We start from the raw sequence: 72,089 nt of genomic DNA, 5'->3' as shown, positions 1-72,089 counted from the left end.
GTTGGTCAGGTGTATTCAAAGGACAAGGAGGCTGGGGAATGGGAGAGAAAGAAGAGAGGGGAGGAGGGGGAAGGGGAGGAACAGGTCCAGGTTGGGCCAAAGCAGCACTAAAAGACACAGGGAGTTTAGCTGGAGGGAAGAGAGAATAAAAGAGGGAGGGGAAAGGAAAAAACAAAGGTGAGTTATCCAATCCCATTCAATGAAACATGCCTCAAAGAAAATACTTTTTTATTTTACCTGAGTATCAAAGTTGCTTCATAAGAAAGCTCATTTTTATTTTTGGGAGCAACACATACCACCAAATAATTTTCTCTAAACACAAAGTACCATAGGGGTTTCTCACAAGGATTTTGCCAAGTTCCTATAACTTGCTCCTACAAGTTCCTACAGCTAGGTGGTGCAGTGGGTGGAACACTGGCCCTGGAGTCAGGAGGACCTGAGTTCAAATCCAGCCTCAGACACCTAATAATTGCCTAGCTGTGTGACCTTGGGCAAGTCATTTTAACCCCATTGCCTAAATTAAAAAAAAAGAAACATCAAGTGGGGGGAAGGGAAGAGCACCTAAAAATGATTTTACAAAGAAAATGTGGCATGATAGGACCCCTTATTGTCCATCTTGAAGACTGGTATAAAAATGGTCCCCCCTTTACCAGCATTCTTCCAGAATGCCTACCTAAAGATCATAAACTAAAAAACAAAAACAAAAGACCAAATTCCTGACAATACCTGTCACTTGGTGTTGATAAACAATGAGCAAGAAACAATTTGGTTTATCTTCAAGGACCCTACCAAATCAGGAACCATCCTGTGACCCATCCCAGGGCACAGAAGTCAGCAAAATACAAAGTCTAGAATTCTCTCTACTTCCAACCCAATACAGAGCAGTTTAGCATTACTGAAAGAACAATTAGGGGCCTTTGGGGTCTAGCTGATTGCCACCATATGACCCTGGAAAAGTTTATCAGTTTTTTTTGGCCCAGTATCTTTATTTGCAGAATTGGTTTAAGTTGATCTCTTATGTCTCCTTTCTATCTCTATGTGTTTATACATATATAGGCAAATGTGCTGGGAAGGAGCAAAAAAGTTATATGCCCTCCTTTGGCAATGTTGGTGCTTTGGAGGTATCAATATTAATGAGACATTCCAGAGACTTACTCTTAGTCATAAGGGTGTAGGCTGTCACATAACTTTAGCTCGACTTGTCTGACCAGACAGACTTCAGTTTGGAAATAGGGTAGGATAGAGAAAGGGGGAGGAGAGGAGGAAGAAAAGATGAGAGGGAAAGGGAACTCTGTATCCCCTAAGTAATCAATCGATGCTTCTCAGTCTTGAAATGAAGGAATGAAGGTTAATATTAGGGAAAAAGTAAGATTCAGTTAAAGGATTCCTCTGAAGACTGCATTACCAGAAGTATAAAACTGAATTAACAAGGGATAATCACTGAAAAGAAACCCTTACCAAGAAATCAATTCATACCACATACATATTTAACTCAATCCAAAAATAGGGTGTCCCAACCAGTCCTCTGGAAAACTTGTTATTCAAAGTTTATAATTGGGGGGCAGCTAGGTGGTAGCACAGTGGATAGAACATTGGCCCTGGAGTCAGGAGTACCTGAGTTTAAATCTGGCTTAAGACACTTAATAAGTCACTTAACCTCATTTGCAAAAACAATAACAAAAAACAACCCCCCCAAGTTTATAATTGGGATGTGTGTCCATTGAGGATATAGGACAGAAACCCCAAACAAGAAAATGCCCAACTCCTGCTTTAGCTTGAAATCTGGTCAGGAAGCCTGTCTCTGGAAACCTGGCTCATTCACTTCAGGGATTCTGCCTCCATTTTTTTGGTCATACAAAGTCACAGCCCACAGATCACTGGGAATACCTCAACACTGAAAACTTATTGTTCCAACCCAAGTCTCTTCACATTAGAATTAAGGCTTGCCAAGAACAAGAACTGGGTTAGAAAATCCCAGCTGGGCAAGACAACTGGAAGCCAGTTTTCTCTCTTGACGAACGAGAGCCAAAGTAACTCAAAATTGAGAAACAGTCCAAAGTGGTCTCGGTCTCCGTCAGATGGAGCTATATGAAATGTTAAAGGACAGCAGAAAATTTTATCAGACCGAGTCTTCTGGGAAATACTGAGATCATTTTATCTCTCCAGAGTTTTCTCTGTCCCCTTCTAACCAAGGCCCCTGTTTTTCTTTCCTGGCACAGTGGCAGCTGCATTTAATCCCTTCAGCTGTTGAAAGTCAGAGTGGCGGAGGAGGAGGAGGAGGAGAACTTTCCTCTCTGTGGCATAAGACCGTGCTTTCCCCCAAAGAAAGGTTCATTTTGAATGAGGCCAAGTGAGGAGCTCGGGCTCAGACAACACACACCTGTCTGTCCGGACAGCTTCTCCGGGGTGGCATCATCCCCGGGCATGTGACGGAGGGCAGCACGCCAGAGGGCACGGGAGCGGCTCGGCGCCCGCCGGCCCACCCCCGCCTGTCACTCCAGCCCAGACCCGGCCCTGGCACCTACCTGTCTCAGCCTGGGGCTGTGGCAACTCTTGCTCTGTGGCCGGGACGGTTTCTGTCGCTTCGCCGGGCATTTCTGGGAGGGGGGGAGAGAGGACCGCCAGTTACCGGGGCACCCCTCCGCCCGCCGACCCGCCATCCACGCGTGGGGGGTGGGGAAAGCTCTCGCGGCGAGGCCGCTTCTCCGCCCCCTCCCCCGCCCAGGCCAAGGCCTGCCTGCAGACCCCATTTTGTCGGGGAGCCCCGGGCTACCCCCTCTTCCCGCGGTGCCCCGCGTCCCGAGGGGCCCCGGAGGGCTCCCCGTTTTCCTTAACTCCATTCCCGATGGCAGAGGGACAGGCCTGGCCCTTGGGGGAGGCGGATGGCGGCGGATAGAGGGCGGTGGGAGAGGCAGCACTTACTGTGAGAGGAACGCGGATCCAAGATGGCTGCAGAAAGAGATCGGGAGTGAGCGTGACCGGCCCCTGCTGCGGCGGAAACTAGGCGCGGGAGGGGGCGGGGCCAGCGGTGCACTTCCGGTTCAGCCGCCCGACCTGGGCGTGGCTTCTGCCGGAGTTGTCATTCAGCCCCCGGGGCCGCGCTAATTGGATGAAGCGCCTACCACGTGCGAGGACCGGGGCCAGGAGAGGTCAAAGGCAGGCTTGGCTCCCCACGCCCTCGCGTCGCTCCGTACAAACGAGGCACCCGGCATGCACTGGCCATGAGCGGAGAAAAGATGTAGAATTAAAAGGGTTTGGGGAAGACTTTGGGGGAAGCCGGGGAGGTCAGCAGGCCCAGCAGCAGTGGAAGAACTGCAGGCTGGGGGACAGCCAGAGGAAATGGCGGGAGTCTGGGGAGATGGACTGTACAGGGGCCGCATGTGTCTGTGTGTCTGTGTGGGGGGTGTGAGCTGGGGGGTGGCCGGGGGTGAAAGGGAGAACCAGATTGGGCAAGCCACTTGGTCCTGATTGCCTCCCCTCCCCCGGATTCCTATCTGGCCTCTAGATCCAGATGGTTCTGGAGCAGAAAGTGGGGCTGGTGACAGCACGGCACCCCCTCCCTCAAATCCAAGTCATGTGCTTGTCGTGGCATCACCTCCCCTGATTGTCATGGTCTTCTTTCAGATCAAGGACAAACATTTTCATAGTAAGAATGGAAAAGAATGACAGAGGGACTTTGCCAAACAGAGCATTTTATGTTTACTTCTTTTTTTTTAAAGATTTTATTTATTTTGATTTTACAATTTTCCCCCTAATCTTACTTCCCTCCCCTCACCCCGCCACAGAAGGCAATTTGCCGGTCTTTACATTGTTTCCATATTGTACATTGATCCAAATTGAATGTGATGAGAGAGAAATCATATCCTTCGGGAAGAAACTTTATGTTTACTTCTGAGGGCCATTGGAATGTATTGAGTAGGGAGTGTATGTCTGTGTGCACTTTAGGAAAATCACTTTAGTGTCTGAATAGAGGGTAGATTGGGTGAGGAGGGTGTCTTAGAACAAGAGCATCCAGGCTAGTATGACTCAAATGTAGACTTTATGAGGGAGAGCCTGGTGGGTTGTGGGAAAAAAGATTAGAGAGATGTTGCAAAGGTCCTGAGTAACGATGTTGACTACTGGGGCTTAGAGACTGAGGAGTTGAGGATGATGCCTAGGTTTCCAGCCTGGGGTCCTTACTTGACAGTAAGAGGGAAATCTGGAAGGGAGAAAAGTTTGGGGAAAAAAAATAGTTCAGTTTGGGACAAGTTGAGATAAAGATATTTACTGGACAGTCAATTCAAGATATCTTATAGGCAATTGGAGATGTAAGATTGGAAATCATAATACAGGCTAGGGCTAAAAAAAGTTGATCTGATGACAATTAAATCCTTAGAAGCTGATATGATCACCAAGTTAAGTAATATGGAGGGAGAAAAAAATTAGGGCCAGGACACAGAGGTGAAGGACACTCATATTTAGAGGATGTGACCCAGATGGAGACTGAGAAGGGCCAGTCCCATAGATAGAAGAACCCAGTGTATATGAAAACCTACAGAAGAATTTATCAAGTACAAGAGAGTGGTCTACAGGATTAAAGGCTGCAGAAAGATCAAGAAGGTTGAGGATTGAGAAAAGAACTATAGATGAGATAATGAAGAGATTATTAGTAACTTGGGAGAAAACAGTTTTAGTTGAAGGATGAGTTAGGAAAGTTGGGAGTAGAGAGATAAGAGAATGAGGAGAAAGAAAGTGGAGGCATTGATTGTAGACAACCTTATTGGGGGATTTAGTCCCCAAAAGGACAGTGAGAGGACAATAATATGGACAAGCATGGATAGATCAAGTGATGGGTTTTTTTGATGATGAAGATGTGGATGTTTCATGGACATATTTGTAGGCAGTAGGGAAGAAGCCAGCAGACAAGGAGAGACTGAAGTTTCATGAGAGAGTGGAGATACAATGATAGTAGGGGTAATCTGTTGGAGAAGCCAGGATGGAATAGAATTACTTGTATTATTTGCAAAAGTGTTTGCTCTGGCAAGAAGGGCTCCCTTTTCTTGTGAGATAGGATGAGGGAGTATATAGTAGCAGAAGGAATCTGAGTTATATGACATGAGGAACAGAGGAGAAGGGAGCTCTCAATAAATGGTCTCAATTCAGTGAAATATGAAGCAAGTTTCTCAGCTTGAAGGAAAGGGAAAGGAGGGGAGAGGCAGAGCTATGGAGGATCTGAAGAAGGGATCAGAAAGTTTGAGAATGTTTCTGTGGTGAATGGAATCATGAGTTAATTGGGAAGGTTTAAAAGGACTGCCTTGTGGAGTGAGGACCCAGCTGAGATTACATAAATTTGAAGTTATTCCAGTTAGCAAGGTTGTTGGCAGGGTAACTCTGATAAGGCTGCCAATCACTACTTCTCTTCAAATAAGCAGATTTTCTGCCTACTGTAGTCCCTATATCCTCTCACTTTCCCTTGGTATCTGGAAGCATTAAGAATTGTAGGGAATCTCTCAAGATTTCCCCCCCATTCTTCTTTCACAACATGATTAATATGGAAATATATTTAGCATAGTTGTACATGTATGACCTATATCAGATTACTCACTAGTGGGGAAAGGAAGGTAGAGAGAGAAAAATATGGAACTCAAAATCTCACATGTAATTGGAAAAAAAATAAAGGGAAATCACACTGGTAAAACAAAGAACAAAGAATTGTAGGCAATGCTAGTTTAGACCCTATCTCTCTTGTTGGACAAAAACAATATTCCTTCTTCCCCAATTTATAAAGATGGCAATCTTTCCCTCCTATAATGCTTCTTAATGACTGAGTCTCAGTGGTTGCATTTACAGAACTTTAATGTTTGCAAAACTTTACATAGGTTATCTTTTTTTATTCTCAGAACCACCCTGCAAAATAGATATTTTAATTATTCTTTACAGAAGAGACAGATAAAGTGACTTGCCCCAGGGTCACACAGGCAGGATTTGAACTCAGTCTTACTGACCTGTGTACCACTCTACCTAATAGCTACAAGTTTTGGTGCTTTTATATGATATAGAATGCTCAAATATTAATTCCTTTTTTATATACAAATTTGTGTTACTGGAAAAAAGGTTGAAATGTAGATATTTTCACTCTGATTGATGACAAGGACTGTTTCTATCTTTGTATCATACTCAAGACTTTCTCAGCATGAAGTTAAACCATATCCTGATTGCTAGATGTTTGTAGAATGAATAAATCCTCTATAAATGTGGGTACTCCTCTTAGTGTTGAAAGCAAGTTTATCTCCTCCCACTGCCCTTCTCCAAACATTCCCACTCACTCTGCCTGTTTGAAGCCAGGCCTGACTCCTGCCAGGATTGGAATGAAATGAGATACTCTAGATAATCAAGTTTTCATCTAGGGCCTTCCTTCAAACCTTAGTACCCTGAACCAATTAAGTCTTGAGGACACTTTCATTGCCTTTTTAGGAAAAATACTAATCTATATGACCTTCCATAGGTCTCAAACAGATTCTGCTTTTATTACTTCTGTGAGTCTGTAATCCAGTTAATGAACAGTATTTTATATTCTCTGGTTTTGCAGTGGGAAGGGTTTGATGAATTATGGTCTCATTGAGGAGACTGTGTAGTAGGGCCCATGCCATTGCCAGGTGATTTCTAATCTGCTTTCTCATGAGAATAACTATTCCCCAATGAGAAGTCTTCAAAGGAAATTACAAGTCATTTTCTATAATCACCTCTGAAGGAGTTTAAGTATTAAGTCTCATTTTTCACAGAGGCTCAGGGATGTTAAGTAATTTATAGTCACAGTCTCAATCTTCAAGTAGTTGGAAAGAAACCCCAGGACTTCTGATTCCAAATCAATGGCTCTTTCCACTACAGCAGATTTCAGTTTACTTTCTCTAAGTATAATCAGTAATGTAAATTAGAGTAATGGCAAATAATTTGGGATTATTGATTTATTTATTCATGAAGTAAACCAAACCACAGGAAGAGTTGTCTCCTTCTTGAAATGGAAGTGATCTTAGACATTATATAGCTTCCTAGAGGGGGTACCCACATCGATGCAACTACAGACACTTGAAATAGTCTCCTGACACCATATGGAATATTTTCCCCATTCTTCAGGTAAGTAAACAAAGACCTGGGAGGGGATTAAATCTGTTTTGGTTAATAGAGTGATCTGAAATTGGAGTAAAAAGAGCCAGTGATTCCTTACAGGCACAAACCACAAATCATCCAGAGCCCAGAAATGGTTTCCATAGTTTAAATTAATTTGAATTATAAAAAAATGAAGTAAAAATAATACTTGTTATATATATATATATATATATATATATATATATATGTATGTATGTATGTATGTATGTATATATTAGTTTTTGCAAGGCAATGCGGTTAAGTGGCTTGCCCAAGGCCACACAGCTAGGTAATTGTTATGTGTCTGAGGTCGGATTTGAACTCAAGTTCTCCTGACTCCAAGGCCGGTGCTCTATCCATTGCGCCACCTAGCTGCCCCTTGTTATATATTTTGTACTTGTAAATGGGGATGTAAGGGATGGGCAAAGAAATAATACACTTCTCAAGGATTCACCCAACTCTTACCCGTGGCTCCAAGAAACTACAACATGCATGGTGTAAGCATGCACTGGGGCAAACTGTCTCAGGCTACACCAGGTTGAGGGTAACTGATAAGTCTCAAAGTTGGAGATGTACCCCAAGATTCTCCTTGGCTGATCAAGAGATGAAAACAATTTGTTTCAATGATGGTGAAGGCTGCTGAAGCAGCTTAGAGCTTGGTCAGATATTGCCATGATAATCCATGACCCGTGGTCAATTGTCTTGACTTTTGTCCTGCCACTGGACTTTGATGACTTAGGAAAAGAGAGTGAGGTTAGGTGGTGAGCAGTGGATAGAGCACTGACCCTGGAGTCAGGAGTACCAGAGTTCAAATCCAGCCTCAGACACTTAATAATTATCTACCTGTGTGGCCTTGGATAAGCCACTTAACCCTATTTGCCTTGCAAAAAAAACCTTAAAAAAGTGAGGCTGGCAACTTTAAGAGACTCTACCCCACTTAAATCCAATTCACACAAGTCAAGGCATCACTTATAATGTCACTGATACTTTATGAAAATGAAGGACCAATAACAACTTGCAAACAAAAAACATTTTTATTACATTAGCATATCTTTATATTAACTAAGGCTATTTTGTATGTTATTTATTGGAAAAAATGGAAATTTTGACCTTAATTAGAGGAAGACAAAAGATCATTATATGGAAAAGAAATTAATACACTTCTCAGGGGTGTTTATTCCCAGGTAAGAAATTTTCATGTAGTTTTATATTCTTCAACATTTATTTTTGTGTGCAGTCTTAATTTTTTTTTCTTTTTTTGGTTTTAGTTCAAGGCAGTGGGGTTAAGTGGCTTGCCAAGGTCACACAGCTAGGTAATTATTAAGTGTCTGAGGTCACATTTGAACTCAGGACCTCCTGACTCCAGGACTGGTGCTCTATCCCCTATACTACCTAGGTGTCCCAAGCTCCCTTGATTTTTTATTTTTTATTTTTTGAGTTTTTCTAGTAAACCTTTTTTTTTCTGAGTTTTTATTTTAGTATTCCTTGTCACAATAATAGCTTTCTATGATTAGGTTTTTTTTTTTTTGTTACTCATTTTTTCCAGGCTATTACTTGACTTCTAATTTTATGTTAAAGTCAGACTCTGCTTCTGGTGTAGAGGAGGCACTAACCCAAGCTTTAGGTACTATTTTTGTGGTGCTATTTTCAAAGTCTGGAAATCTGTAAGTTTGCAGTTCTTTTGGCCTTTGCTATGGTCTATGACCAGCCTTTCACATTCTTTTCTACCCTGGGGTTCTGTTCCCTTGGGGCACCCCTTACTATCTGAGGGCTGAGAGCACTAGAAGTCCCTGCCACCTGTTAAGTCACCCCTCAATGCTTGCAGATGGCTTGCCAAGGGACTATGTGTGCTGGATTGTACTCTACTCTCACTCCAGTGAGACAGTCCTTTTCTATCAACCTTCTAAGTTGTCTTGTGCTGAAAAATTGTTTCACCTTGTCTTTATGTTGGTTCTGCTGCTCCAGAATGTTTTTTGAGGCATTATTTTAGTTTTTGGAGGGGGACTTGGGAGAGTTCATGTGAATCCCCACCTTTACTTTGCCATCTTGGTTTATATACATGAACAATAAAAATTCACATTATTGTTCAAGAGTCCAGTGCATTTTAATTCTTCCCCATATCACAATATAATGCACTGAACTTCCTGCTACAAGAAAGCAGGAGATGATTCACAATATCTCTGACAAAAATCATCCTTGGACTAAAAAAAAAAATTAAAGGGCATATTATGCATTTTTGTTGTTCAGTTGTGTCCAGCCTGTGGACCATAGCACACCAGGTTCTTTTATACTTCATTATGTTTCAAAGTCTTCCAAGTTCATGTTTGTTGCTTCCAAGACACTTTCTATCCATTTCATCTTCTATTGTCCCCTCTTCCTTTTGACTTCGATCTTTCCCAACATTAGGGACATTTTTTATAAGTCCTCCCTTCTTATTATGTGACCTAGGTATTTAAGCTTTAGCTTCAATATATGAACTTCTGGTAAAGAGTCTGAATTAATTTAAGTACAGACTGATTTGACTCTCAAAAGTATTCTTCAGCCCCTTGGGATATTCATAAGGGGCCAAGGCCGCCCAAATTCCTACCTTGAAGCTACTGAGTAACTGCTTTCTTTGAGAACACAGTTGTCTGAGAACACAGAAAAGAACACCAACTGATTCTTAGAGAAAGAACTCTCATGTTGAAAAGAAATCTCTGGTGAGACTCATCTATAATGATGAATTTTAAATTCTCACTCTGGAGATGGGATAGTTGCTAATTAAATAAACTTTCAATGAAGCCATAGTAGGAATAGCATAGCACGAACTAAAGTATCTACCATGTAAGTTAGGCTACTTTTTCTTTAAAATTATAGTGAAATTGTCCTTGAGACTTCACTGGTTTAGTGAACTCAGGCTCTAGAAAACTTCTTTGGTCTAAATACCAAATAGAGTCCATGAGGAATCAGAAATTTCTCCCTTAGGCTTAATCAATGTGCTTACATGATCAATAAAAGGCAAGGGAATTCTTGCTTGCCTGAATCCATGCTCTCTATTTGTTGAATCAATCTTTTCCACACTTTCCGAGAGTAAACCTCTCTTAAGTGACTATGAGTGCCTAATTTTGTTCCAGTCCTGAAGCTGTATCACAAGACTAGTCTGAAGCAGACTTGGCTTACAGTGGGGAGTCATTTTATCTAAAAAAAATTTTTCCTTTTAATCTTCAGAGGTAAAAGGCCATAGGTGCTTCATTCCCCCCATCCCCAAAATCAAAACCTATCAAAATCATATTTCATTCTCTCTTCTTTTGATTCAGTTTCTAAGGATGGAGTTTATAGGTCCCAAGTCACTTTGACTCTACTTGTTGGCCAACACTGGGTCTCAGGCTAAGCCCACTTGATCATGTTTGGGCTCTAATTATTTCAAAGTGAGTTCAGATAGCAATTGTTTCTGTTTTGGCCAGAAACCCAAAGAAGTCTTTCCCTCTCAGAGTGATTTTTTTTTTTTGTTTTGGACAATGCAAGAGTTAAACTGTGACCTGGGAAAGACCTTAAAAAGCCAAAGTCTCCTATTATATTCAGAGCCATCTTCAATCGTCCTGATCCAAATCTGCCACTGTGCCAGATAGCTCTAGAGGAGAAAGTGAGGCTGGTGACTGCACTGCTCCCCCTCCCTTGAATCCAACTCACTTGCATGTCATAGCATTACCTTCCTGAGGTCATGGACTTCAAGAACACAGGACAAACATTGACGAGGAATCTTTTCCTCTCAGCAAGGCAACCCCCTTTATTTGTCCCTTTTATTTCAGTACTTCCAAGACCTTGCCCCTTGGCAATCTCTATTAGTTCTTTCTTTACCACCTAAAGACATAAGCAGGTTTTCCCCAAACTTTAATTTTTTTCATTCATTTATTATCCTCTCAAACTCCCATGCTGCAATTTGTTCAACTATTTCCCCAAATGATGGACACCTGCTGCTGGAAGTTTGGTGTCACCAATTTAAGACTGAAAGATCTTGAAAGTGAAAGAATTCACATATAGCTTTGGAATTTTAAAACTGTTGAGGTTTTATTATACAAGCCTGCAAAGTTTAAACATTTTCTCCTCCTGAAAAAACAGCAAGCAACTTGAGGACAGGTTAAATAGCAAAGGGCCAGGCCAAGTGCCTGAGGAAAAAAAAGAAAATGAAAAGGAAAATAGCCAGAAGACCTGGCTGAGCTGAATGTGAGAGGGAAGAGGAGAGACCACGGAAAGGACTGGCTTTGTCTGGCCACATAGCATAGAGGTCCATAGTTCTCCTGGGAACCTAAGTTGGGAGCATATGGCTCTAACTGAAGAAGAGAACCAGTTTCTCTTCTGGTCTAACTTAAATGCACATCTGTAGTGGGTTGGACAAGAGTGGAACTTGGGGGGTGATCCAGTACTGGACTCCAGGTATTCTCCAACAGGCAAGCCTTGTGCTGGTCTTTCTAGTCCCAAGGTGCATGACTTCTAAGTCCAAGTCATTTCCTGTCACTCTAGTGCAAGGTTGACCTATCAATGGCCAAGGTCAGATAGACAGGAAACTGGAAACTGGAGAAAAGGGAAAGTTGAGGCAGCTCCCATCTTGACGAATTCACATGGAGTCACTCTAAACAAAAGAGAGTTCCCAGACAAGCACAGACAATAGTTTTCCTTCTAGAAAATTTATTTTTAATCACAATATGTCCTATGTCCATAGCTCCCTGCATCATATTACCCCCCTCAAATTATTGGAACCCAGATTCATCTGGGCCTTTCAGGGCTCATTTGGAGGGGAATACATTGCAGTGGGAACTCAATCAAGGCAAAGTCCACAGGATGGTGGTTGTCAGGAGTGGGTATAGTTGATTGGTTGGTGTCTAGAAAAAGCCACTATTGGAGATTACAGCTGATAACCTAGAGAAATGAATCAGAAAAAAAAATTGAACAAACAAAACTAGAGAGGGACATTTAACAGAGGTCTAGTAAGTAGAAAAAAAATTAAGAGGTCTATAATGAACAAGAATTATATTTTATGATCCTGAGCCAGCATCAGAATACTTTTCATAAGAACATGAATTCAAATATAACACCGATTTATTGATGGTTGTCACATCCAGTTGTAGCCAAAAGTTCTAGAATAGTATAAACAAATGCACTTGATAATCATTTTAGAACTACACATGTCCAATAATTAGTTTGCAATAAAAAAATTTCTATTTTAATTTTAACATGTTTAAAATGAACAAAACCCTCTAGAAGAATGGATCTCTTTTTTAAAGCAATTAAAAAACAGACCAACAGACATTATTCTGATGTAAGTACTCATGCTGATATTTCTTTTCCTTATGGGAACTTGTGATAAAGAATCATATTCTAATGTTAAAAAAGTCAAAACTAAATATTTATCAATTGTTAAGGATTTAGAACATAGAATCCCAATGACTCACTCTTTTATTTAATTATTGAGCTCCTGGCATGATTATGGTAATTTGCTATAAAGAGGACATGTTCCTTTATGTATTAGATATCTGTTATTAGGTAGAGATCATACAGACAGTCATTTTTAATGAGCCAGACTCCAGGTTTGCCAGGTGAGGAATTTCTTTAAAAGAATCCTACCTCAAGGGGCCGCTAGGTGGCATAGTGGATAGAGCACCGGCCTGGAGTCAGGAGTACCTGGGTTCAAATCTAACCTCAGACACTTAATAATTACCTAGCTGTGTGGCCTTGGGCAGTCCACTTAACCCCATTGCCTTACAAAAACCTTAAAAAAAAAAAGAATCCTACCTCAGCAGAAGTTGAGGGTCATTCTTTCAAAGGCCCCCTTCTGGTTCTCTAGGCTATATTGATCATTGTTGTCTTTCTATTTTAATGTATCTGATGTCAGACAGACCAATTATGAATATATTGCGTTTTTTTTTTAGGTTTTTGCAAGGCAAATGGGGTTAAGTGACTTGCCCAAGGTCTCACAGCTAGGTAATTATTAAGTGTCTGAGACTGGATTTGAACCCAGGTACTCCTGACTCCAGGGCTGGTGCTTTATCCACTGCGTCACCTAGCTGCCCCGAATATATTGTGATATAACAATGACCTATAATCAGAGCTTCAGTTAACTGGAGCACTAAAGGAATCAGAGTGTACCATGCTGTGATGAGGCTAAGTATCAGCAAAAAGATCCAAAGAAAAATTACTAATTCAATTGTTGCTCATGTACCCAAGGACAGTGCTATAAATGAAATATTATAAGCAAAACTTGGGATGTAAATTGCAATAATCCTAATTCACATTTAGAACTAGATTTTTTACAAAGGCGACTTTTTCTACAATGAACCCATTTAGTTATTAACCATGTTTAAAATAAATACATATCATTGCTTTCAGAATTATTCTCTTTTTTAAGGCAGTGGGATTAAGTGATTTGCCCAAGGTCATACAGCTAGGCAATGATGTGTTCAAGGCTAGATTTGAACTCAGGTCCTTGTGAGTCTAGGGCCAGAGTTCTTTAAAACCATTAGAACATCTTAGGTGACTTTTAATTTTCAAAATGTGTTATTAATTCCAGTATAATATAATTGTAAGAAAAATCAGGTACTCAAGTTGATTAAAACATGAATTATTAGATTTTACAAAATAATCTTTCTAGGGGTGGCTAGGTGGCACAGTGGATAGAACACCGGCCCTGGAGTCAGGTATATCTGGCCTCAGACACAATAATTATCTAGCTATGTGGCCTTGGGCAAGCCACTTAACCCCATTGCCTTGCAAAAAAAAAAAGAAATAATAATCTTTCTATTACTATGCTATATATTGTTTATTAATATCAGGAATCCTAGAGAGAAACACAATTTTGATATTTTCCCTCATTTCCCCTACAAAATAATCAGTTGTTAATTCCAGGCTTCAACATTTATACAGTAACTACAAATAGTTTATATTTTCACAGCAGATAACCAAACAATTATAGGTCTTATACAAAAGTAAATCATATAGCTAATAAAGACATCTCAACATCTTTTTCAACAATAAGTTAGGGGTTATATAATATTAAATTGTCCCAAGAAAATTAATAGTATTTGAAAAAGAGCAATAGCAACTAAGTGACTTTACAATCACAAAGAAATGAAACAATGAGTTGTCTAGTCAAGTTTACAAAAATTTCAAATAAATACATTTTTCCTGCTTTATCTTATTTTCAAATAATAAATGTTAAATAAGTTACTCTAGTCATACACACACACACACACACACACACACACACACACATTCCCTTTTATAAAAACCATGGTGGGGGGGCGGCTAGATTTTTTTTTTTTTTTAGGGAATTCAATGATTGCTTGTTGAATTTCTTTTTCTGAGATAGGGTTGTTTAGGTATTTAATCTTTTCTTCATTTAACCTGGGCAACTTATATTTTCGTAAATATTCATTTGTTTCACTTAGATTATTGAATTTATTGGCATAGAGTTGGGCAAAATAAATTTGACTTATTACTTTAATTTCCTCCTCAGTGGTGAGTTCACCTTTTACGTTTATGATACTAGCAATTTGGTTTTCTTCTTTCTTTTTTTTAATCAAATTGACCAGAGGTTTATCAATTTTATTGTTTTTTTCATAATACCAACTTTTGGTTTTATTTATTAATTCAGTAGTTTTTTTGCTTTCTATTTTATTGATTTCTCCTCTAATTTTTAGAATTTATAATTTGGTATTTAATTGGGGATTTTTGATTTGTTCTTTCTCTAATCTTTTTAGTTGCATATTTAGTTCATTGATTTCCTCTTTCTCCAATTTATTCATGTAAGCATTTAGAGCTATAATATATCCCCTGAGAGTCGCTTTGAATGAATCCCATAAGTTTTGGTAAGTTGTTTCATTATTATCATTATCTAGGATAAAATGGTTAATTCTTTCTATAATTTGTTTTTTGGTCCACTCATTTTTTAAAATGAGGTTATTCAGTTTCCAATTTGTTCTGGGTCTACATCTCCTTGGCCCAATACTGCATATGACTTTTATTGCATTGTGATTTGACAAAGATGTATTCACTATTTCTGCCTTTCTGCAGTTGATCATTAAGTTTTTATGTCCTAGTACACGGTCAATTTTTGTATAAGTTCCATGTACTGCAGAGAAAAAGATATATTCCTTTCTATCTCCGTTCAGTTTCCTCCATAGGTTCACCATATCTAATTTTTCTTTTTTCTTTTTTTCTTTTTTTTTATCTCTAGCACTTTTTAAGATTTCCAAAAACATTTGTGTTACAAGTCCCTTCAGGTAGATAAAGTGATATCTTTTCTTTCTAGATATTAAGATTAATTTTTGAGGGGTATTAAGTTGATTAGTCCTGATGGACAACAATTATGTTTCTGAGACATTAACAAACTTGACTATTCCAGCTCTTGAGTACACTTGGTCCTTTATGCCATACTTCTTATAAAATCATTAAACTTCTCTGATCTTCAGTTTCCACGTGTATATATCTGTTAGTTTATTTTTTCTCCACTTTTTTCCCTACCTATTTTACTTAGTTGTTTATTATCAATTATTGTTATCTTCCATTTGAAAGACAAAAAAATTAATGTCTTCTACTTTCTTTAGCAGGGACAAGTACCCAGCACTGTTCTCTCTAACACCATAAATATACTGGGTCCGCAGGGTGGTCGGTTACCTTGTCCACCAGTAACCCAGTCTCCTTTGCATCAGACTCCACCGCCAGTTTCTACAGCAGCTAGAATGCCATCTATTCAGCATCAGACACCCTCTGGAATGACTCCTCAGCTTTCAGTCCCTACACAACCTTCAACACCAGTTTCTTCTTCAGGACAGACACCTACCCCTACTCCTGGCTCAGTTCCTAATGCTACCCAAACACAAAGCACCCCTACAGTTCAGGCAGCAGCTCAGGTCCAAGTAACGCCACAGCCTCAGACACCTGTGCAGCCTCAGTCTGTGCCCACCCCACAACCATCTCAACAGCAGCCAACCTCTGTGCATGCCCAACCTCCTGGCACTCCGGTGAGTTATCATCCGTTTTGAAATCATTGAAAAACAAAATTATTAAGGAAACAAACTTTCCATTTAAAGAATAATCCTCTCAAGGAAGCAATGGATATGTCCTGACAGTGACAATAAAGGATATTGTAGGATGACATTGACATTTTCCTTATAAAATTCAAAAGTTTGTGGTTTACCACACAAGAGCTTATCTTCTTTTATCCCAAGGGGAAACAATTTTCTATGAGCTTAGTTTTCATATTTATAAAGTTTATATTTTTAGTAAATTTAATAGACTTTAATTATTGTAAAGTAGTACTTAATTTTAAATCTGCAACACCCTGAGATGCTTCTTAGAATTGATATGCTAGGATTTGATGAACAAATCTGTTTCTTTCCCCTTTACTATTTTTTTAAATTTATTTTTTATTCTCATTTTGTACAAATTTTTTTTACATTAATAAAATATTCTTGTTTACAAGTAAACAAAATACCCCTCTTCCCCCATGAATATAGACAGACTTGCTTGGGTGAAAAAAGTAAAGGGGAGAGAAAAAAATTAAAATAAAAAAAAATAATAGTAATAATTGTAGGTATGGCCAGGTGGCGCAATGGATGAAGCACCAGCCCTGGAGCCACGAGCACCCGAGTCCATATCCAGCCTCATAAACCCAACAATCACCCAGCCGTGTGACATGCAAGCTCCCTGATCCCCATTGCCCTGCAAAAACCAAAAAGAAGAAAAAAAAGGCCCAAAATAAAATAAAATAGTAATAATAGTAGGGGTGGCTAGGTGGCAGACAGAGCATTGGCCCTTGAGCCAGGAGCACCTGGGTCCAAATCCAGCCCCAGACACCCAAAGATCATCCTGCTGTGTAGCCCCAGGCAGGCCATCCAGCCCCACTTGCCCTGCACCCTCCCCCAAATAATAATAACAAAAAATGTGCTTGAGTCTTTGTTCCAATACCAACAACTCTGTCATGGGTGGATCTCATTCTTTATAAGTCCATGACAAAAGTTACTTCCATATTTTTCCACCGTTGCCATTGCTGATTGCAACTCCCTCCTTTCTTATTTCTCCACTACCATGTACTCTATTTTCTCTCTCCTTTCACTCTGACTCTGCTGTAGGGTCATTGACTGGCTCAGCAGACAGATCCCTGGTCCTGGGGCCAAGAAGCCCTGAGCCCCCATACCACCCCTTAGGCCCAGAATCCACCTGGCCCCATGGTCCCGGACAGGCCATCCAATCCCAGCCCCTTGCAAGAAGTAAAAAAGAAAGTGTGTTATATCTGACCGCTCTCCCCCCATGGTCCATCCTTTCCTCTATCACTCACATCCCCAACCCTTCCCCCTGCTCCCCCCTCCTTCTTACTCCAGATGTCTATACCCCATTGAGTATATATGCTGTCTCCTAGCCACCTCTGATGAGAGCAAAGATTCCCTCATTCCCCCTTGCCTCTCCCCTTTCATATCATTGCAATAGCTCAATGTAATAAAAAAAAATCTTATGTGAAATATCTTGGACTATTCCCCCTCTCCTTTTTCTTTCTCCCATTCCATTTCCCTTTTTTTCTATTGACTCCATTTTTACACCATATTTTATCTTCGAATTCAGCCTTCTCCTGTGCTTCAACTATAAAAGCTCTCTCTACCTGCTCTATTAACTGAGAAGGTTCATATGAATATTATCAGTGTCATTTTTCTATGCAGGAATATATGCAGTTCATCCTCATTAAGTCCCTCATATTTCCCCACTCTCCTCCAATCTCCATGCTTCACCTGAGTCCTGTATCTGAAGATCAAACCTTCTGTTCAGCTCTGGCCATTCCAAAAGGAACCTTTGAAATTCCCCTGGTTCATTGAAAGTCCATCTTTTTCCCTGGAAGAGGACATTCAGCCTTGCTGGGTAGTTCATTCTTGGCTGCATTCTAAGCTCTTTTGCCTTCCGGTATATTGTATTCCAAGCCCTACGAGCTTCCAATGTAGTTGCTGCTAAGTCCTGTGTGATCCTGACTGCAGCTCCATGATATTTGAACTGTGTCCTTCTGGTTACTTGTAATATTTTCTCTTTGACTCAGGAGTTCTGGCACTTGGCTATAATATTCCTAGGGGTTGGTTTTTTGGGATCTCTTTCTCTGGGGGATCTGTGGATTCTCTCCATTTCTATTTTGCCCTCTGCTTCTAGAATATCTAGAATTTTCCTGTAGTAATTCTTTGAAAATGATGTCAAGGCTCTTTTCCTGGTCATGACTTTCAGGTATTCCAATAATTTTTAAATTATCTTTCCTAAGTCTGTTTTCCATATCAGTTGTTTTTTCAATGAGATATTTCACATTTTCTTCTAATTTTTCATTTTTTTTTTGTTTTGAAGTATTGATTCCTGATTTCTGGTAAATTCATCAATCTCCCTGAATTCTATTCTTTGTCTGAAGGATTTGTTCTCCTCAGAGAGTTTTTTTATCTCTTTTTCCATCTGGCCAATTTTGCTTTTTAAAGCATTCTTCTCCTCAATAACTTTTTGAACTGTTTTATCCATTTGACCTAAGCTGGTTTTTATCATGCTATTTTCTTCAGCATTTTTTTGGATTTCCTTGACTAAGCTGCTGACTTCATTTTCATGTTTTGCCTGCATCTCTCTCCTTTCTTTTCCCAGTTTTTCTTCCAACTCCCTCATTTGATTTTCAAAGTCTTTTTTGAGCTCTGTCATAGCCTGAGCCCAATTTCTGTTTTTCTTGGAGTCTTTAGATGCAGGAGCTTGTGCTTCCTCATCTTCAGACTGAGTATTTTGATCCTTCTTGGGCTCATTTGCAAAATATTTCTCAGTAGTCTTCCTTTTGTTTCTCTGCTTGCTCATTTTCCCAGCCTGGGCCTGGTTTTTGGGTGCTTCCTGAGCTTTTGGGACACTCCCACAAGGGTCTCAGTGTGTGAGGCTCTATCCTCCCTCTTGGTCTGTGAATGACCATAAGTGCCCCCCTCTGCCACGGGGCCGAGGTGGGGGGGCCCTGTTGTTCTATTGGGGGGGCTAGACTGGGATCAGGATCTGAATGTGGTCAGAGGCCCAGAGTCCTGTTCCAGGGGCAGAGGACAGAGCTCAGCAGTCTATCTCTCTCTCTTCACTCCCCTCCCTCAGCTCAATGGGCTCCTGCCCTGGGGGGCTCCTGCTTACTGGCTCTACCTGCTTCTGTTTCCTGGTCTGGGCAAAGACCAAGCTGCTTGCTGTGTGCCCTGAGGGCTGGGCTCCATGTGCTCGCTCTGGCAGAGGTCCCACTGCTGGTCTCCCATTTTGTGCCCGGTTGCAGCTCAGGAGACTCCCCCCCTGCTGTGAACTGTGCCTGCCAGCACCCTGGGGCTGCCTCCAGGAGGCTGAAGTTCTTTCACTCTGGTGGGCTACCCCTCTGGTGGCCGCCTCTCCGATCCCGGGGAGCAGAACCTTTCTGCTCTTTTCCAGGTTACCTTGAGTAGGAGAATTGCCTCACTGGGTCCCTTTATGGGTTCTGTCTCTTGAAAGTTTAGTTAGAGTCCTTAGCTGATGAGTTTTATCAGAGAGCTCCTAAGACTGGATCCCTTCTTGTTGCCATCTTGGCTCCGCCCCCTCCATATCTAATTTTTCTAACAATCCATTTACCCCCCTTAACTTCTTTCTTGTTTATTTTATGATTCAATTTATCTAGATCTGAGAGTGGGATGTTGAGGTCTCCCACTAGTAGAGTTTTGCTGTCTATGTCTTCCTGTAGTTCTTTCAGCTTCTCCTCTAAGAATTTGGGTGCTGTCCCACTGGGTGCATATATATATTTAGTATTGAAATGACTTTATTGTTTATGGTAACTTTTAGGAGGATAAAGTTTCCTTCCTTACCTCTTTTAATGCTATCTATTTTTGCTGCTGCTTTGTCTGAGATAAGGATTGCTACCCCTGCTTTTTTTACTTCACCTGAAGCAAAATATATTTTGCTCCAACCTTTTACCTTTACTCTATATATATCTCTATGCTTCAAATGAGTTTCTTGTAAGCAGCATATTGTAGGATTCTGTTTTTTAATCCACTCTGCCATTTGCTTACGTTTTAAAGGAGAGTTCATCCCATTCACATTCAAAGTTATGATTACTAATTCTTTATTGCCTCTGTGCTATCATCCCTCTGTATTTTCCCCTTCCCCCCCTTTATCCATATTCCCGAGTATTTTGTTTCTGAATATCACCCCCTTCAGTGTGTTTGCCCCCCTATATCACACCTTCCCCTTTCTTTCCCCTTCCCCCCTCCCCTTTTCCCCTTTTAATACTTGAAAGGTTAGATGTTGTATAAGTTAACTGAGTATGTGTAGGTTGACTTTAAGCCAAGTCTGATGAGAAGAAGATTCAGGTCTTTCTCATCTGCTCCCTTCTTCCCCTCTAGTACCATAGGTTTTTTGTTTACCTCTTAATGTAATGAGATTTACCCCATTCAATCCCCTCCCTCCTCCCTTCTCTTTCCTGTCCTTCCTTTTTAAGGAGGTAGTGTTTTTTAGATCATTCTATCTAAGTCATAGAAAATTCTGAGTGTCTGTCCCTTCTAGTTCAGTATATTCTATTGAATAGAGTCAAAATTCCTGAGAGTTATCAGAGTCTTTCTCACAAGTGGGGTTAAAGCCAGTTACATCTCTTTAGATAGCAGTCTCATGGATAGGTCATGAATGTCCTTCATTTCTGGCTAGGTATATTCCCTCTGTTAGAGTTACATTTCTCAAGATTTGTGAGAATCTTTTTCCCCATGCTGGGATATAGCCAGTTTCAACTTACTGGATAGCATTTTTTTTCCTTTTACCGCCCCCCCCCCCTTTTTTTTATCTTTTCATGTGTCCCTTGAACCTCCTGTTTGATGTCCAGATTTTCTGTTTAGTTCTAGTCTTTTCATCAGAAATTTTTGGAATTCTTCCATTTCGTTAAATGTCCATCTTTTTCCCTGGAAGAGAAGGCTCAGCTTTGTGGGAAAGTAGATTCTTGGCTACATTCCAATCTCCCTTGCTCTTTGAAATATCTCTTTCCAGGCCCTTTGATCCCTTAATGTTGATGCAGCCAGGTCCTGTGTGATCCTTACTGTGGCTCCTTGATATTTAAATTGTTTCTTTCTGGCTGCTTGTAGGATTTTCTCTTTCATTTGATAGTTCTGGAATTTGGCCACAACATTCCTTGGTGTTTCATTTTAGGATCTTTTTCTGGTGGGGATCGATGTACTCTTTCAATAACTACTTTGCCCTCCGATTCCATGATATCAGGGCAGTTTTCCATTATTAGATCCTGTAATATTAGGTCCAGGTTTTTTTTCTCTTCAGTGTTTTCAGGAAGTCCTATTCAGTTTTCCCCTTCTCGATCTATTCTTGAGGTCAGTGGTTTTGTTGATGAGGGATTTTAAATTTTCTTCTATTTTTTCTATTTTTTGATTTTGTTTAACTGACTCTTGCTGTCTCATGGAGTCATTAGATTTTGTAGACTCCATTCTTTTTTGGGGGTGGAGTTTTCTTCATTAACCTTTTGCAACTCCTTTTCTAATTGGTCAATTCTACTTTTGAAAGAGCTTTCCATTTGACCAATTGAAGTTTTGAGAGAATTATTTTCTTTTTGCATTTGCCCAATTGAGGATCTGAGAGAATTATTTTCATTTTGTATTTGTCCAATTGATGATGTGAGAAATTTATTCTCATTTTGTAATTGTCCAATTGATGATCTGAGAGATTTATTCTCTTTTTTGTATTTTTCCAATTGTACTTTCTATGGTTTTGTTTTCTTGTTGCAAGGTATTAATTGTCTCCCCAAATTTTCCAGTTGATTTTTAAACTCCTTCCTTATTTCTTCAAGGAAGTCTCTGTACTGAAGACCATATCGTATTCTCCTCAGAGGTTCCAGGTCTTTCTGAGTTAGGGTCTTTCCCTTCCAAGAATTTTTCTGTGGATCCACCTTTCCGCTGACCCTTCTTCATTTTGCTAAGACCTTGAGTTGGGGAGGGGCTGGTTCACAGGGCCTTGGGATTGCTAAAGGCTTTACTCACTGAGTGCAATTTCTCTGGCTGGCCCGTAGGAGGTGTTGGTTGCTTTCTCTGGAGTGTCTGTGACCTTGATTGAGGCCTTCTCCCTTTGCTTGAAGGGAGGGGTAGGAGCTATTGAATTCTTTTGCCTTCATTCAGTGGTGGGCTTTACCCTGGCCTGAGGTCATTCCTCAGCTGGGTTGGTTCTTCTGCTCACACACCTGGGCCTGAGGCAGAAGTAGTTTGCATTTGTTTACTCTGGGAAGACTTCTGAGCTGTAATGGGACTCTGCAGTTCCTCAGACCAGAGGAGCCCAGGAATGGTGCCCCCAGCTCTCCTGGTCTGGAACTCTCCCCCCAGGCCTCTTTGCAAGCTCCAGGGGGACAGCACCAACACCAGTGCCTCTGCTCCCTAGTTGACTCAAGCCCCTGCTGTCTAGCCCCACTGCTGATCCAGCAGGTCCATCTCTTGGGCCCTCAGGCTCCCTGGCTGCAATTCAGCTGCTAATCTAGCTGACAGGGGGCTGATCCACCCCTCTGCCCTGGGACTCACCTGCCCAGACTCACCCATGGCTGTGGAAGACAAATCCTGAGGTAGATGTTCTTTCTTCTGGATTTTTTTTCTGGGTTTTGTGGGTCAGATTTCTGTTAAGAGGTTTGTTTCATGTGATAGATGGGGAAAGATCAGGAGACTTTAGAACTGTGCCTGTCTTCTCCCTGCCATCTTGGCCGGAAGTCCTCTTCAGTTATTTAAATCTGACATTGTATAAGGAATGTTTTATAATTATGATCATGTAGTTCCTGGGTCTGTTTTGGCAGGCATATTCCTAGGTATTTTCAACTGTCTACAATTATTTTAAATGAGATATATTTTACTATCTCTTATTGCAGGGTTTTTGTTGATGATATATAAATATACTGATGATTTATGTGGGATTTTATATCCTACTACTTTGCTAAAATTATGAAACCTTCAAGTTTTAAGAACTTGTCAAATCCTCATCTTTTTCATTCCAGGCTTTGCTGCTTGGGAGGAGAAATGAGACAAAGGAGTCTATTAAGTGAAATAAATTACTATATGGAAGTCTATCAGATTGTTTCAATAAATCTCATAGCTATCAAGAGTGAATAATTCTGTAAATCAGAATCCTGAAGGATGAACTTGTTCTAATAAATTCATTGGCTCCACACTATGGGGGGCGGGGAAGAGTGAAATGTAGAATCATGAATGAGGGGATCATGAATGAAAAGGAAGGAATCCAACCACAGAATGAAGATTCAGAGAACACATTTGAGGAATTTCCTGTTTTTTGACAATTTAGGGGCTTAGGGGTGGGGCATATATATTCCAAATCCACACTGAAAGAAAACAGTTTGTTGGATAGAGAGTCAAGAAGACCAATATTCAATCCTTCCTCATTCTCATATTGTGCAACTTTAAGCTGCATATTGTGCAACTTTAAGCTGATTGCTTAGCCTCTTACTGTTCCCAAACAACTTTATTAAAATTCACAAAGAAGATTTCCTAAATGGATGAAATCAGTGATTCAGTTGTTGTTTTTTTAAATCACACATATAGACATCTTTCAAACCTTGTATTAAGAGATATAGCAGTGGAATGTAGCCACAAGAGGAGGGGAAGGACTATAGAGAGAAAGGAACCAGGGAATAGGATATTGGGATAGTCAGAGGACTCTCAGGTGGTGAAATAATATACTACACTCTGGGGGAGAAAAGTGTTTTAATTAATTAATCATATGATCTTCTGTTGTTCATGTAACAGTAGAAAGCAGAATGATTGAGGTTTACTTCAATATAGTTCTGAAATCACTACTACTTCATCTTTAAGATCTACCTCCAATACCAACTGTCATTTGATTAATTAATCAATAAACTAATTGACCAGCTAAGAGTCATATATTATTTGGCTTCCAGATGGTGCTGAGACTTTGTGCATATAGTAGTTGGTCAGTCAACAAGCATTTATTAGACAATTACTGTGTACCAGATATTAGGCTAAAGAACTGGAGATACAAAGAAAGTTAAAAGACAGTTTCTACTCTTGAGGTACTGACAGTCTAATGGAGAAAACAATGTACAAATAATTGAACAAAAATGAACAGGATAAGTTGGAGATAATTAACAGAGAGAAGTCAAAAGCATTATTAGGGATCAAGAAAGGCTTCTTGTATAAGGTAATATACACAAATTTTTATGGAATTGGTTATTGAACAATTTTGCCTTGGGCAAGTAATGGATTTTGAACAGGATACAGTTATTTCAGTTGATCATGCAATTCATAGATATAAGTTTTTATGCCTAGACATGAACAGTCAATACTTTTGTGGTTCAGTCATTTCAGTTGTGTGACTTTGACCTCATTTGGGGTTTTCTTAGCAAAGATACTAGAATGGTTTGTCATTTATTTCTCCAGCTTATTTTACAGATGAGGAAATTTAGGGAAAAGAATTGAGACTGCTGAGGGTCGTAGAGATGGAAAGTGTCTGCAGCTAGATTTGAAGTTCAAATCAGGTCAGGTGCTCTATCCATTGTTTCTCTTAGTTGCCCCATAGTTAATGCTTCCTTCAACTCTCTGCTACAAAAAAATGCTGCAATAATTATCTTTTAATATATCTTTTAACATACATACCATATAACGTATTTTAACATATCTTTTATCTCTCTGTCAATATATTCCTAATAGTGGTATTGCTGGATTAAAGTATATGAAGTTTAGTGATTTAAAAAAAAATTTTTTTTTCTGCTTTCCAGAATAGTTGGACTAATCCCTTCCAACAATTTTTATTTTCCATTTTTGCCATCTTTGTCAATATGATGGCTATGAGATGGCATATCAGGTTTACTTTAATTTTTGTATCACTTATAAATGACTTGGACAGTTTTTAAACATAGTTTACAAAATTGATAGTTTGTCTTCTTTTGAAAACTGTATCTTTATAAATTTTGACCATTTATCTACTGGAGAATGATTCTTCTTATGTATCTTAATCAATTATCTCCCTCACGCCATACATGTATATATATGCATTTAGTCTCTAAATTATCCTAGACCTTTATCAGAGAAGCTTGTTATAAAGATTTTGCCCTAGCGATTTTTCTTCTGATTTTATTTGTACAGCATTTCCAAATGCAACCTTAACCAGGTTAAAATATAATTGAAAAATATTTAATAAAATAAATTAAAATGTCATAAGACATAGATAATAATCATATTTTAAAACTCAGTTGATATGCATCCTGCAGGGATATTTACATACAGATTGTCAACCTCCATTTTTATTTGAAGTTAATGACCTAGATCAAGATCCAGCAAAGGAGACTAAGAAGGAATGGTCAACCAAGTAAGAGGAGAACTAGGAGAAACTAATATCATGAAAATCTAAAGAAAAGATAGTGTCAAGATGGTAATGATAGGGAGGCTAGGTGGCGCAGTGGATAGAGCACCGGCCTTGGAGTCAGGAGTACCTGAGTTGAAATCTGGCCTCAGACACTTAATAATTACCTAGACTTAATAATTACCTAGCTGTGTGACCTTGGACAAGCCACTTAACCCCATTGCCTTGCAAAAACCTAAAAAAAAAAAAGAAGGTAGTGATTGCCATGGATTCTTCAGTGAGAGGGCTGCAGATGAGGCAGAGCTGAGCCTCATCTCTGATTGTGAAGGGTGAGCATAACACCTATCATTGGTTAGTGTATGCAACAGGTGTATGACTCAACCTTTCGCAATCTGAGGTGAGGCTCTGGCACACATCAGACACTTAATACTTATTGACTGAGAAGAAGGAGGAGGAGGAGGAGGAAGAGTAGAAAGGGATTCTGGGAAGAAAGCAGAGTAGGTCAGAAAATTCCAAACTCTCTAGATTTCCTCCACTGAGTCATACTTCAGAGTGAAAGCAGAGTGAACACAATAAACAAAAATAGCTGCAGAACAGTGTTCTTTCTTGGACTAAAGAAGATCCTAGAAACATCTCCAGACTGGCTTCCTGAAACCCCCATAGTCAAGTGAGCCTGTTGGGAAGTAGCCTTAGCCACAGGAATTGTCACCTCCAGGACAGTGTGAGGAGCTGGCATCCAATGGTATGATAAGAAGGAACGTCTCCTAATTAGGGACCACAGGTCCAGCTATGGAGGTGAGATAAGAACAGGAGAGAGCCAGCACATACCCACTGTAAAGAAAAGAGGAGAGTGGGAAACCAAGTGTAGGAGTGAGTTTTAATTTTTTTTCCAAGGCAATGGGGATAAGTGACTTGCCCAAGGTCACACAGCCAGGTCATTATTAAGTGTCTGAGGTTGGCTTTGAACTCAGGTCTTTCTGACTCCAGGTCCACCACCTAGGTATCCAGTGAGTTTTAATGTAAACCTTTTTTGTGCACCTGGGTCTACTAATGCAGTCTCTCTGTTATTTGGAAAGGAGATAGGGAAGGATGCTAAGTGAGCATCAGGGCCTGGTTTAGGCTTTTTTTCTTAACCTTCTTTTGGATTCTGGGTTTCCTCAACTTTGGAAAGAGGGGGTTACTTTTTCTCAGCATATAATTTCTGTTTGTGAGAGGTATGAGAGGTTGTGAGGATTGGAGAAAATGTCCAGTCAGTCATCCTGTTGCTCAAGTAACCTGGAAGTTTGAAATTTTTATTTTAGAAAACTTTCCTAATTTATCTTCTCAGTTTGACAAAATTGAACAATTAATTGAGTGAATCCCAAGATTGAGGTGTGAAAGATAAGTGTAATACAGAAGTTATATAAATATTCCAAACCTTAGGTCAACATGAGTTGTGTCCCTTAAGTAATTGTGTTATGATGAAATTGTTTAAGTATTTGTAACAAATTTGGGCATTATTAATATGAAAGTATTCCTCTTCTTTAGGATTGAGTTTTTCCATGTCTAAACTCTTAAGTGGTGAGGAAAGGGAAGATAGACTAGATAATCTTTAAAGTCATATTATGTCTGGTGGCCTAGAAATCATTCTATTATTAAAAATTTCATCTACAGTATTCTATTATTTGGCATAATTTGAGAAGACAATTGATAAACTGGAACATGTTCAGAGAAGATTCTGGATAGGATAATGAAGAGCCTGAAGGGATTAGGAAAGTGCATCTGGAAGAGAAGAGACTTTAAATTTATTTTTTTCAAAGTTTTGAGGATTTATTATACAGATGTGCTACACTTAGCCACAGGGAAAACAACCAGTCTGGAATGACAAGAGTCCTATAGTGCACAATCACAAGGCAGGGAGGCGGGATCTACATTAAAAGATGGTATGTCCTTTTTTGCCAGGGAGGTGTGTCAAATAGAGTCCTTTATCAGATGGCAGAGCTTGTAGAGTCTTTAGTAGTGCGGATGATGTCTGTCTCCTGAAGGATTCTGCCTTCCCAAGAATGTCATCAAGGGGCGTTCCATCTCTGCTCCTGTGGCCAGTAGCATCTGGTTACTTGGACCTCTGCCTCATCTTTCTCCTTTTGCGTTTCAGCCTACGCATTCACTTCTTCCTCCACTTGGCTCTCATGGTGCAATGGAAGTTGACAAAATGGCACTAAGAAGAAGAGAGTGAGACTTTAAATGTTAAACAGATTCACAGGTGGAAAAGAGATTAGAATTTTTCCATTTAGCCCCAGAGAACAAAACTAGGAGAAATGAGTTGAAGTTTCAAAGATGCAAATTTAATCTAGATATCAAGAAAAACTTAAAAAAAATTTTTGATATGCTTTATTTTTCACATCATCAAAATTTCCTTTAATATCACTTTTTACTACCCTCCCAGAGTGCTGTCCTATATGACAAATAATGGGAAGGGAGAGTAAAGATAAAAATAAACTAAAAAGAAATGGAGAAATAAGTATAATGGATTAATAAAATGAGAGTTTATGGAAAATATTGTCAAAATTTGGTTGCCTAAAGAAGTTCACCATCATTGCACATCGATTTCAAGATGGCATCCTTGCCTTGGTTTTGGATAATGGAGACTCCATTCTCCAAAGGAATATGCAGCACTATAAGACAATGAATCCCTTAAATATATATGTCTTTTCTATGTCTTTTGAGTAAATGCTTTTGCTAAAGAACTGAGACAACTATTTATTAATGTTAAAGAGAAGCATATTCTTAGGGGCTTGTGATCTGGTGAAGCATTTAGAATCCCAGGTGTAAGAATTGTTATACCTCTTGAAGATCAACCAGTTAATAGAGGTGAGAATTAGATCAATGAGCTTTAAAGAAATATTAGGAGCATCTAGCTCCAGACTTGAAATGGCTTTGGTATAATGGCAGACTTCTAGCTAGCTAGCTAGGAAGCTTAAGTTAGTTTTTCTATAGTGATCCCTTTCCCAGTCCAGCAGCCTTCTCCAGGCTATGTTTTTGAGAAATCTAGGGCTGAATTAAAGCTCCTCTTGGGATTTCTCGGTTATTATTTGGTCACCACCAGCTCTTTGAAGGTCTTTGCTGGAAAAGTTAAATAGGTCACACAGGTAGTAAGTGTCTGAGGTTGAAGTTTATGTCAATTCTATGTCCTAGAAAATGAGGCTATAGAAACAAGATTGAAACAATTATTGTACTCAGTTAATATGGAAATACATTTTGCATGATTTAAGGTTGTTGACTTCCAATAACTAGTCCCATGATTTCAAAGGTCACTAGATGCGATGATATCCTGAAAGGGAGAATCACATTTGAGAATCTAACAGGACGGAACTGATAGGGCATTCTTTTTAATGACAGAACTGATAGGTCATTCCTTTTAATGGAATGTGTGATATCCAACTTCCCCAGTCCCATCTGAATTTTCTTCATCCCATCCTGAGTTGGGGGTTGCACCCTTTGATTGGGCAAGCTGGAGGTGGTCTTTCAGATCCTACCTTCTGATAGTCAAAACTATGAAACCCCCAGTTCAGTACTCCATTTTGGATGTTTGACTCTCTACACTCAGCTTAGAGAAATATCAATAATTGTGTATGTTAACCAATTCTGTTCTGTTCTTTCTTGAGGTCAAACTCTGGAGATTAATATTTTTCCCTTATTAGGACAAACACTGAACATTATTTAATCTTTTTTTTTATTGTAAAGGGCAAAACTCAGTGAGTGCCCCTTCTAAATATGTAAAATTTGATATGATGCTTGCCTTTTCAAAGAGTGAGGGAGGGATGAGAGGGAGAAAGAAAAATTGGAACTCAAAATGTTTTAAAAATGAATGTTAAAGGGCATTGAGGTGATGTAGTGGATAGAGCACTGGCCCTGGAGTGAGGAGGACCTGAGTTCAAATCCAGCCTCAGACACTTAATAATTAACCTAGTTGTGTGACTCTGAACAAGTCACTTAATCCCATTGCCTTGCAAATACCTAAGAAAAATTTAATGTTAATAAATATAATTTTAAAAAATAAACTGCCCTATCTATTGAAAAAAAAGTTTTCTACTCTCAAGTAGTGATTTTTTTTTGTAATAGGGAAGACAATATGTACTTATAAATTGTTGTTGAATTGTTTTTCAGTGATGTCCAACTCTTTATGACCCCATTTGGAGTTTCTTGGCAAAGATCTTGGAGTAATTTGCCAATTCCTTCTCCAGCTCATTTTACAGACAAGGAAACTGAAATACACAGGGTTAAGTAACTTGTCTATGGTAATATAGCTAATAAGTGTCATATATTCAAAATACACACAAGTTAATTTTGAAAGGGAAGGCACTAGTCTTTGGGAAAGTTGAGGAAACAAGTAAATGAAAACACTTGGGTTGAGTTTTGAAGGAAGACTTGAATATTCTAAGAAGCAGAGGTGAGAAGGGTGTTCATTTCAGTCATTGGGGGACAGACACAATGATGTATGAGAAACAGCAAGAAGGTAGTTATGGTTGAATTATAAAGTGCAAAGTGAAGCAATGTAGACCGAATATTCCAAAAGTCTTAGTGTCATTTTAAGCTATAAATGATTAAAGCTTAAAATATGATTTAGGCTTTAGTCATATAAATAGCATAAAGCTATCATACACAGTGGTGTATGAGAAATAGCAAGAAGGCTGTTATGGTTGAAGTATAAAGTGTGAAGTGAAGCAATACAGACCAAATGTCCCAAAAATCTTAGTGCCATTTTAAGCTATAAATGATAAAAGCCTAAAAATGATTAAGTTTTAGTTATATATATGGCATAGAGCTATCCTAAGACATTTGGAATATACTATATAATAAGACTACATTAGGGTTATTTGCAAAACAAAAAAAAACAGGTTGTAGCATTTTGATTTTTTTTTGCAAAGCAATGGGGTTAAGTGACTTGCCCAAGGTCACACAGCTAGGTAATTAAGTGTCTGAGGTCAGATTTGAACTCAGGTTCAACTGACTCCAGGACGAATGACCACTGCACCATCCAGCTTCCCCCTAGTATTTTGTTTTTCTTACCCCATCTGTCACTTTTTAAAAATTTTTTTGAAATGTTTAATCCATTCACATTTGAGATTATGAGTTTGATTTATAATTTTCCTCCATCTCTTTCTGATTTTTAACATTATTATTTTCTTTCTTATGCTGTAAGCACAGTATATTCCTTCAGCTTTTGTTTTTCAGTTATTCAGTCACATCTGACCCTTCAAGTTACTTTATTTTAATCTTTTGTTAAGATGACTCTTTTCCACAGAATCTTTCCCCCCACATGCTTTCCTCTTCTGGTTTGTTACTCATTTCCCTTTCAGTTTTTGTTTATTATTCCCTCTCTCCCGCACTTATCTGATCATATATTTCTTTCCCCCACCTACTCTTTTTTCCTTAGTCAAATAGATTCTCCTTATTTTTATTTTTCCAATTATATGAAAAATACTTTCAACATTCATTTATGTAAAGTTTTCTCCCTCCCATCCTACCCTCCCCCTGTCCTAAGATAGTAAACAATCTAATATGAGTTATACATGTGCAATCATGTTGCACACATTTCCATATTAATCATGCTGTGAAAGAAGATTCAAAACTAAAGGGGAAAAACATGAGAGAGAAAAAAGCTTTCAAAAAGTTTTTAAAAGGGAAAATAGTATGCTTTGATGCATTCTTATTCCACAACTTTTTCTCTGAATGTGAATGGCATTTTCCATGGCAAATCTTTTGGAACTGTGCTTGATCAAAGAACTACTGAGAGAGCTAAGTCCATCACAATTGATCATCACACAATATTGCTGTTAATGTGTAAAAGTTCTCCTGGTTCTGCTCATTTCATTCATCATCAGTTCATGCAAGTCTTTCCAGGTTTTTCAGAAGTCAAGCTGCTCTTGATAGCTTTTAGAAAAATAGTACACCATCGCATTCATATGCCACAATTTGTTCAGTTATTCCTCAATATGGGCATTTCCTCAATTTCCAATATTTTACCACCACAAAAAGAACTGCTGTAAATATTTTTGTACATGTGAGTTCTTTCCCTTTTTTATGATCTCTTGAGGGCACAGACCTATTATTTGTAAAGCTAGAGCAAATGGTTTGCACATAGCTTCAAATTGGGCATAGCTTCAAATTGCTCTCCAAAAATGGTTGGATCACAACTACACCAACAATGCATTAGAGTGCCAGTTTTCCACACCCTCTCCCTTTTCTGTCAGAGATTTCCCCTTCTTCATGTTATTCTCCTTTAGCTAGTCATATTTATTAGTTTTAAATTTCATTTTTTGTTCCCCTTTACAAAAAATGATTTCTCTTCCTTCTTTATTCATCTTTGTCTACACTACAACTTCATTCTCTGATTCAAAACCCCCATGGTTATTTGTTTTCCTTCTCTTTTCTCTGTATTCTTCATGATACTTGAAGGTATCCAGTCTAGGTTTTTCTCTGTAGGTGCTTTATGCCACTGACTTGTTGAGTTTACCCCACAGATTCCTCTTTTTCCCATTGTATCTCATTTTGGGAACAATGCCAATTATTGCAGTTGTTAGAGAGTTGTTACTTGTTTCTCATGGTAGGGTCCCTCTCCCACTACATTCCACTAGTGACCTATAATCTTTCTTGTTGACTTGTTTTTTCTGCATATGCTTGGAATTAACTGTATATCTGTGCTCTTCTCCTCCTCCACTTCCTCCCTCCTTATCAAGACTTTTCAGGCACCAAATCTCCCAGGTTTCCTTTAGTATAAGATCTTCATTTCCCTTTACTCATAGGAGCCATTCTTCCATCTCCTTTATTTCCCCATCTCCCCTTTGCAATCTTTTCCTCTTCTTCCTCCTCTTCCTCACTCACTCCCTCATAAGCTCTTCTTTTTTGAGATCATGGAAGTCACCTTCCCCATATTGTTAGTCCTTGACTTGACCTTGACACATCACTCACTTCTCTTTATTATCCTGCTCCCATCTCCCCCTTTTATGTACCATCCCATGGTATAATGTAGTCCTAAAAAAGAAATATTCACTTGGAGACAATGTTTTGTCCAAAATGCCCCTGTCTGCCTCTTCATTATTACCTCTAACAGATTTCTGCCTTCACCCCTATCTCCATTAGAGAGGAGATAACTTTAAAAAGTGAACTCCTGATTACATTTAGAAAGAAGTGTCTTTTTCTTACCATTCTGTTGCTATTACTTTTTGCCTTTATTGACTCCTGCATTTCTGTTGTTTGGGGTATTCAAGAAGCAAATAATCTATTTAGTTCTGGTTTCCTTTCTAAAAATGTTACAAACTCTTCTTTATTATCGAATGCATGATTGGTCTCAGATAGGCATGGCTGATTACTCTGGACTGCATTGAGTTTCAATGATTTTCAGAGGACATTGTACCATTCTTTCTTCTTTTTCTAGTGGGTACAAAGTAGTCTTGCATTATTTGAATGTCCTTTCCTTTGTATTTGAAGGTTTTCTCCTAATGGCTTGCAGAAGTTGTTATTTCTGACTTACATTGTTAAATTGAACCACTATATGTCTTAGAGCTTGTAGTTTTCTTCTTCTGCATCTGATTTGTGAATTCTTTCCATTGGAATTTCATTTTCCATGTGCAGAAATTCTGAGCATATCTCTTCTATTAGTTTCTTCATTATGTTGCTAAGGTTCTTTGCCCTGTCATGTTCTTCTGGAACATCTATGCTCCTCTTAGATATTCTGTCTTCAAATTCATTATGTGTACTTGCATACTGAACAAGTACAAAAAGAAAAAGGAAGTACAAAAGAAAATAATATTTTCTTTTAATATTATTTCTTTTGCTTCTCTTCTTTGAGTCTCTCCTTAACTTTTGTAGATTTGCATTCCCATTCCATTGCTTCCACTTTTTTTTTTTTTTTTGGTGTGTCTTGCTATTGGAGATTCAGATTTTTGCCAATCTATTATTTTTGCTCTGCAGGCAATAAATTCTGCTCTCACGATTCTCATTTCTCTTTTCAACTATACAGGAACAGTTTATTTTTGTTTCATACTCTCTTCAAATTCCACAGGATCCTCTGTCAAGGGTTGGATCATCTTCCTTCTTTTAAGAGTATTTATTCACAGATGACTGAACTACTAAATCCAGATCCTTTCTCTTACTATTTTTCCTGTTTATTTATCAGTTTGTTGATAAGGTCCTTGAGATTTTTTTCCTTCTTGAAATCTTTGGTATTTACAGTCTTTTCCCTACTCCTTGTTTTCTATCACTCACATTTTGACTCTTCCCTCTGTAGTTTCCTTGGGGGCTAGGTCTCAAACTATCTCAGAATCCTTCCTCATTGGGCAATTCAAGAGTCACTAGCCTGTGGTCAAAACTGGTCCCAACTAGATGTTGTGCTTTTCCCCCCAGGACTGGTGACATACTGCACAGATCCCCACATAAAAAATGTCTTCTTCTGGTGGCCTGCCTCATTCTCTTTATCCCTTAGCTCTATGGCCTGGTACTGAAAGTTCAGAGACTGCGTTCCCTGACACCATCAAAACTTGTCTTACTCTGGTACTAGCAGTTAAGAGTTTTGCAGCAATAATAGTTCTAGATTGGAGTCTCTAGCAGGTTTTTATTCCTGAAGGGTTATAACCAAGCTAATGTTTGAAGCCCAAGGTGTCTATGGCACTGGGAAACTAAGTATAGGGGTGTTTTAATTTTCTTTTGTTTTCGTTTTTTACAAGACAATGGGTTAAGTGACTTACCAAGGTCACTTAATTACCAAGGTCAACTTAATAATTACCAGCTGGGTAATTATTAAGTGTCTGAGGCCAGGAACTCAGATCCTTCTGACTCCATAGCTGGTATTCTATCCACTACTCTATCTAGCTGCCAGTGAGTTTTAATGTAAGCCTGTTTTGTACCCTTGGGTCTCCTAATGCAATCTGTTTGTAAAGAAGATAGGGAGGGATGCTAAGTGAGAACCAGTGCCTGGTTTGGGCCTTTTTTTTTAACCTTCTTTTGGATTCTGGTTTTTTTCAACTTTGGAAAGAGGGAGTGGCTTTATCTCAGTATATAATTTCTGTTTGTGAGAGATATGAGAGGTTGTGAGGATTGGAGAAAATGTCTAGTCAGCCATCCTGTTGCTCAAGTAACCTGGTAGTTTGAAATTTTTATATTAGAAAACTTTCCTAGTTTATCCCCTCAGTCTGACAAAACTGTACAATTAACTGAGTGAATCCAAAGACTGAGTTCTGAAAGATAAGTATAGTACAGAAATTATATAAATATTCCAAGCCTTAGGCAAAGCACCAACATGAGTTTGTATTCCTTAAGTAATTATAATGATGAAATTGCTTCACTCTTCTAGAAGTTCACATTATCTTGATCTCATTATTTTTAACAAATCTGGTCATTATTAATATGAAATTATTCACCTTCCCTGGTATTAAGATTTTCCATGTCTAAACTCATAAGTAGAGAGGTAAGGAGAAGTGGATGAGATAATCTTTAAAGTCAGATTGCTTAATGGCCTAGAAATCATTCCAATATTAAAAATTTAATTAGAGCATTCTATTTAATTTAATTTAATTTTTTTAGATTTTATTTACATTGAGTTTTACAATTTTTCCCCTATTCTTGCTTCCCTTCCCTCACCCCCCACAGAAGGCAGTCTGTTAGTCTTTACATTGTTTCCATGGTGTACATTGATCTCAGTTGAATGTAATGAGAGAGAAATCATATCCTTAAGGAAGAAAAGTAAAGTGTAAGAGATAGCAAAATTACATAATAAGATAACTTTTTTTTTTTTAATTTGAAGGTAATAGTCTTTGGTCTTTGTTCAAAGTCCATAATTCTTTCTCTGGATACAGATGGTATTCTCCATTGCTGATAGCCCAAAATTGTCCCTGGTTGTTGCACTCATGGAATGAGCAAGTCCATCAAGGTTGATCATCACCCTCATGTTGCTATTAGGGTGTACAATGTTTTCCTAGTTCTGCTCATCTTGCTCAGCATCAGTTCATGCAAATCCCTCCAGGCTTCCCTGAATTCCCAACCCTCCTGGTTTCTAATAGAACAATAGTGTTCCATGACATATACATATATATATATATATCACAGTTTGCTAAGCCATTCCCCAGTTAAAGGACATGCACTTAATTTCCAATTCTTTGCCACCACAAACAGGACTGCTATGAATATTTTTGTACAAGTGATATTTTTAACTTTTTTCATAATCTTTTCAGGGTATAGACCCAGTAGTGGTATTGCTGGATCAAAGGGTATGCACGTTTTTGTTGCCCTTCGGGCATAATTCCAAATTGCTCTCCAGAAAAGTTGGATGAGTTCACAGCTCCACCAACAATGTAATAGTGTCCCAGATTTCCCACATCCCTTCCAACATTGATCCTTTTCCTTTCTGGTCATATTGGCCAGTCTGAGAGGTGTGAGGTGGTAATCTCAGAGATGTTTTAATTGGCATTTCTCCAATAAGTAATGATTTGGAGCAATTTTTCATATGACTATGGATTGCTTTGATTTCCTCATCTGTAAATTGACCTTGCATATCCTTTGACCATTTGTCAATTGGGGAATGACTTGTTTTTTTTTGAAAATTTGACTCAGTTCTCTGTATATTTTAGAAATGAGTCCTTTGTCAGAAATACTAGTTGCAAAAATTGTTTCCCAATTTACTACATTTCTTTTGATCTTGGTTACAGTGATTTTGTCTGTGTAAAAGCTTTTTAATTTAATGTAATCAAAATTATCTAATTTGTTTTTAATGATGTTCTCCATCTCTTCCTTGGTCATAAACTGCTTCCCTTTCCATAGATCTGATAGGCAAACTACTCTTTGATCTTCTAGTTTGCTTATAATATTGTTTTTCTGTCTAAATCCTGTATCCATTTTGATCTTATCTTGGTGTAGGGTGTGAGGTGTTGGTCTAATCTAAGTTTCTTCTATACTATCTTCCAATTTTCCCATCAGTTTTTATCAAAGAGAGAGTTTTTATCCCAATAGCTGGATTCTTTGGGTTTATCAAACAGCAGATTACTATAATCATTTCCTGCTATTGCACCTAGTCTATTCCACTGGTCCACCATTTTGTTTCTTAGCCAATACCAGACAGTTTTGATGACTGATGCTTTATAATACATTTTTAGATCTGGTATGGCTAGGCCATCTTCATTAGCACTTTTTTTTTTCATTAAATCCCTGGAAATTCTTAGCTTTTTATTTCTCCTTATAAATTTAGTTGCAATTTTTCTACCTCATTAAAGTAGTTTTTAGAATTTTGATTGGTAGGGCACTAAATAAGTAGTTTAATTTAGAGTAGTAATTTAATTAAATTTAATTAAAGTAGTTTAATAAGTTTAGAACTGTCATTTTTATTATATTAGCTTGACCTATCCATGAGCAGTTGTTGTTTGCCCAGGTATTTAAATCTGATTTTATTTGTGTGAGAAGTGTATTGCTTTCAAAAAGTTTTTGAGTCTGCCTTGGCAGGTATTTTATTTTGTCTGAGGTTACTTTGAATGAGATTTCTCTCTCTAGCTCTTTCTCCTGCATCTTGCTAGTCATATATAGAAATGTTGAGTATTTTTGAGGGTGTATTTTATATCCTGTTACTTTGCTAAAGTTGCTAATTATTTCTAGTAGTTTTTTAGATGACTTTTTGAGATTCTCTAGGTATACCATCATGTCATCTGCAAAGAGTGAAAGTTTTGTCATCTCCTTCCCAATTCTAATTCCTTCAATTTCTTTTTCTTCTCTTATTGCTGAAGCTAACATTTCTAATATGATATTGAATAATAGTGGTGTAAATGGGCATCCTTGTTTCACCCCAATCTTATTGGGAATGCCTCAAGCCTATTCCCGTTGCATATAATGCTTGTTGATGGTTTCAGATAGATACTGCTTATTATTCTAAGGAACAAACCATTTATGCTCACAGTCTCTAGCGTTTTTAGTAGGAATGGGTACTGTATTTTGTCAGAAGCTTTTTCAGCATCTATTGATATAATCATATGATTTCTGATAGGTATGTTAGTGTTATAATTAATTATACTAACAGTTTTCCTAATATTGAACCAACCTTGCATTCCTGGGATAAATGCTACTTGATCATAATGTATTATCCTAGTGATAACTTGTTGTAATTGTTTTGCTAAGATTTTAAGATTTTTGCATCTGTATTCATCAGGGAGATAGGTCTATAATTTTCTTTCTCTGTTTTAAATCTTCCTGGTTTTGGTATCAGCATCATATGGTCATAGAAAGAGTTAGGCAGAGTTCTGTCTTCACCTATTTTCCCCAAAGAGTTTATATAAAATTGGAACCAATTGTTCCTTAAATATTTGATAAAATTCACTTGTGAATCCATCTGGCCCTGGAAATTTTTAATTAGGGAGTTCAATAATGGCTTGTTGAATTTCTTTTTTCTGAGATAGGGTTATTTAGGTTTTTAATTTCCTCTTCATTTAATCTGGGCAATTTATATTTTTGTAAATATTCTTCCATTTCACTTAGATTGTCAAATTTATTGTCATAGAATTTGCCAAAATAATTCTGAATTATTAGTTTAATTTCCTTCTCATTGGGGGTGAGTTCACCTTTTTCATTTATAATACTAGCAATTTGGTTTTCTTCTTTCTCTTTTTTAATCAAATTGACTAGATGTTTATCAATTTTATTTTTTTCATAAAACTAGCTTTTGGTTTTATTTATTAGTTCAATAGTTTTCTTGCTTTCAATTTTATTAATTTCTCTAATTTTTAGAACTTCTAATTTGGTATTTAATTGGGGGTTTTTAATTTGTTCTTTCTCTAATTCTTTTAGTTGCATATTTAGTTCATTGTTTTCTTCTTTCTCTAATTTATGCATGTAAGCATGTAAAGATATAATATATCCTCTGACAGCCACCTTGAGTGTATCCCATGTGTTTTGGTATGTTGTTTCATTATTGTCATTATCTAGGATGAAATAATTAATTATTTCTATAATTTGTTGCTTTATCCACTCATTCTTTGAAATGAGGTTACTTAGTTTCCAATTAGTTCTAGGTCTGTATCTCCCTGGCCCAGTATTGCATGTGATTTTTATTGCATTATGATCTAAGAAAGATGTATTCACTATTTCTGTCTTTCTGCAATTGATCATTAGGTTTTTATGTCCTAGTACATGGTCAATTTTTATGTAAGTACCATGTACTGCAGAAAAATAAACATATATTATTTTCTATCCCCATTCAATTTCCTCCATAGGTCTATCATATTTAGGTTTTCTAACTATCTTTTTACTTCCTTAACTTCCTTCTTGTTTATTTTATGATTAAATTTATCTAAATCTGAGAGCAGGAGGTTGAGGTCTCCCCCTAGTAGAGTTTTGCTGTCTATGTCTTCCTGTAGCTTTTGCAACTTTTCTAAGAATCTGGAGGCTGTAGAATTGGGTGCATACATATTTAGCACTGAAATTACTTTATTGTCTATGGTACCTTTTAGGAGGATATAGTTTCCTTCCTTATCTCTTTTAAAGCTATCTATTTTTGCAACTGCTTTGTCTGAGATAGGGAATGCTATCCCTGCTTTTTTCACTTCAGCTGAAGCAAAATATATTTTCCTCCAACCTTTTACCTTTACTCTATGTGTATCTCTTTACTTCAAATGAGTTTCTTGTAAATTGCGTCTTGTAGGATTCTGGTTTTTAATCTACTCTGCTATTGGCTTATTTTTTTTTAGGCCCAAGGCCACACAGCTAGGTAATTATTAATTGTCTGAGACAGGATTGGAACTCAGATACTCCTGACTCGAGGGCCGGTGCTCTATCTACTGCTTCACCTAGCTACCCCTTGCTTATGGTTTTTTTTCCTTAGTTTTTGCAAGGCAATGGGGTTAAGTGGCTTGCCCGAGGCCAAGCAGCTAGGTAATTATTAAGTGTCTGAGGCTGGATTTGAACTCAGGTACTCCTGACTCCAAGGTCAGTGCTCTATACACTGTGCCACCTAGCCACTCCCCCTCACTTATGTTTTAAGGGAGAGTTTATCCCATTGACATTCAAAGTTATAATTACTAACTCTTTATTGCTCTTCATGCTTTCTTCTTTCTGTTTGTATTTTTCCCTTCCCCCCCCTTATCCATATTCCCCAGTGTTTTGTTTCTAAATACCACCACCTTCAGTGTGTTTGCCCTCTTATATCAATCCCCCTCCCCTTTCTTTCCCCTTTCCCTTTTCCCCTTCTTTCCTTCCTTCTGTTAGTTCCCCCTTTTCTCCCCCTCCCTGTCCCCCCTCCCCTTTTCCCCTTTTAATGTATGAAAAGTAAGATAAGTTTCTTAACTTAACTAAGTGTGTCTAAGTTAACTTTAAGCCAAGTCTGATGAGATGAAGATTCAGGTGGTTCTCACCTCTTCCCTTCTTCTGCTCAATTACAATAGGTGTTTTATACCTCTTGATGTAATGAGATTTACCCCATTCAGTCTCCCTCCATCCTCCCTTCTCCTTACTGTCCCCCTTTTTAAGGAGATATTGTTTTTAAATCATTCTATCTGAGTCACAGAAAATCTTTGAGTGTCTATTACTTCTGGCTATGTATATTCTCTCTAGTAGAGTTATAATTCTCAAGAGTTATAAGACTCTCACAAGTGGGTATATAGCCAGTTTCATCTTATTGAATAGCAGTTTTTTTTAACCTTTTCATGTGTATCTTGAGCCTCCTGTTTGATGTCCAAATTTTCTATTTAGCTCTGGTCTTTTCATCATGAAATCTTGGAAGTCTCCCATTTCATTAAATGTCCATCTTTTCCCCAGGAAGAGAAGACTTAGCTTTGCCAGGTAGTGGATTCTTGGCTGCATTCCAAGCTCCCTTGCTCTTCAGAATATCTCATACCAGGCCCTTCGATCCCTTAATGTTGCTTGGGTCAGGTCCTGCATAATCCTTACTGTGGCTCCTTGGTATTTAAATTTTTTCTTTCTGGGTGTTTGAAGGATTTTTCCTTTTATCTGATAGTTCTGTAATTCGGCCACAATATTCCTTGGTGTTTTCATTTTAGGATCTCTTTCTGAAGGGGAGATCAATGCATTCTTTCAATATCTATTTTGCCTTCTGGTTCCATGATATCAGGGCAGTTTTCTATCACTAAATCCTGTAATAGTAAGTCCATGCTTTTTTTTCTCTTCAATGTTTTAAGGGAGACCAATAATTCTTAGGTTGTGTCTTCTCAATTGATTCTTGAGGTCAGTGGTTTTGCTGATGACATATTTTACTTTTTCTTCTATTTTTTCAGTCTTTTGGGTTTTTTTTAACACAATCTTGTTATCTCATGAAGTCATTAGTTTCCGCCAATTTCATTCTTATTTTTAGTGAAGAAGATTTTTCTTCATTTATCTTTTACAACTCCTTTTTCAGTTGCTCAATTCTATTTTTGAAGGAGTTTTCTATTTGCCCAAATGTAGTTTTGAGAGAATCATTTTCTTTTTGCATTTGCCCAATTGAAGATCTGAGTTAGTCTCATTTTGTATTTGTTCAATTGTATTTTCCAAGGATTTGTTTCCTTGTTGTGAGATGTTAATTTTCTCTTGCAACATGTTAATTTTCTCTTGAGTTTCTTTTCCCAATTTTTCCAATTGATTTTTAAACTCCTTCCTGATTTCTTCAATGAAGTCTTTCTGGGCTGGAGACCAATTCATATTCTCCTCAGCAGTGCTAGATCTCTCTGGGTTAGAATCTGTCTCTTCTAAGTATTTCTCCATGGGCCCCCCTTAACTCTGGCCTTTTTTCATCTTTCTAGAATCTTGTGTTGGGGATGGGGGAGCTGGCTCTTAGAAGTTTGCTTTTGAAGATCCTAGAGCCTTTTGTTCACTTGGCTTAGTTATTCTAAGGGCTAGTCAGTAGGGGGCCACTGGTTGGTTTCTCTGGAGTGTTTGCAGTCCTCAGCAGCAGGGTCTGAGTTGACCCTGAACACTGGGCTGGGCCCTGGGGAAGGGAGCTAATCTCTTTCCATTTAGTGAACTCTGTTGTCCTGAGGGGGTAGGGGGTAGGGGTGGGGTTACTTATTGTTTGTTCTGGGAAAGGGCTCTGCTGAAAGTATGGAGCTCAGGTCCCTGCCCAGCTGGTTGTTCTCCAGGTGTGCTCTTGAGACTGTGCTGGAACTCACCCTCCCATAGCTCCTCCCCCACCAAAGGTCTCTGACTCGACACTCACAGAAGTCTCTATGACTGAGGCTGGCCCTCTGGCTTCCCCCAGCTGCTGTCCCCTCACTGATCCTCTGTTCTTGTCTCTCGGTTCACCCATGGTCCCCTGAGACAGACCTTCTTGGTAGGTGTTCTTATCTTAGCTTCTCTCTTTTTTTTTTTTTGCAAGGCAAGTTAAGTGGCTTGCCCAAGGCCACATAGCTAGGTAAGTGTCTGAGGCCAGATTTGAACTCAGGTCCTCCTGACTCCAGGGCCGGTGCTCTGTCCACTGTGCCACCTAGCCACCTAGCCACCCCCTCCTAGCTTCTCTTTCTGGGTTTTGTTGATCAAATTTCTGTTAAGAGGTTTCTCTCATGTTGTTTTTGAGGGGGAAAGAAGCACTTATCACAGTGCCTGTCTTCTCTCCTCCATTTTGGCCAGAAGTTTCTATTCAATTTTAAATGGCATAGTTTAAGAAAAAAAAAATGATAAACTGAAACATGTTCAGAGGAGAATCTGGACAGGATAATGAAGAGCCTGAAGGGACTGGAGATATGAATCTGGAAGAGATTTTAAATGTTTTTTTTAGGGTTTTTTTTTTTTTTGCAAGGCAGTGGGGTTAAGTGGCTTGCCCAAGGCCACACAGCTAGGTAATTATTAAGTGTCTGAGGCCAGATTTGAACCCAGATACTCCTGACTCCAAGGCCGGTGCTTTATCCACTATACCACCTAGCCGCCCCCAACAAGTGGGATTTATACCAGGAATTCAGGGATGTTTAACATGAGAAAGTTATCAACATAATTGATTAGATCATTAATAAAAGTTTTTAAAATCATATACTTATATCAGATGCAGAAAAATTTCATACCTTTCACTTTTGATTTTGTGTGTGTGTGCTTGCTATTTCCATTTACCTTGTTGTGATTGTGTTTATTGTTTTCTTGATCCTGCCCACTTCTCTTTGCATCATTTTATGTATGTAGATATTTCCATGCATCTCTGTGTTTGCCACATAGGTTATTTTTTATAGTACAGCACTACTGCTTTACATTCATGTATCAGATTAACTATTAACTTTACTTATTCATTAATTACAGGGAATCTACTTTGTTTCTAATTCTTTACAATCTCAAAAAGTCCTGCTTTATTTTGATTTATATAGGGACTTTCTTATCAATGGCCTCCTAGATGTATAAGTCTACTAATGGAATCTCTGGGTCAAAAAGTATGACTGTCCTAGTCACTTTGTAAATTGGTTTCCAAAACAAGTTGCTTTGCTTCACCTAATGTGCCTATCTTCCCACAATTCCTCCAACATTAACTATTTCCACATTTTGTCATCTTTGCAGATTTGCAGGGTGTGAAATGGAACTTTAGGACAGTTATTTTTTTATTTTTATTTTTTAGGACAGTTTTGACTCACATTTCTCATATTATTAGGGATTTGGAACATGAAAGTTTCCTAACATTTAGAATCGTTCAAAAGTGAAATGAGTTATCTGGAGAAGTGGAGAGTTCCCTTTCTTGGGAGGGTTTCATATAGACACTGAAAGATCAATTGTCAAGTATGTTAGAATGCAGATTCCTTTCATTTAGGGATTATACTAGATAGAAAATTGAGCTATCTTCTAATTCTTCAAATCTGATAGTAGTTTGATTTCCTGCCATAATCTGACAAATGTATCCCATTTTCTTTTTGTTTTTGTCCATATAATTTGCTTTCATTCTGAACTCAACAAACAGTAAATGAAATTAGCATTTTCATCTGCAATGAGGAAGGGAACTATACATAAAACTGTGGGGATTTCTATTAGGTAGAGTTTTCTTTTTATGTACAGTATACTTTGAAGCACTTATTTCAACTCATAGTCACAGTGACAATTGGATCCCTCTTAATAAGCTACTTCATCCCTCAGAGTTCAAGAGATACCTCTGAGCGGATGGGGATGGAGCACTATTGTCTCATTACCCCAATCAATGTGCTTTTTTCTCCAAGATTATTTTTTTTTTCAGATTGTGAAGTTTCCTCCTTTATCATCAGGGCCTCAAGGCCAGATTACACATCATGAGACACAGCAGAATAGGGAAGGATCCAGACAGCCTCCTTCCCTCCTGAGTAAAAGCCCCCAGGGCAAAGACTCCTTTGATTCCAGACATTTCCAAGCCAGGAGGAGAGGAGTCTGGCTCCTAGTGGAGAGGCAGCCCCCACACCATCTATCTCCCTCAAACACAGCACTACCATGCTAACTTGCATGGGTCACACTGCCTCCTGGGGCTGGAACAACAGCTCCCCAGCCTGGCCCTGTACAAGGACACCCCCTGTATCTCCAAGCTTTCTTCCAGGGAGCTCAGCCACCCTTGGGCTATGTCCATCCCCAAGTAATGGAGGCTATGGCTTCATCTCCTGAAGCTGGGATTTCCATTATTGCTCCCATCAGATGTCCAGGTGCTACCCTCATCATAGGGAAATGACCTCACGGGACAAAGACGGTTACATCCTTGAAGAGGTTCTGACAGCATTGGAAGTGGAGGATGGAGGTGAAGGGGGCATCACAGTGCTGTGGAGGTTGAGCCTTATGCTATATACAAGACTGACCTCGTCGGGGGAAGGGCAGAACAGCACCGTGGGGTAAAGTAGGGCAGGGCATCGTGGAGAGGACTGGGGCTGGAAGTTTGCCGGAAGCAGAAATGACAACAGGGCTATTCTTTGTTGGCACGGTCAGCAGCATCCAGAGCAGCCATGGTGTGTGCAGGTGACCAAGTGGATGACACTGATGAAGGACTTGAGAAGAGCGACAGGAGTGGAGATCCAGAGTCCCAGTCAGAACAGACCCACTGAACCCACTGAGGGTCCCTCTGAGAAACTGAGCAAGTAAAGCAGACAGTAGAAAAATTCATTCCCAGCGCACATGATGAATAGCACTGGCCGAGAAGTATAGTAAAGCCAAAGGTTGGGATTCCCTGGGAAGTCAATGGTTTTGTGGCTCTCACTGCCCTGGACCACTGAACTGTGTAGCTGCAGCCAGTGGCTGGCAACATCTGGACGCATGCTGAGCTGGAAGGGCAGATGCTCTCCGCCGGCATCTCAGCACCTGGCGGCTCCCACTCTGCCCCTCCTGCCCGGCCCCTCCGGCCTAGCACATCAGCAGCACCCGCAGGTGCAAGCCCCGCTGGCCTCGCTCAGGGCCCTGGGAAGGCTTCCCAGCGATCCCTCACCACCCTCCTCCTCAGGTCGCCACCGCAGCTCTGCCCGGGGCCCTGGAGCCTGGCCCGCCTGGCCCTTCCGCCCGTGCTGACGCAAAACCAGATGCCAGAAATGGGCCTTTCTCCAAGATTATTAAGTCAGAATCAATTTAGTCAGTCATCTACAGGTGACTTTAAGAACTCGGTATTTACTAAACTGTCATAGCAAGAAAAGTTGTTATAAAAGATTGTCACCCCATACTAGTCATCTCAGTCTGTGCCACTATCTCTGGCAAAGTACTTGGGAAAATGGGCTCAAGCTTAGAAAGCATGTTGATATAGGCTGATCTAGCTGATGTAAATCTTTTTCTCCTCTTCAACACCTAGTTGATATAAGTCCTTTTCTCCTCAAGAATTTCCCCTGAAGGTGCAGTCTGATGCAGTTTTTGTAGAGAATCTGTGTTCAGTCTGTTCTTGGACACTATAAAAACTGCTCCAGAGACCGCTGTCCTGGGGGATGATCCTAAAATACCTATGGGAAGATTGAAAGTTCAAATTCTTCTGAATTCTTCAAAGCACCTTTTCCATTCATTATGTGGGGAGAGAGGTACAGGGGTGAATGAGGGGAAGGAAAACTGAGCTGAAGTCCAATTCCAGATATTTTTTGCCTGCCTTCCCAAACTCAAGCAGCTTCTTCTAAGGAGTTTTACTCAAATACCTTTCCAGGCTCTGGAGTAATACTGATTCTCAACTAATTTTATATTTTGTAATTAGCCCTTAGAGCATGTCCAAGTTTCCTAAGCCTATCTGAATATTTCTTATGCAATATTAGTCCATCTAAGTTTGATTGAAATTGATTAAATGAAACTTATCACCTTGATATCTGGGTATCATATCATGAACTTTAAGTCATGGTCTGACTTTCCTGCTTATATATGATTTCTTCTGATCTTCCTTCTATTTTCTTCTCATGCAAGTTTAGAGGAAGGACTAGGACCAAAATACATTGGTCAAAAATATATATTGAATTTGTAGAACTATTAAAGGAAAAGAATATCTTCATTATTATTCATTCTTTCTTAAAATAGGTACAAAATTATTCCCAGCTTCTATTTTAAATATTAACACAGTCCTATACCTTTTTCCTGTAATAACCAGATTTCCAAATACTATCATTTCTAAACATTCTGCTTTTAAGGAATTTGGAAGTTGTCCAGATTTTCTTATCATGTCTCATAACCCCAAAGCAGGAGATTAGGCTAAATGACAATATAATGCATACTGATTGGCTGTTAGGGTGAATGATGAGGCAGTAAGGTAAATGGGGCAAGAGTTATCTAGTTCAAAAGAGTCAAACAGTTAGCTAGAGTCAAATGGCTCAATATCATCCACAATTTTTTCCTTTAATTTTTTTGTCTTGTTATAATATTTCTAGCACTAGATCAAATAATAATAGTGATAATGAACATTCTGCTCATTATCTTACTGGAATGGTTTTTAGTTTTTCTCCATTATATATAATGCTAGCTCTGGGGTTTTCCCCCTTAATTTTATCTGTTTATTTTAAACTTAAATGCCATGAAATATGGGGATTTTTCATATACACTGAAAATCACTAAAAATTAATGCCATGATTGGTGTTAGGAAGACTCATTTCTATGGGGGAACTAGGTGGCACAGTGGATAGAGTACTGGCCCTGGAGTCAGGAGAACCTGAGTTCAAATCCAGCCTCAGACACTTAATGATTGCCTAGTTGTATGACCTTGGGCAAACTCCATTGCCTTAAATAAATAAAACAACAAAAAAATAAAGACTCATTTTCATGAGTTCAAATCTGACCTTAGATATTTAGTAGCTGGGCAACCCTGGGCATGTCATTTAACCCTATTTGTCTCAGTTTCCTCATTTGTAAAAGGAACTGGAGAAGAAAATGGCATACCACCCAAGTATCATTGCCAAGAAAACTCCAAATGGGGTCACAGAGAGTTGAACACAATTGAACAACAACAACAACAAATTCCACTTTATTTTCAAAACTGTCCCCCCCTGACTATTGTTGATATGAAGTCTTAGCATGAATGAAGAGAAGAATTTGATATGGGAAGACCAAAGGAGAGGTTGAAAGCCAATAGGTTATAGTAAGATAATGAGATTTCAAAATTCTTGAAAATGGAGGTGGTGTATTCATGGGTGATATTAAGATTAAAGGTATGACCATTTTTGTTTCTGATGTGAAAAGGAGAGCATGGGAAGTGATTAGTTTGAGGAACTGAGAGTATACGAGTGGGAGTGTCTAGATATATGTTCCCCCCATCCCCACCCCCACACTCATCCCCAATCCCCCACTATACCCACATACCCATGCATAAATTCTTTTGCAGATTCAGACCTTTGTGTACATAAAATCTATAAATGTCAAGTAACGTTAAGAATGTTTGCTTGAGGGCTGGCTAGGTGGCGTAGTGGATAAAGCACAGGCCCTGGAGTCAGGAGTACCTGGGTTCAAATCCGGTCTCAGACACTTAATAATTACCTAGCTGTGTGGCCTTGGGCAATACACTTAACCCTGTTTGCCTTGCAAAAAAAAACCCTAAAAAAAAAAAGAATGTTCGCTTGCAAAAACAAAGGGTCACAGTTTTTTCTGTCTTCTATAATTTCCACAAAAGAACCCTTATTAAAAAGATATCTAAAGGGCAAAGTTTCTTAACTTGGAATCAGCTAATATGGGTGTTTTGACTTTTTAAAAAAAATCATTTATGTTTCAATAGAATTTCCACTAGACTATCAAAAGGGTTCAAAGCACATCCAAAGGTGGTGGATTCCCAACATATGGATTGTTCAAACATTAAATTCTCTTTTGTTTGAATAACAGAATAGTCTGAAGGGAAACTTTAAACAATGGAGATCTGGCAGTATCTTCAGATTTGTTGGAATCACGCTGAGAAGAGCATTCCTTTTCCTTATCTAGGTGTTTCTTATTTTCCTACCTATAGTTTCTTGCCTATTTTCTGCTTTTGTAACTAGATAATTTTATGAAAGTGTTTAAAAGTTTACAAAGTATTTTATCTATACCATCTCTCGCCCCCATTTTTTTTTAGTTTTTGCAAGGCAATGGGGTTAAGTTGCTTGCCCAAGGCCACACAGCTAGGTAATTATTAAATGTCTGAGGCCAAACTTGAACTCAGGTACTCCTGACTCCAGGACCCGTGCTCTATCTACTGCGCCACCTAGCCACCCCTATACCATCTCTTTTGACCATTCCAACAATACTGTGGAGATAGGTACGATTAGTCCCATTTGACAAATGAGGAAACAGGCTCAGAAAATGATTTGCCCATGTTTGTACAACTAGTGAGTGATTGAAATCAATGAGGTTAAGTGACTTGCTCAAGGTCACACAGCTAGCTAATTATTAAGTGTCTGAGGCTAGACTGGAACTCAGGTCCTCCTGACTCCAAGGCCAGTGCTCTATCCAGTGCAAGCCACCTAGCTGCCCTCGGTCAATTTATTCACTATACCACACCTTAGTTATAAACCAGAGTGACATAATTTCTATATTTCTGTTTATTTCTATGGGGTTAAACATCATTTTAATGTGAACTTTTAACTACTTCCTCATAGGAAGCTCTGAAAGAAAGTAAGAGAGAGAAGAGACTGACTATTAAACTGAAGGTCTTCAGAGCCATTGAATTGACCTCACTGCTCTATGCCTGTGAAATTCTGGACAGTCTTCCAGTGTCATATCAGGAAACTGAATCACTTCCATTTAAATTGTCTTAGGAAAGGGGTGGCTAGGTGGCGCAGTGGATAGAGCTCCAGCCTTGGAGTCAGGAGTACCTGGGTTCAAATCCTGTCTCAGACACTTAATAATTACCTAGCTGTGTGGCCTTGGGCAAGCCACTTAACCCCATTTGCCTTGCAAAAACCTAAAATCAATCAATCAATCAATCAATAAATAAATAAATTGTCTTAGGAAGATTCTGGAGATCACCTGACAGAAGATACCAGATACTGAGGACCTTTCTGGAGCTAAACTGTGAAGCATTCCAACATTACTACAGAGAGTGCAGGTATGATGGGCTGGACATGTTAGAATGCCAGATGTTCACTTGCCAAAAAAACCCAATTTTATGGAGAACTCACCCAGGACAAGTAGTCATAAGGGAGTCAGAAGAAGCAATGTTGAAACACCTTGAAGGTCTCTCTTAAGATCTTTGGAATTGATTGTACCTCATGGGAGACCCTGGTACTGGATCACCCAGTATGCCATGTCCTCACAAGTGAGGGGACTGTGCTTTATGAAGAAGGGAGAATTGAAGCAGCTCAAAGGAAATGTGACATATATAAGTTTAGATACCTACCCCAGGTGTTGATATGGACTATTTGTTCCCGACCTGGTAGAGCATTCTGAGTTCATATTGGTCTGATCAACCATAGTCAGATACACTGTAATTTGTCTCAAACATTGTGATGTCATTTTGGTCTTCTTGGATGATGAAGGACATTGACCATGAAGAGTTATTTCATTTATATGATAGCTACAAACATTCATATTGATTCATGAATTGATTCAATGGTTTCTTGTAATTATAATTAAGACTTTAATTATCATATGTTCCCATCACAAAAGTATGGAGGTATCAAAGACCAAGACAGTAATGGTTGGGGTCAGTTTAAGGTACCAGACCCAGGCATCAGAAATTGTTTCAAGGTATAAATTAAATTGAATATATTATTTCACAGCTTCTTAATCTTAAATTTGAAAAAAGTTCCCTTTTTCTGCAATAACTTGCCAAATGTGTTAATACATACATCCACACAAATTAAATGCCACCAATAAAAGTTCAGGATAAACATTTTCCTATCATCATTGAAATTTAACTGATAGCTTTAACATTAAAAAACAACAAAGCAAAGTAATTTATGGCCATGTCTGAAAACAGGTGGAATTATATTTTCTTCTGAGTTTGTAAACTTTCACCACATATTTATTAATCATCTGTGACACATGAAACACTGTAAGAAATACATCTGTAAAGGTTAGTTCAAAATCAAGATTTCACAATCAGATGAAAGGTCAGAATTCAAGAGCTGCTGACAGAAACTACACTTAGTCAACTCAACAAATATTTCCTGAGCATTCATTATGTGCCAGATACTATATTAGGCAATAGAAGTAGAAAGAAAAACTTACCATCCCCTCCCCTCAAGGAATCATCTACTATCCTTTAATTTTTTTCCTATAACTGGGTCACTTCTCCTTAAGTCACACCTGTCTACAATGAGTTGCTGTTTTGTTGGATGTTTTTTACCCTTCTTTTTTTGTATACAAGTCATTTTGGGGAATACACTACAAACCACTTACACCTACTACACACCATTCCTTTGCCTTTTTGTATCAAATATTTTTAATAAATGAAAATTAATCCTTCTAGTCCCACCATCATCAACACCAATTGCCACTGAAAAAGAAAGAAAAACAAAGACCCTTGTTACAAAAATGTATAGTCAAGGCAAACAAATTCCTGCCTTGGTTGTATCCAAAAAATATGTCTCAATTGACACTTTGAGTCTAGTACCCCTCTGTCTAATAGCACATTTCATTTAATCATCGAGCCTTTGGAATTATGGTTGACTATTACATTGATTTTCTATTGCCTTACAAATCATCTTCACAGGATCATAGGACCATAGATCTATAGCTGAGACTCAGGGACCTGCTCAAGGTCACACAGGTAATAAGCATTACAGTCAGGATCAGAATCCAGGTCCTGCAAGTAGTTACATCACCAGAAGAGAATAGAACTTAAAAAAAAGATATGCTTTGGCATCAGGGAACAGTTTGGAATCACTGAAAGAATGGCAAAATTACCTACAGTGAATTCACTTTGATATCATGAAGGAAGATTAATTTAAAAAAGCAGAAATTTATTCACAGAGTCATATGTAGCTGTAGTAGGTCAGGAGATGTTTTAAATTAAAGTTACCAGTAAATATTTTTAAATGATTGATTTGGATTTTGATAAAATTCAATTAGATGGAAGTCTTAATTACAAACAAGGGGTCAACTGATTTGGAATATAGCCTTTGTTAACTTACTTTAACTTAGTTTAGAGTAGGAACTCTAATCTCAAAACCAAGAGTGGGTAGCAGTATCCAATCAATCAAAACTGCTTAAAAATTGATGGTTACTTAGAAACCTTCAAGTCCTTTAAGATTTCAACACAGGTGCCAGAGTGAAGGAGCTTCAGCCTTTCAGAAACAGCCCCAGGTTACCTGGCAGCAGAAGCAGTTTCCTGATCTGCCACCCCAGGGAGCACCAAGCACAACTTGGAAGATCAGCAGGGAGACCTCCACCAGAGCGAATGTGAAGCCCAGGCCAGCTTGGCATTCCTGAGCACTGTTGTGGCCCTCAGCACAGCCCAGATCCCAGGAAACAGAAGCAGGCCTATGGAACTGCCCAACAGGAGCCACCTGGCAGCTGTGCCCTGAGTGCTCAGCCCACAGAAGGTAAGGGAATAGAGAGAGACTGCCAATGTCTGTCCTCTGTCCCTGGGACAGGACTCTGGGGCTTTGACCATATTCTGACTCTGGTCACAATCTGGGGCCCCAGCAGGGTGAGCTTGTGGTCATTCAACAGACCAGGAAAGCAGTCATAGCCTCACATACTGAAGTCTTTGTGGGGGTGTCCCAATAATTCTCAAAAGCTCAAGAAGCACCCCAAAACCAGGCATAGGCTGGGGAAATGAGTAAACAGAAAAAAAAGGAATCTGCCCATAGACAATTACTTTGGTCCCATAGAGTACCAAACTATACAATCTGGAGATGAGAAAGTCTAAGCTTCTGCATCTAAAGACTCCAAGAAATATAGAAGTTGCACTTAGAGCTCAAAAAAGATTTTGAAAATCAGTAAGGGAAGCAGAAGAAAAATTGGGAAAAGAAATGTGAGAGATGCAGAAAAAACATGAAAACAAAGTCAGCAGCTTAGTCAAGGAGATCCAAAAAATGTTGAAGAAAATAACATATTAAAAACCATTTTAGGTCAAATGGATAAAACAGTTCAAAAAGTTATTGAGGAGGGGCAGCTAGGTGGCGTAGTGGATAAAACACCAACCCTGGAGTCAGGAGTACTTGGGTTCAAATACAGTCTCAGACACTTAATAATTACCTAGCTGTGTGACCTTGGGCAAGCCACTTAACCCTGTTTGCCTTGCAAAAAGAAAAAAAGAAACCTAAAAAAAAAAAGTTATTGAGGAGAAGAATGCTTTATAAAAAAGAATTGGCTAGATGGAAAAAGAGATAAGAAAGCTCTCTGAGGAACGTAAATCCTTCAGATGTAGAATAGAGCAAAAGAAAGCTGATGATTTTGTGAAAAATCAAGACAATAATTCAACAACAAAAGAATGGAAAAACTAGAAGAAATTGTGAAATATCTCATTGAAAAAACAACTGACCTGGAAAACAGATCCAGAAGAGATAATTTAAAAATTATTGGGCTCTCTGAAAGTCATGATCAGGAAAAGAGCCTTGACCTCATTTTTAAAGAATTTCTACAGGAAAATTGCCCTGATATCCTAGAAGCAGAGGGTAAAATAGACATTGAGAGAATCTCCTGATCTCCTCTGGAAAGAAATCCCCAAAAAAAACAACCCCCAGGAATATTATAGCCAAGTTCCAGAACTTCCAAGTCAAAGAGAAAATATTATAAGCAACCCGAAGGATACAATTCAAATATCCTGGAGCTGCAATCAGGATCACCCAAGACTTAGCAGAAACTACATTAAGGGCTTGCATAATATTCTGGAAGGCAAAAGAGATCGAAATGCAACTAAGAATCAACTTCCAAACAAAACTGAACATCCTCTTCCAGGGGAAAAGATGGACTTTCAATGAAAAGGGTAATTTCAAATGTTCCTGTTGAAGTGACCAGAGATGAACAGAAAGTTTGATCTTCAAGTACAGTGAAACATAGAGGGGGTGGACAAGAAGGATAAATTATGAGGTACTTATTATGATGAACTGTGTGTATTCCTGCATAGAAAGTTGATCCTGATAATACTCATATGAACCTTCTCATTTAATAGAGCAGTTAGAAGGAGCTTTTATAGATGAGGCACAGGAGAGAACTAAATTTGAAGGTATAATATATTGTAAAAATAGGTGAAAGGGAAATGTACTGGGAGTAAGAGAAAGGAGAGGTAGAATAGGCTAAGATATTTCATGTAGCTTTTGCAATGGTATGGAAGGGGGGGAAGGTGAGGGAAATGAGGAAACCTTCATTCTCATTGGAAACAGCTCAGAGAGGAAACAGCATACACAATAGAGTATAGATATCTAGAAGAAAAAGGAGAGGAGGATGGGGGAAGGGAGGGGTGATGTGGGTGATAGAGGAGAAGGTGGATCATAGGAGAGGATAGTCAGATATAACACATTTTCTTTGCAAGGTGCTGGGATTGGGTGGCCTTTCTGGGACCACAGGGCTGGGTAGTTGCTGGATCTCTGGGGTGGGATGTAGGGTTGGGTGCCTCTTGGTCCCAGGGCTGGTGCTCTGTCCCCTGTGCCACTTGGCTGCCCCCAGCACATTTTTGAAGAGGGATAGAGTGAAAGGAGAGAGAAAATATAATAGATGGTAGTGGGGAGGAATGGATGAAGGGAATTACAATCAACAACAGCAACTGTGGAAAAATATGGAAGTAACTTCTATGATGGACTTAAGATAAAGAATGTGACCCATCCAAGACAGAGCTAATGGTATCAGAACACAGACTGAAATACATTTTTTTTCTCTTTCTTTCACTTAATTTCTCATGAGGTTTTATATTTTTGTGGGGGAGGGGGTATTATGTTTACCGAAACAGAATATTTTAGTAATGTGTAAATAAAATTTAAAAAAAAATAAATTCAAAACAGAAATGGGGAACCTCATTGTAAATACCACTGAATTCCAAGATGAGAAATTACATTATGTGTGTCTATTCTATTTACTTTTTTCAAACTTAGAAATTTTCTTAGATTTAAAACAAGATAATAAATGGTGCTAAACACAACAAAAATAAAAATTTCTTCCACCTGGAACCTTTTACTTCATCTAAAGAAAGATACTTAACTTGCAACACATAAATAAAGTACATAAGGAATGCCAAAAAAAAAAGACTTCAACACAGCTGCTTGTTGGGAAATTGGAAAGTTAAATTTTTTAAAATACCCTTACCTCCTCCAAAAGTAAGTGCAGGAATTTGTCCCCATCATATCATCCATAATGCCCGATGAATGAGTTAATATTTCACAAGAAGTTTTATTAGCTAAGCTTAATAGCTTCAAAGTAAAATGATCTGACAGTAAGGCTTCAAGGAGTCCTAGACGACCTTCAAAGGACCTACCTCTAGTTCATAGAATATCATTGACTGAGAGATCTTTTTTTTGTAAAAGATTTTATTTATTTTGAATTTTACAATTTCTCCCTTAATCTTGCTTCCCTCCCCCCAAGAAGGCAGTCTGTTAGTCTTTACATTGTTTTCATGCTATACATTGATCTAAATTGAATGTGTTGAGAGAGAAATCATATCCTTAAGAAGAAAAAAATAAAATATAAGAGGTAGTAAGATTACATAATAAGATAACAGATTTTTTTTTAAGTTAAAGGTAATAATCTTTAGTCTTTGTTCAAACTCCACGATTCTTTCTCTGGATACAGATGGTATTCTCCATCGCAGATACCCCCAAATTGTGTCTGATTATTGCACTGATGGAATTAGCAAGTCCATTAAGGTTGATCATCAACCCCATGTTGCTCTTAGGGTATACAATGTTCTTCTGGTTCTCCTCATTTTGCTGAGAGATCTTTCTTTACAATGTTCTCCTAGAGGCAGCTAGGTGGTGCAGTGGATAAAGCACCAGCCCTGGAGTCAGGAGTACCTGGGTTCAAATCCGGTCTCAGATATTTAATAATTACCTTGCTGTGTGGCCTTGGGCAAGCCACTTAACCCCACTGCCTTGCAAAAACCTAAAAAAAAAAATAAAATGTTCTCTTTTTTTCATCAGGACAAGGAATAGACTGCTGCTATGTGGCTCTACCTGGTTGTCCTTGTCTGCTTGTACTCTGTTTTTTGCTGGCATCGGGAGAAGAAAGTGGTCCAAAACCTTCCTGAGAAATATGTCTTCATAACAGGGTGTGACTCTGGGTTTGGAAACCTATTAGCTAAACAATTGGATCTTCAGGGCCTGAGGGTTCTAGCCTCTTGTCTGACAGAAAAGGGAGCAGAGGAATTGAAGAGGAATACTTCTGACAGGCTTGAGACTGTAATTCTGGATGTAACCAAGACTGAAAGCATCACTGCAGCGACTCAGTGGGTGAAGGACCAAGTGGGAGAAAAAGGTAGAGCCTAATATCCACTCAATTGGTTGTCTTTAATTCAATACTTTCATCTTTGTAAAATGGATCTTACACCTCCCTCCAAAGGGACAGAGACGATAGTCAGGTTAAGTCAGAACCACAGAATATTTTGCAAGGCAGAGAAATATGTTTCTTCATATCTCACATTCCAAAAGGATTTTTGCTAAGAGGAATTTTTAAAATTTTAATTTTTAAAATTATTTCTTCTAAAATTTCCTTTTTAAAACCATCATCTTTAAAAAGTAACTCCATTGGCCAAGACAGGCCTTCAATAGCTTTCCCAGCAGCTCATACTTTGAGCTACACCTGAGGGAAGATGATTAAGGGGTGGGGATAGAAAGAAGTTATGACCAAGTGCTCTTTTCTGAGGACATGCATTCTAAAAGTTTTAGGAAAGGCTTAAGTGAAAAGCTTAAGTGAAAGCTGTGATCAGCTGAAAGGATTATCTACAGTTAAAAAAACCAACCTTTAAACTCTGTCAAAAAAGTCAAATTTTTCCTTCTCCAAGGTAGTCACAGTAAAGCTTCATTTTATTTATCTTATTGCTCATAAGTCCCCTTTACCCATTTCACTTGATGTTCCTTATACATGACATTCAATCTCCCATCCTCTGGGTTTTTGTGCAGATTATTCACCTTTACTAGAAACATCCCCACTCACCTCTTCCTTTAGAAAACCCAAACTCCAGTCAGCTCAATGGTCATTTCTTACATAAGAATTTCCAGATTTTCCACCACACTTGTTACTCCTGTCTCAGAACCTGAAAAGACTTTTTCTATGCATACATTGTATATCCCAGTAGAACATAAGAATCTCTGAGATCAAGGATTGTTTTGGTCTGTATGTACATCAGTATATGATGAGAGAGATTAAATTGTTTTTCCTCCCTAGTCTCAAAGTCTCCCTGCCAAAGACAAATTCTACTAGTAAGATAACAGGAGCATAGAACTTCTTTTTAATAAATATTTGAATTTAATTGAAATCCAAATAAAACTGAACCATTCATTATCTGAAGCAGTATTCAATCAAGTGGGGCCTGAGAAGGAAGAACAAGGGTGACCTGTAATGTATAGTTTCATCTTGGCCCATCTAAATACATCATTGCATTATTGTCAATGGCAGAAAGGGGATGAGGATGAGCAATATAAATATAGACAATATAGACAAATGCTGTGAAGTAAAAAACTGATAATAATAATTATTGACAAATTTTGAAGAAGAAAAGCATTGAGACCCAGATGTCCAGACTAATACAGAGGTTTAAAGAAGACCTCTGAAGCAAATCCAGATTACATGAATAATGTGAATAACCTTTCACCTACCTGTTGGTCAGGTAGTAAACATGCTCACTTCCAGAGATTAAGGGTCTCTTGAGCCAATAGACTTTTACCCAGAAATCACGGGACCCAATCTTTGCAATTGGAAGAGAATTCTCAGAAATAGCAGATAGAGATCTTACCAGGTCTCATCTTACAAAACTCTATAAAGGGGGCAGCTAGGTGGTAAAGTGGATAGAGCACAGGTCTTGGAGTCATGAGGACCCTGAATTTAAATCTGATCTCAGACACTTAATAATTGCCTAGCTGTGTGACTTTGGGCAAGTCACAACTCCATTGCCTTAAATAAAAAAAAATTTAAAAACAAACAAAAAAACTCTATGAAGAAGAGCTAATCCAAGACTGAAGTGTTAGAGGGGCATGTCTTGACAGAATTCCTTCTTCTTCACCCTAGTGGTCCCTGCATATTGGAATTCTGGAAGCAACAGTCATCTCATCAATAAGCATTTATTCAGTATTAGGCAATGTACTAAGCTCTGGGGCTACAAAAAGAGTTTATTATCATTATTTTTTAGGAAAATAAAAAAGGCCCTTAAAAATTAATTATCCACAGTCTTAAGAGAACAATTGGTTGGGGCAATGTGATCTTTTCCTATTGACTTGATAGATTTGAGTATGGGGTTTGTAAGGTAGCAATAAGCATGAGTTCTATTTCCAAAAAATTCTATTTATGTCCCCAGGCCTCTGGGGTTTGGTGAACAATGCAGGGGTTGGTTTACCCACAGTCCCCAATGAGTGGCTCAAGAAGAAGGATTTCCTCAAGATTTTAGATGTGAATCTGATTGGGCTGATTGAAGTGACCCTCAGCATGCTCCCAATGGTGAGAAAAGCACAAGGAAGAGTGGTCAATGTTTCTAGTCTGGCAGGAAGAGTGTCGTTCTTTGGTGGAGGATACTGCATCTCCAAGTATGGTGTGGAAGCTTTTTCAGACAGTCTCAGGTAAGGATTGCTCACAGGCACTTGTATGCAATAGGAGGCATTTGTTTTGGGTTTTGTTTTGTTTTTTAAATTTTGATAGTTTGTGAACCAATCACCCTGGTTTTTTTTAGGTTTTTTATTATTTATTTTTTTAAAAGTGACTTACTGGTTTGTTGTTGCTTATATTGTTGAATCATGTCTGACTCTTTATGACCCCATTGGGGTTTTCTTGGCAAAGATACTGGAATGTTTTGCCATTTTCTTCTCAGTTCATTGTTATAGATGAGGAAACTGAAGCAAACAGTGTTAAGTGACTTGCCCAGTGTCACCTAGCTAGTAAACATCTGAGACCAGATTTGAACTCCAGTCCCAGGACTCTGCAATTATGCCAACTAGCTATTCAGCTTGTTGGTACTTGCCAAAAGGGGGCATATGGAATGTTCCAGGAGGACTAGTATTTCAGGTGTGAGATATTTTTCAGGGCTAATCATTCACCTTTAGTGCCAAGCTTTCACTCAACTGTCACTTGGGTTTCCAACAAGATATAGCATGCATGGCATACCCATAAAACATCTGGGTAGATGGGATAAACCATTGAGAGGTTAACCAATAGGTCTCAAACCCATCAGTGAGTTAGGGCATGTCTACCTAAGCATGTGAAAACTTCTCTCAGGGGAATGGGCAAATGAGAACCACATGGCCATGAAGATGAATAAAGTCTAGACTTCAGTGATCCGGGAAGAGAGTGAGGTTGCCTCTTTGATTCATCTCTGGAACTGTCCATGTAATACTTTATTTCTAAACTTGTATAAAATTGCTTTTGCCTTTCTGGGAAGCACTTTATTTCAAGAACCACTGATTAATCTGCTTATTTCCCTGTGTTTCAGAAGAGAAATGGCTCCCTTTGGTGTTCAAGTGGTTGTCATAGAACCAGGCAACTTTAGAACACTCATCCTCAATCCTGATAATATGAATAACATACTAAAGGAGCTATGGAGCCAAGTCCCTCTGGAAATCAGAGAAGCCTATGGAGAACACTACTTCAAAAATTGTAAGTCAGTCTGATAACTCCCAAAAGAAAATGTCTAATTTTTCTCTTTCATTTATTTTTCTATTCCAATGTTCATACATTTCTGTTATCTCAATTTTCTATTTCAGATTGCAAAAATATGAGCTATTTGATATCATTAAGCAAAACAAATTTATACCCTGTCATCTGGAGCATGGAGCATGCCTTGACAGCAGTTTACCCAAGGACCCACTACATTGTTGAGTGGACAGACAAACTCATTTTTATTCCTCTGACTTTTTTACCAACTTCTGTACTTGATTTTATACTTTACAAATTTATTTATAGAGTCAAACCTGCTCATGCTTTGCTTTAGGGTAAAACCTAATGAAAAATTAGTTGAAATTTGTTGAATTATTAATTAGTTGAAAATTCAGTTGAAATTTGGAGGGTTGGTTTTTAATCAAGTTCTCTTTCCAAAATAGATGAATTATTGGTGCTAGTAGAATTGTATTATATGTCTTACTAAAGACACGGATTCTGTGTGTTTTACTTAACAAATTCTGTATCTTCAATAGGATGTGAATGAAGTCATACACTTTTGCCTAGAAAGTACAACACTTGTATAAAAGATGAAAGGATCATGCAGGCTCTTTTTAAAAAAGTTATGCAAATTGGAAGCTGATAAATAGCATACATAAAGCATACACAGAATAACTTTGAGATAATCAATAGAAGTTAGGTGCTAAGATTGTGGAGAACCAGGAAAGTCTTCTTATAGAAGATGGAATTTTGGCTGAAACCAGAAGGAAGATAAGAAACTAGTGAGAGTTCTAGTCATGGGAGATAACCAGAGACAGTGCCCAGGGGAATGCCCAGGGGCAGGAAGATGTGTGTTTGAATCCTGTCTCAGTCTCTTTCTAATTGTGTGATTCTGGACAAGTCTCTCAAACTCTCAGTTTCAGTTTTCTTATCTATAAAACTAGGATAATAATAGCACTTACCTCATAGATTATTGTGAGGATTATAGATGATAGCATGTAAAGTGCTTTGTTAAACCTTTATAAATGCTAGTTGTTACGATTATTAGGAGCTGTCAAAATCAAATGTGTCATAAAAGTTAAATATTCAAAATTATTTAGGATAATGTAGCAGGTATGAAAAAACCTGATTTGGAGTGAAAGGACCAGGAGTGGAATCCACACATTTACCTCTCTAAACCTGAATTGACTGTCCACCCACCACTTGCCAGAAATGCTCTAGATCTTTTGAAGTCCTAGCTAAAATCCTACTTTCTACAGAAAGCCTTTCCCAATCTCCCTTAGTTATACAGCTTTCTTTCTTGTGGTTTTAACTTGGAATGAGTTCAGAGGATCATAGATTATTCAAAAATGGTTGTTTACTGTTGTTTTTCCCATAGGCTGTTAATTCCTTCAGAGTAGAGAGCCATTACCTTTCTTTTTTTTTTATCCCTTAGCATGGGGCACATAAAACTGGAATATAAAAAAATTAAAATAAATGTTTATTGATTAATTGACTGACCCCTCTGTGTCTCATTTCCCTATAAACTAGATGATCTCTAAAAAAACTTTCAATTTTAAATCTATGATCCTCTGAACTCACTCCAAGTCAAAATCACAAATATTTAAGTGCCTGCTGTGAGCAAGGAGCTCCACAACATTCTACTCTAATTCTTCATGATATCATAGAAGTGATCCTGGGTTCTTTGAAGACAATGTTAGTAGAGTGTAAGCACCAGCTAGTTCCGATACACTAGAAAAGGTATAAATATGATCCTGCCAATAGAATGAATTTGTTCTCTCAGGGCAAATCTAGATAGAACTGAAAAGTTCATTAACAGTTGGGTGATCAATTGATGATAAATTCTTTAACCATGGTAGTTCATGAAATCCATGAAATGAAAAAGCAAAAACAAATAAAAATGCTCATTCTTTAATGAGAGTGACAGAATGGCAGAAATGACAGCAAAGGGTTCTGAGGCAATAACGATTTAGACCATTTATAAACTTTAAATTAGCTGCTGGAGTTTTAAAATGTGAGATCTGTCAAAGACATGTGATAGAAAATGTCATCCACATTCAGAGAAAATACTATGGAATCTGAATACAGATCAAATCATACTATTTTCACTTTTTAAATTTTTTTCTTTCTTATGTTTTTTTCTTTTATTCTGTTTCTTCTTTCACAGCATGAATAATATGGAAATATATTTAACATGATTGGGCAAGTATCTTATTGCTTACTGTCATGGGGAGGTGGGGAAAGAATAGAAGGAGATAGAAAAATGTGCAACTCAAAAGCTTACCAAAAATGAATGCTGAAAACTATCTTGTTATGTAATTGAAAAAAATAAAATACTATTAGATAAAAAAGAGTTGAGATTTTTGTCCAATAACTGGAATGCTAGAGGTGGCTAGGTGGCACAGCGGATAGAGCACTGGCCCTGGAGTCAGGAGTACCTGAGTTCAAATCTGGCCTCAGACACTTAATAATTACCTAGCTGTGTGGCCTTGGGCAAGTCACTTAACCCTATTGCCTTGCAAAAAACCAACCCCCCCCCCAAAAAAATAATCACTGGAATCCTTCTGGAAGAGCTAGATCATTTCAATCTTTATATTCTCCTTATTAGCAACTAAAGGAAAGAATGTTTTACAGATTCTTCTTGGAGAGGGGAAAAATGATTTGGCAGATCAATCAAATATACAAAATGAAGCGATATAATTTCAAAGGTTATAGGTCATCATAGTTTGCAGCCTTCATTATAAGTAGTTATAAAAATATAACTTATCATAATTGCATAAAAGTGAACCAAAATAAGTCCCAAAGGATTAAAATTTTATGAACAAGGGTGGAGCTAAGATAGCGACAAGAACGGATTGTGTCTCAGGTGCTCTCTCTTAAATCTTTGAAACTGAGGACTCTAACTAAATTTTCGAGATAGAACCCACAGAGGGACCCAGTGAGGCAGTTCTCCTACTCAAGGTAACTTGGAAAAGAGCGGAAAGGCTCTTCTCCCTGGGGTTGGAGGGCCGGCCGGCCAGGGGGGTGGCCCACCAGAGCAAAAGAACTTCAGCCTCCTGGAGGCAGCCCCAGGGTGCTGGGAGCTATGGCTCACAGCAGTGGGGGAGTTTCCTGAACTACACCCCGGGGAGCACCAGGCACAAATTGGGGGAACGGCTGGGGCACCTCTGCCAGAGTGAGCAGGGCACCAGCTCTCAGGGCACACAGCGAGCAGTGTGGCCACCACAGCCCAGATCCAGGAAACAGAAGCAGTCAGAGTGGTAAGCAGGAGCCCCCAGGGCAAGAACCCATTGAACCTAGGAAGAGGAGTGAAGAGAGAGAGAGACTGCAGAGCTCCATCCTCTGCCCCTGGAACAGGACTCTGGGGCTCTGACCACATTCAGATCCTGATCACAGTCTAGGCCCCCCCACAGAACAGCAGCCCCCCCCACCTCAGCCCTGTGGCAGAGGGGGGTGCATATGGTCATTCACAGACCAGGAGGGAGGACAGAGACTCACACACTGAGACCCTTGTGGGAGTGTCCCAAAAGCTCAGGAAGCACCCCCAAAACAGGCTTAGGCTGGGAAAATGAGCAAGCAGAGAAACAAGAGGAACACCATTGAGAAATATTTTGCATATGAACCCAAGAAGGATCAAAACACTCAGTCTGAAGATGAAGAAGCACAAGCTCCTGCATCTACAGACTGCAAGAAAAACAGAAATTGGGCTCAGGCTATGACAGAGCTCAAAAAAAGACTGAAAATCAAATGAGGGAGTTAGAAGAAAAACTGGGAAAAGAAATGAGAGAGATGTAGGAAAAACATGAAAATGAAGTCAGCAGCTTAGTTAAGGAAATCCAAAAAAATGTTGAAGAAAATAGCACGCTAAAAACCAGCTTAGGTCAAATGGATAAAACAGTTCAAAAAGTTATTGAGGAGAAGAATGCTTTAAAAAGCAGAATTGGGCAGATGGAAAAAAGAGATAAGGAAACTTTCTGAGGAAAACAAATCCTTCAGACAAAGAATAGAACTCAGGGAAATTGCTGAATTTACAAGAAACCAGGACTCAATATTTCAAAACCAAAAGAATGAAAAATTAGAAGAAAATGTGAAACATCTCATTGAAAAAACAACTGATATGGAAAATGGATTTAGGAAAGATAATTTAAAAATTATTGGAATACCTGAAAGTCATGATCAGGAAAAGAGCTTTGACATCATTTTCAAAGAATTACTACAGGAAAATTGCCCTGATGGCCTAGAAGCAGAGGGCAAAATAGAAATTGAGAGAATCAACAGATCCCCCCGAGAAGGAGATCCCAAAAAACCAACCCCTAGGAATATTATAGCCAAGTTCCAGAACTCCCAAGTCAAAGAGAAAATATTACAAGCAGCCAAAAGGACACAATTCAAATATCATGGAGCTGCAGTCAGGATCACACAGGACTTATCAGAAAATACATTAAAAGCTCTTAGGGCTTGGAATATAATATACCAGAAGGCAAAAGAGTTTAGAATGCAACTAAGAATCAACTACCCAGCAAGGCTGAATGTCCTCTTCCAGGGAAAAAGATGGACTTTCAATGAACCAGGGGAATTTCAGATGTTCCTGTTAGAATGGCCAGAGCTGAATTTAATCTTCAAATACAGGATTCAGGTGAAGCATAGGATTGGAGAAGGGGAAAATATGAGGGACTTAATGATGATGGACTGCATGTATTCCTGCATAGAAAAATGATACTGATAATACTCATATGAACCTTCTCAGCTAATAGAGCAGGTAGAGGGAACTTTTATAGTTGAAGCACAGGAGAAGCTTGAATTTGAAGATAAAATGTGGTGTAAAAATGGAGTCAATAGAAAAAAGGGAAATGTAATGGGAGAAAGAAAAAGGAGGGGGGAATAGGCCAAGATATTTCATATAATAAGATTTTTCTTTATTCCAATGAGATATTGCAATGATATGGAAGGGGAAAAGGCAAGGGGGAATGAGGGAATCTTCGCTATCATCAGAGGTGGCTAGGAGAGGAAACAGCATATATACTCAATGGGGTATAGACATCTGGAGTAAGAAGGAGGGGGGAGCAGGGGGAAGGAGTGGGGATGTGAATAAAGGAAGAGAGGATGGACCATGGGGGGAGAGTGGTCAGATATAATGCATTTTCCTTTTTACTTCTTGCAAGGGACTGGGATTGGAAGGCCTGTCAGGGACCATAGGGCCGGGTGGATGCTGGGCCTAAGGGGTGGTATGGGGGCTCAGGGCCTCTTGGCCCCAGGGCCAGGGATCTGTCTGCTGTGCCACTCAGCTACCCTACAGCAGAGTCAGAGTGAAAGGAGAGAGAAAATACAGTACATGGTAGTGGAGAAATACGAAAGGAAAGAGTTGTGATCAGCAATGGCAATGGTGGAAAAATATGGAAGTAACTTATCATAAAGAATGTGATCCACCCATGACAGAGTTGTTGGTGTTGGAACGCGGACTCAAGCACATTTATCATTATTATTATTATTATTTGGGGGGGTGCAGGGCAATTGGGGCTGGGTGGCTTGCCTGGGGTCACATAGCAGGGTGATTGTTGGGTGTCTGAGGCTGGATTTGGACCCGGGTGTTCCTGGCCCAAGGGCCAATGCTCTGTCTGCCACCCAGCCATCCCTACTATTATTAGTATTTTATTTTGGGATTTTTTTCTTTTTTTTTGGTTTTTGTAGGGCAGTGGGTTTGGGGTGGCTTGCATGTCACATGGCTGGGTGACTGTTGGGTGTATGGGGCTGGATGTGGGCTCGGGTGCTCATGGCTCCAGGGCTGGTGCTCCATCCATTGCACCACCTGACCATACCTACAATCATTACGATTATTTTTTTAATTTTAATTTTTTTCTCTCCCCTTTACTTTATCATTCAAGTGAGTCTATATTTTTTTGGGGGAGGGGGTATTTTGTTTACTCTTAAACAAGAATGTTTTATTAATGTACAAAAAATTATTTGCACAAAATGAGAGTACATAAATATTAAATAAAGAAGAAAAAAAATTTTATGAACAACCTGTTAAGACCTTCCAGATTAAATTAGCATACACCCTGATAACTTCAATGCTAAGCTGATTAACAGTGAGAGAAACATGAGAAAACATAATTCAGAAAGAAAAAATGAGTTATATCAAAGATTTGTAAACCACATAAAAGTTTTGTGTCTTTGCATTATGAATATTTTCTTCTACATAAGAGATCAGTATCAAATAACACTGTAAAAAATTGCAAGTGATTATATTTTAGCAGATAAAGAATTATTGTTATTATCCTTGAATAAGGCATCTCCATGGTGCAGTAGATAGAGCATCAGACCCAAAGTCAGGAGGATTCATCCCCCTGAGTTCAAATTTGATCTCAGACACTTACTATCTAATTGTAAGCCACTTAACCCTGTTTGCTTCACTTTCTCATTTGGAGAAGCAAAGGGAAAACCATTCCAATAACTTTGCCAAGAAAACCCCAAATGGGATCTTGAAGAGTCAGAACAACTGAAAAGAATTAATAACAAATATCCATGAACAAACTGTGTTTAGTTAGACCAGCAAAACTGCTAAAGCAAAGGTTAGACTTACTTAAAAGTAAATTTTTAGAATTTACTTTCTCTAAATAGTTACAATAAGACCAAAAGAGCTCAGAGAAAACAGTCTACAAAAACTCGACTTGGGGGTGGCTAGGTGGCGCAGTGGATAGAGCACCGACCCTGGAGTCAGGAGTACCTGGTTTCAAATCTGGTCTCAGATACTTAGTAATTACTTAGCTGTGTGGCCTTGGGCAAGCCCCTTAACCCCATTGCCTTGCAAAAAAAACAAAACACTTGACTTGCCAAATAGAGAAGGATCAATCAAAGATAACAATGGTTTAAAACATAAAGTCATTTGTAAAATTTTAAAAAGAAGGATGATCATGAGCAGGATTATCTCATAAAGCAAAGGGTAAAACAAGAAATCATTGCAAGAGATACCAAGAACATTTATGGGGAAAAATGGAAGAGACACAGCAAACTGGAAAAAAATGGAATAGCTCTACAAAAAAATCTTATTACCACATTTTCCCATGTATAAAATGCACTTTAATTTTGGGGCCTGGAATTTGAAAAAAAATGTATTACATAAAGTTATTGAATCAAGTTTTTTCATTATAAATTTCATACAACTCCTTATCACTGTCAAAACTCCCATCCATTAACTTATCCTCTGTGTTTGATGAGGAATCATTGTCTTATGAGAGGCTCTGATTGCTCTCCTGCCCTTGCTTTGATATGTGGTTGACCATATGCACTCCCTGGCCAAGTCTGTTGGTGGACACATTCTTAGTCTACTCTGTTTTGTGAACCTGAAGCACCAATTGTGTCCTCCTTTGAAATCAGTCACTTCTTTTTCATCAGCAATTCTTCTTGCCTCATGCTGAACCATCTTTGTGGACACAGGAATTCATTTCTTCAATTCACTATCTCAATCAGGCTATTTGGCTGCCTTGCCTCATGGCCTTCTGCTTCAGCTTTTTCAGTAAGGTTTCTTCTTCCTGTAGGCAGTCTCCGATTGTTTTCTCAGTTGGAGGAAGACTAAAATGAGGATTGGCAGCATGATTTCCATTAAACTTTGCAAAATGGATCACTTTGAACCTGAATTCAGCACTGTATGAAAATCTTTGCTGAGCCATTTCTGGGCAGAATGTGGCAAAATATAACCTAATATACTGATAATAAATGCGAAACAGTGAGTGCAAAGACAAGCACACAAAAAGTGGGAAATGCAAGTAAAAAAATCTATAACCACTGTATAAGACACTCCCAGTTTTTAGACCCCAAATTTTTTGAAAAAGGGTGTGTTTTTTTATATGTGGGAAATATGGTAAAAACTTTTTGTAATGTCAAGGACAGTGCAATGGACCCTAATATCATAGTCCCTGATGTGTCTGCAGGGAAGATAGAAATAGAATTAAGGGGAACAAAAATAGGACAAGTACCCAAACTGGACCAAATGCATAAAGCAGAGATGCTGAACAATTGTGAGGATATTGAATCAATAAACAGAGCATCTAATGGCGGAAAGGATACCAAAGGTATAGGGGAAAATATTCAACATTATTAATACTAAAAAAAGTGATTGAGAAAAATATCAATAATAAATTGCCTTTTATGCCTACTATAAAGGATACCCCCCAAAAGGAATACATCTAAACAAAATCTTTTCAAAAGTCATTTGTAAGGAAATTGAGAGTATCCCCAATGCGATCAATGAAGATATTAATAGAGAACAAGCAAGTTTTTACAAATAACATCCAACAATGGAATCTATTGTTACCATTTTGCAATTGACATGATGATGATGTCATTATTGTTGGGCTTTGTACTGAAAAATATATTCTTTATCAGCTCACTTACAAGATTTCATTTAGTATAGTTTCTCCAGGAATTGGTTTAATTATATATTTTCCATTTTGTTCATTTTTCTGATAGAATTATCAAAAACAGAGAGAGGAATATTAGGTTCTCTTGATACTATTATATTACTGTCTATCTTGTAGTCTGGATAATTTTTCCTTTATAAATTTAGCCAAGGCATTTGGAACATGTGTTTGATGGTTTGCTATCTATGGTTTCATAACATTGTTTTCTTGTATATCCTTTTTTATCTTGTAAATTTTTGGTTTTGTTTTTTCAACTTCAACTTTTTTCAATTCACCAGATGCAAAATAAGGGTTTTTTTTCAACCCCTCATTTTTATTCTGTGCATGTCCATTTTAGTTGAGTGTCTTGTAATCATTAGTTTGTGAAAGTTTTTTTTTTTCTTATCTTTTTCAACATATTGGTATAACCATACTTTATGGTTATATGCTCAGGTCACCTAAAAGGAATATAATCATATGGTAGAGTCCAGGGACCAGCTTCTGGGAAAAGACATTCTACATTCCCCTATAACATTGGTGTGAACAGCTCAGTTACATTAGATTATTTAATTCATTCACATTATATATATGTTATGAAAATTAGGTTTACATTTTTCTCCATTTATCTCTAATATTATTTTTTCCATATTAGTATTTTTTCCTTCTTTCTCATCTGTTTCTTTATTTCACATAAATGACTTTATGACACCTCTATGCCCACTGACTCTTCTCCTTCCCCCAACCCCCTGCTCTCCCATTTGGTACTGCTTTCCCAAGTTTTGGAGCTTTGTCTTAGTTCTCTCTTCTTTCATCTAATCACTTAATTCTGTCACATTTTCCCCCTTCTCAGTCAAGTAGTAAAATACCATTTCATCTCTTTCCCTTGAACGTATTCTGTTCATTTGTTTTTAAATTTCATTTCCCTTGCCTTTTTTGTTGAAGAAAGAAAAATTCTTTCCCTTATTCTCTATTCTTTTTATGTCTATTTTAGAGTTTTATTCTTTGATTCATGGCCCTTCTATTTACTTAGTACTTCTTCAGTTTGCTTCCCTTATTGCTTCTCTCATATAACAGAACAAAGCTGGAGAAAATCACAGAACCAGACTGAATAAGATTGGTGTAAGTTTATATTTCATTATTTCATTTGGTCCCTCGCTATGGCAAAACAATCCTTTTGCACCTATCTTTCTCACAACACAGTGACTATTTCAAACCCTTTCATCTTCCTTTAAACTTCCTCCAACTCTACCTTCTCCAACTTCTCAACTGAAAACCTTGCTTCATATTTCAATTTTTAAACATTGAGACCATTCCAGAGCTCCCTTTTCTTCTATCAGAGAATTCATTTCCCATCAATATGCTTTCTACCACAATTTCTTTCTTCACTCCTCTCTCACATGAAGAGGTGACCTATCTTCTTGCCAAGGTAACCTTCCACAGGCACAAGGGATTCCAATCCATACCATTTCACATGGCTACCTTCTCTATCATCCCTACCCTCTCACAAATTTTCAATTGCTCCCTGTCTACTGGCTGCTTCCCTACTACCTACAAACACATGCATATCTTCTTCACCTTCAAAAAAAAATTCTTGCTTCATCCCTATAGTCTCATTATCACTGCTATCCTTCCTTTTGGGGATGAATTCTTTGAGAAGGAGATTTACATAAACAGTTAATAAACATGAATAAGGACCTACTCTATTTCAGGAACTGGGTTAAGTCCAGAAGATACAAGAGGTAAAAGTTTCTGCTCTCAAGGAGTTCAGGCAATGGGAGATAGCTTTGTCCAAATGAGAAAAATACAGTATAAATAGAAATAAATAGATAACAATCAACCAGAGAAAGGCACTTAATATTAAGGGGTTTAGGGAGAAGTTTTCACTTTCTTTCCTCTAATTCTCTTTCCCTTTTCAGTATGATTTCTGATCTCATCATTCATTTAAAACTGTCCTCTTCAAGGTTATTAATGATCTCTTTTTATTCTTTTATTTTTAATTGATGAAGCATTCTCATAACACAGTAGAATAAAAACATTGCACATGAAACTGCAAATCTGTTGTGTAGAATTTGATATTCCTTTTAAATATATAATCAAGGGGGCGGCTAGGTGGTGTAGTGGATAAAGCACTGGCCTTGGAGTCAGGAGTACCTGGGTTCAAATCCGGTCTCAGACACTTAATAATTTCCTAGCTGTGTGGCCTTGGACAAGCCACTTAACCCCGTTTGCCTTGCAAAAACCTAAACCCCCCCCCCAAAAACAAACAAAAAATAAATATATAATCAAAGGGCAGCTAGGTGGTGTAGTGGATAAAGCACTGGCCTTGGAGTCAGGAGTACCTGGGTTCAAATCTGGTCTCAGACACTTAATGATTACCTAGCTGTGTGGCCTTGGTCAAGCCACTTAACCCCATTTGCCTTGCAAAAACCTAAAAATATATATATATAATCAAGTTATCATGTAAATTTCTTTGTTTTTCTTTTTCTTCTTCCTCCCATATTAGCTAAGGTTACCAATAGATTTAAGGAGGGGTGTCTATGTGTATGTGTAGTGTTACCACAAAGGGAGTTTATATATATAAATTCCCTTTGTGATAAATCCTTTTTGTAGAACCCTGGTCTTCTCTAGCACTATCTTGGAGACTAGAAGAACACCTGACATTTCCCTTACTCTATATGGGGTGGTTTGCCACCAACTCACTAATTTTCTCAGAACATCAAGATAACATAATAGAACTATATACCAAAAGTACAAAAACATCATACTATTGCTTGTTCTCCATGCTCTTCTGAATTGCAGCCATAGCCAATCATTAGACTAACTTCACCTGGAAAGAGTATTGGAAATGTGATGTGCTGGCTGTCAAACTATAGTTTTTCTATCTCTTCAGCACAATTCCATAGACAACTTTTGCCCAAATATCTACAAATATGAAGTAAAATCTGTGCTGCTCCAAGTAACACTGTAGGAAGGCATTGGAAAAAGTCACCTGTTCCACTTAGACCCTCTGCTTATATCTCAGTATCCCCAACATATCAAGTAGGGTATGTGTAAAACATCTAACTATGTCTCTTTTAAGGCTCTGGGTTCACATGAATTGGGTCTGGTCTGGGAGCTTAGCCCCAGTTGCTCCCCCTTAGAGTTGTTCCACAAAAAAGGCACAGGACAGCTTTAATTTTACTTCACAGGAAATGCAGACAACGCAGAGACTTAACAGAATATTTACAAGTGGCCATAAACAGAAGAAATAGGCAGCTAGCTGGCACAATCAATAATATGAATTCAAATCCAATTTCAGACATTTCAGCTGTGAGAACTTGGTTGAATCACTTAACCTCTGGGTGTCTCATTTCCTCAGTTGTAAAATGAGAATAATAATAGAACCTATCTTCCAAGGTTGTTGTGATGATCAAATGAGAATTTCTATAAAGTGCAACTTACTCACTGTTCTTCATTGAAAGAACCAGGCTAAGAGGATTGTTCTTCCCCTAGAAAAGTCCAAGTGTTTGATGACATTTTTTTTTCTCTTCCTTCTCTCTTCCATTTGAAAGAGTGCAAATTTAAATTCTCTTTCCTTTTAGAATGTTCAATGGCTGGTATACTTAAAATCAGTTTTCATTAAATAAAGACAAAATTGATCTTAATTGTTTTTGAGTCTGTATACAGAGAGATAAATGGGGAGATGGCAGTGACTAGTTTGAATAGGGGCAACTAGGTGGTGTAGTGATAGAGCACTGGCTTTGGAGTCAGGAGGATGGGAGTTTGAATCCAGGCTCAGATACCCGACACTTATTAGCTATGTGACTTTGGGCAAGTCATTTAACCCTGATTACCTCATATTTAGGGTCATCTCCAGTCATTCTGATTCATATCTGACCACTGGGCCCAGATGGCTCTGGAGGAGAAAGTGAGGCTGGTGACTTAGCACAGCACCCCCACTCAAATCCAATTTATGAGCTTGTCATGATATCACCTCCCTCATGACATGGTCTTCTTCAAGAACAAAGGACAAAACACTAACAATTTGAATATACAAGCTATTAAAGAGGTCATTCACTCATTAATAATAAAGCCCACAGGCTTATGTTAATTGTTCTATCTACTCTCTCATGTTTTAATGCTATATTAATTTTATTTATTGTTCATATATCTTTCTTGCTAGTAGCCTTGTAGACTTTCTCATGATGATAATATCCATGGAAAGGCATCATGGCATAGTAGATTGAGAGGTGGACTTAGGGTCATGAAGACCCAGTGAATGCCTCTCCACAAACTTCTAAAAGATCTAAAAGATGTACCAAACTGAATCTTGAAAGGAAATGCAGAAAAGGTCACAGTTGAGTCTTTTGACCCACTCAGCTTAGTATAAAGAAATAGACAATGTTTGTGATTTGAGAGTCTCTGCCGCCATGGTAGTAACAGTCTTGGGCACAAATTCAGCTAGAATTTCTAGAAGAGATAAAGCAAGAGTTTAAATGTTTTTATAAATGAGAGTATTTGAGAGGAAAAAAAAATGAAAAAGAAATAAGAGGTATAGGAAGAAAAAAAGAGTAGCATAACCTTACCCAGCCACAAATTCCCTAAAAATTAGAATGGACAAAATAAAAGCTGATGAGGCAATAAGAAATAGTAAAGCAAAGTCAAAAGACTGAAAAACTAGAAAAAATGTAAAGTTTCTCATAACAAAAAAAAAATTCAAACAAAAAATATCCTCTTCTTTGATCCTGGGCTTCTCAGTCCCTCAGGATCATTTATTTAGATGTTTCATCTATTAAGGATTTCTGGACAAAAATGATAGTCTACCCTTAAAAGGTATCAAAAGCAGGTGAAAGGCACAAAGTGTATAAGCAGAATTATAATCTCAAGACAAGACTAAGGAGACAAATTTTTTTTTAGGTTTTTTTGCAAGGCAAATGGGATTAAGTGACTTGCCCAAGGCCACACAGCTAGGTAATTACTAAGTATCTGAAACCGGATTTGAACCCAGATACTCCTGACTCCAAGGCCGGTGCTTTATCCATTACACCACTTAGTGGCCCCGACAAATTTTGTTAAATAGACTCATAGGTGAATAGTGTAGCCAGGAGGCACAGTGAATAGAACAATGGGCTTGGAATCAGGAAGACTTATCTTTATGAGTTCAAATTCAGCTGTGTGATCTTAGATATGTCACTGAGCCCTGTTTGAGCAAATAAAACAGAGAGGGCCATTTAACAGAGGCCCAGT

General features: G+C 38.4%; 3 protein-coding genes across 4 annotated transcripts in view; 1 reads left to right on the top strand and 2 right to left on the bottom strand.

Moving 5' to 3' along the window:
• Positions 1-2,471, bottom strand: part of LOC141515077 (uncharacterized) — an 8,148-nt gene extending 5,677 nt beyond the window's left edge. The window contains exon 1 of the mRNA XM_074226351.1: positions 1-2,471. This exon is cut by the window's left edge and continues 5,677 nt beyond it. Within this exon, the coding sequence (XP_074082452.1) occupies positions 1-196 (196 nt within the window). The 5' untranslated portion in view covers positions 197-2,471.
• The window catches only part of LOC141515078 (nascent polypeptide-associated complex subunit alpha), an 11,280-nt gene extending 8,252 nt beyond the window's left edge, over positions 1-3,028 (bottom strand). Inside the window, exons 1-2 of the mRNA XM_074226352.1 lie at positions 2,923-3,028; positions 2,526-2,597 (exon numbers count right to left, since the gene is read on the bottom strand). Of these exons, the coding sequence (XP_074082453.1) occupies positions 2,526-2,595 (70 nt within the window). The 5' untranslated portion in view covers positions 2,596-2,597; positions 2,923-3,028. The remainder of the gene's footprint in view (positions 1-2,525; positions 2,598-2,922) is intronic.
• Positions 3,029-22,386: 19,358 nt separating this feature from the next.
• On the top strand, positions 22,387-60,876 carry LOC141515076 (retinol dehydrogenase 7-like). Of its 2 annotated transcripts, none has more exons than XM_074226349.1 (7): positions 22,387-22,693; positions 48,742-48,838; positions 50,997-51,278; positions 54,810-55,143; positions 57,179-57,437; positions 58,304-58,467; positions 58,575-60,876. In XM_074226349.1, the coding sequence occupies exons 4-7, from the start codon at positions 54,831-54,833 to the stop codon at positions 58,799-58,801; spliced, it is 963 nt and encodes a 320-aa protein (XP_074082450.1). In that variant the 5' UTR covers positions 22,387-22,693; positions 48,742-48,838; positions 50,997-51,278; positions 54,810-54,830; the 3' UTR covers positions 58,802-60,876. The 2 variants fall into 2 exon arrangements, with proteins under 2 accessions (XP_074082450.1, XP_074082449.1); XM_074226348.1 differs by having other exon boundaries at positions 50,985-51,278.
• Positions 60,877-72,089: the final 11,213 nt, after the last annotated feature.

Source organism: Macrotis lagotis, chromosome 2 (genome assembly GCF_037893015.1).
Source record: "Macrotis lagotis isolate mMagLag1 chromosome 2, bilby.v1.9.chrom.fasta, whole genome shotgun sequence".
Taxonomy (NCBI): Eukaryota; Metazoa; Chordata; class Mammalia; order Peramelemorphia; family Peramelidae; genus Macrotis; species Macrotis lagotis.
Note: the sequence above shows the minus strand (reverse complement) of the source record. Positions and strands in the feature narration are given on the sequence as shown.

What these genes read in the sequence shown, in the direction of transcription:
- LOC141515076 (XM_074226349.1), top strand. Translation starts at nt 54,831, where the DNA reads ATGTGGCTCTACCTGGTTGTCCTTGTCTGCTTGTACTCTGTTTTTTGC. An exon ending in GGACCAAGTGGGAGAAAAAG is followed by an intron (nt 55,144 to 57,178) that starts GTAGAGCCTAAT and finishes TTATGTCCCCAG; the next exon opens with GCCTCTGGGGTTTGGTGAAC. An exon ending in GCTTTTTCAGACAGTCTCAG is followed by an intron (nt 57,438 to 58,303) that starts GTAAGGATTGCT and finishes CCTGTGTTTCAG; the next exon opens with AAGAGAAATGGCTCCCTTTG.